The sequence below is a fragment of the Diplotaxodon limnothrissa genome, linkage group LG11 (assembly GCF_057381915.1).
Source record: "Diplotaxodon limnothrissa isolate DT_005_m linkage group LG11, D_limnothrissa_male_GT1.1, whole genome shotgun sequence".
Classification (NCBI taxonomy): Eukaryota; Metazoa; Chordata; class Actinopteri; order Cichliformes; family Cichlidae; genus Diplotaxodon; species Diplotaxodon limnothrissa.
The window spans coordinates 39,776,566-39,846,671 of record NC_140606.1 but is presented as its reverse complement, the minus strand read 5'-3'; the positions used below and the strand labels follow the sequence as shown (position 1 = coordinate 39,846,671).

The 70,106-nt window shown below is 47.6% G+C and overlaps 5 protein-coding genes across 6 annotated transcripts in view; 2 read left to right on the top strand and 3 right to left on the bottom strand.

The window, feature by feature from the left end:
- Positions 1-14,422: 14,422 nt before the first annotated feature.
- On the bottom strand, positions 14,423-15,602 carry gbp (glycogen synthase kinase binding protein). Its single transcript, XM_085366040.1, has one exon. It carries the CDS (start codon positions 15,438-15,440, stop codon positions 14,988-14,990), a length of 453 nt encoding a protein of 150 aa, XP_085222166.1. The 5' UTR covers positions 15,441-15,602; the 3' UTR covers positions 14,423-14,987.
- A 4,635-nt stretch (positions 15,603-20,237) lies between these two features.
- Positions 20,238-53,194, top strand: LOC146623625 (SMAD family member 4-like). Of its 2 annotated transcripts, XM_085366750.1 has the most exons (14): positions 20,238-21,820; positions 21,927-22,044; positions 34,188-34,383; positions 34,989-35,237; positions 39,034-39,208; positions 49,808-49,936; positions 50,013-50,228; positions 50,310-50,438; positions 50,536-50,589; positions 50,904-51,087; positions 51,169-51,337; positions 51,949-52,087; positions 52,370-52,536; positions 53,134-53,194. In XM_085366750.1, the coding sequence occupies exons 3-14, from the start codon at positions 34,288-34,290 to the stop codon at positions 53,173-53,175; spliced, it is 1,749 nt and encodes a 582-aa protein (XP_085222876.1). In that variant the 5' UTR covers positions 20,238-21,820; positions 21,927-22,044; positions 34,188-34,287; the 3' UTR covers positions 53,176-53,194. The 2 variants fall into 2 exon arrangements, with proteins under 2 accessions (XP_085222876.1, XP_085222877.1); XM_085366751.1 differs by lacking the exons at positions 20,238-21,820; positions 21,927-22,044 and having other exon boundaries at positions 34,065-34,383.
- On the bottom strand, positions 27,038-31,054 carry LOC146623626 (uncharacterized). Its single transcript, XM_085366753.1, has 5 exons — positions 30,990-31,054; positions 30,789-30,906; positions 30,085-30,259; positions 29,914-29,973; positions 27,038-27,294 (listed from the first exon to the last, which is right to left on the bottom strand). Exons 1-5 carry the CDS (start codon positions 31,052-31,054, stop codon positions 27,047-27,049), a joined length of 666 nt encoding a protein of 221 aa, XP_085222879.1. The 3' UTR covers positions 27,038-27,046.
- Positions 53,195-55,416: 2,222 nt separating the features above from the next.
- On the top strand, positions 55,417-62,095 carry LOC146623624 (acidic leucine-rich nuclear phosphoprotein 32 family member D-like). Its single transcript, XM_085366752.1, has 7 exons — positions 55,417-55,588; positions 58,747-58,896; positions 59,470-59,592; positions 59,749-59,908; positions 60,123-60,241; positions 60,361-60,427; positions 60,839-62,095. The coding sequence occupies exons 1-7, from the start codon at positions 55,535-55,537 to the stop codon at positions 60,916-60,918; spliced, it is 753 nt and encodes a 250-aa protein (XP_085222878.1). The 5' UTR covers positions 55,417-55,534; the 3' UTR covers positions 60,919-62,095.
- Positions 62,096-64,552: 2,457 nt separating this feature from the next.
- Positions 64,553-70,106, bottom strand: part of LOC146623623 (pleckstrin homology domain-containing family O member 1-like) — a 16,923-nt gene continuing 11,369 nt past the window's right edge. The window contains exons 4-6 of the mRNA XM_085366039.1: positions 68,400-68,504; positions 67,274-67,372; positions 64,553-66,757 (exon numbers count right to left, since the gene is read on the bottom strand). Of these exons, the coding sequence (XP_085222165.1) occupies positions 66,104-66,757; positions 67,274-67,372; positions 68,400-68,504 (858 nt within the window). The 3' untranslated portion in view covers positions 64,553-66,103. The remainder of the gene's footprint in view (positions 66,758-67,273; positions 67,373-68,399; positions 68,505-70,106) is intronic.

Genomic DNA, 70,106 nt, shown 5'->3' with positions numbered 1-70,106 from the left:
GAAGATCGCAGACATCCACAGAGAGCGGGAGAGACTGCAAAGGGAGAGCAGAGAGACACGGGGTCCAGGAGGGCAGAGGTCACAGCGTTGGGGTTCATCTGAAAGTCTGAGAATTCAGAATTCAGAGAAGAAAATATCCACCCTGCCCTGATCTCGCTGTGACTTAAAAGTTCATCAGTAGCTGAAGTCACGTGGGAAACGAACGAGTGGTAATGAGGCTAAAAGCAGACAAGACCTGACCTGCAGCTCACAAAGGAATCTCTGCTGATGTGATCTGACTCCATGAAGCACCTGAACACCTTCTCCGTGTCATCACAGCACCCCGGGTACTCTGCCTGGAAATGTCCAAGGCTAACCAGGCTCAGGGAGGGGCGGGCCATCTGCTGAGAAGGAAGACAGGACAAAGACATGCTGTGGAAGAGAGACAGAGATTAATAACAGATATGATTCAATGCAGAGAGGTCTGTGAACACATAGTGAGTGAAGAAGAAACACCCAGTGCATCATGGGAATCCCCCGGCAGCCTACACCTACTGCAGCATAATTAAGGGAGGATTCAGGGTCACCTGGTCCAGCCCTAACTATATGCTAAAGTTTGAAGCCTAATCTTAAAACAATCCACGCTGATGATGGTGGTGATGATGATGGTATTGTTATTGGTTACCGAAAGGCTCATTTTTGTTCCTTCATGCATTCAGCTCGCCTTCTCACACAAAACGTGTGAATAACGTGTCGGAGTCGGTTTAATCTGGTGTGATTAAAATCATGAGCATGGATAAAACCTCAGTGTTGTCTCTGAGTTCAGCTTCAGATCATGGCTGTTCTTCAGAAACTCTCCTGCTGACGGTTGGGGGAGGAGCCTGAAGCGAAGCACAGCAAAGCTGCTGAACCTCGGAGCCAGAGGAACGCTGACGCTGTGCAGCTGCACTCCAAACACTGAGGCCGCTGGATGAAAAACAGGAGCAGTTAAATCATTTCAGCCAACAGGATGAAGGTCCTCGCATCTGGAAACACTTTCAGGAAGTCGCAGGCTCTGTTGTCAGAGGCGCTCCGAGTGTTTCTTCGGCTCTCCTGATGATCGGAGTGTCACAGCGGTCGACCTTTGAGCTGTTTTATGTCCCACTGTAATGAAGCACAGACAGTCTTGCAGTGAGGACACGGAGGCCCATTTACAGGAACATGAAGTGTATTCGCCTAAAAACCACAACCAAACTCCAGAAGCTGAGAGCTGAGGGTGAATCTGATGCTGTGTTTGCTCTTCCTCTGCTCAGGTGCAGGCTAATTAAATGCACAGACTCCAGGACGTAGATGGTGACGGACAAGCTTCCCTTCAAAGAGCCGAACAGAATCAGAATCAGCATACTTATTAATCCCTAAGGAAAGGATGTGGGTTACAGTTGCTCCAGCACAGTAACAGAAGCAGACTAAACTATTTAACAGTACAGTATGTTACAGATTTACAGATTTAATAGCACAATATATACGAATCACTCAGTAATAAATATCAGAGACTGACGGCAACATTACTGAGTAGAACAGAGTGCGTGCAAACAGCGTTTACAGTGTGTTACATGGAGGAGTTATACAGGGAGCCACAGGCAGGAATCACTGCCTGTGTCGTTCAGTGGTGCATTATGGGTAATCTCAGTCTCTCACTGAGCGTGCTCCTGTGACTGCCCAGCATGCCATGAAGTGGGTGGGAGGTGTTATCCAGCATCGTCCTTATCTTGGACAACATCTGCCTCTCAGACACCACCCGAATAGGGTCCAGCTCCATCCCTACAGGCTTGTGATCAGTTTATTGAGTCTGTTGGCATCTGTGACCCTCAACCTGCTGTCCCAGCATGCAACAGCACAGAGGATCGCACTGACCACAACAGACTCACAGAAAATCCTGAGCGTTGTCCGACAGACGTTGAAGGACCTCAGAGACGACTCTGGCCCTTCCTGTAAAGCGCAGTGGTGTTTCTAACCCAGTCCAGTTTATAGTCTGTATGTACTCTGAGGTACTTATAGTCCTCCACAACGTCCATGTTGACCCCATGGATTGAAACAGGGGTCACAGGTTTTCCTGGTCTTCCAAAAATCCACAGTCAATTCCTTGGTCTTTGCCACGTTGAGCTGCAGATCATTCTGCTCGCACCGCGTGACAAAGGAGTCGACCACAGCCCGGTACTCTGACTCATCACCCTCACTAATGCAGGCCACCACAGAGTCATCAGAGAAAAACACCATGCAGGCAACATCCTGGAGTCTTCAGGAGTACGTCCTGACCCTCTGCAGGTGAGGAAACACCTGAGCTGACCCAGAGCAGGCTGGAGCGACGCAGCAGACGCTGATGTCATGTTTCTTGGACCTGTGTTTGTTCCGCCTCACCATCAGCACGTTCACATGTACACGCTGTGACTGCTGGAAGCTTCTTCTGTATCTGACCTGCTGTAGTTCTGTTCCTTCGCTCAGTAATGGGTTTGTGTTGGTCCCACCGAGGATGTGGGACCACTCTGCGGTGTTTCAGGTGGTGTGAGCTGGATTCAGGTGTGTCCTGAAGGGTGATCCGGGCTGTTGGTCGGACCCTCCTCATCTGTCTGCTCTCTCTCTGCCCCCCGAATTAGCCCCGGAGCAACGAGTGAACAGGCCTCACACGGACATCCTTCCCACTGTCGTCAAAGTGCTGCTCATAGGGGTCATATGATTGTTGGGTTTTCTCTGTATGTATTATTGTAGGGTCGACCTTACAATAAAGTTTTAAAGTGTGTGTGTGTATCAGGATGATGTCACATCCTGTCAGAGGTGTTTATCGAACAGCAAAGGAAGCATTCGCTCGTATCTGAACTTTACTGAGGCATATTTTTTATTCTCACCGACATAAAATGAAAACCATCACTGACTCGCTGTCCTCTGATAACACCCTTCCACCTTATGGTCACTTCCTGAACCAAATCCAACATGGCGGCAGCAAGGACTGAAATTGACCTTTGTCTGTATGTTTATCAGTTCAATATACCTGTGTGTGCGTATATATATATATATATATATATATATATATATGGTGCAACGATACTCGTATGGATATTGAACCGTTCGATACAGTGCTTTCGGTTCGGTACGCATATGTATCGAACAATACAACATTTTTAATTTATTTTATCAACTTTCCTTCTGACGATGCTGTCTGTGTTGAGCGCTCAGTGGATCTGCGCTCGACAGTGCAGCCTAGGCGGAGTAGTTGAACGCAGATTCACTGAGCGCAGGGCAAGCTAGCAGACAGAAGCTAAGCTCTCCTTGCAACATGGCAAATTGAACCTCCCCCACCCTCATTCAGATCTGGCGTTTGGAACTATTTTGGTTTTCATGTGACGTATGACCCTGAAGGTAAGCGCGTCATGGACTAAAGTAAAACAGTATGTTGGATGTGCCATGCAATGCTCAATTACATGGGTGGGAACTAGTGTGTTAGCGCAGTTAGCTCGTTAACGTGTTGGCCGTCCAGCCCCACGCACGGGGCGATCGGCGGTAACTCGTTAACGGAGATTTGCCGTGTTGTGGCGTTAACGTCATTTCAACGAGATTAACCTGACAGCACTAGTGGGAACACAACGAATATGACTGCACATTTACGCCGACATCATCCTAGTGCAAAGACAAAAACTGCGCATACCAGCTAGCTCCTGTGTTCACTGAGATATTCAACATCTCTTTATCTCAGTCGGTGATCCCCACATGCTTCAAAGAGTCCATCATTGTTCCTGTCCCGAAGAAACCCCACCCTGCTTCTCTCAATGACTATCGCCCTGTAGCCCTCACCTCAGTAGTGATGAAGTGCTTTGAACGCCTGGTCAGAGACTTCATCATTTCTTCACTACCAGACACACTGGACCCACTACAGTTCGCTTACCGTCCAAATCGTTCCACAGACGATGCCATCTCTCATCTCCTCCACACATCACTCACTCACTTGGACACTAGAAGGGGGAATTATGTTAAAATGCTCTTCATAGACTACAGCTCTGCATTTAACACCATAATTCCCTCCACACTCACCACCAAGCTGGAGCATCTGGGACTCAGCTCATCTATGTGTCAGTGGATCTCCAACTTCCTAACTGGCAGACCACAGGCAGTAAGGATGGGCGGACATGTCTCAGCCTCCACCACTCTCAGCACTGGAGCCCCCCAGGGGTGTGTTCTGAGCCCCCTGCTGTACTCTTTGTACACATATGACTGTGTGGCCACTACCAGCTCCACCACCATCATCAAGTTTGCTGACGACACCGTCGTGGTGGGCCTGATCTCTGATAACAACGAGACGGCCTACGTGAAGGAGATTAGGAATCTGGAGAACTGGTGCCAGAGGAACAACCTCCTTCTAAACGTCAGTAAGACAAAGGAGCTGATAGTGGACTTCAGCACTAAGCAGGAGAGGAACTACCAGACCCCCGTCATCAACGAGTGCCCAGTGGAGAGAGTGGACAGCTTCAAATACCTCGGACTTCACATCACGCAGGACCTGTCATGGTCCTGTCACATCAACACCGTGGTGAAAAAGGCCCGACAGCGTCTCTACCACCTCAGACGCTTGAGAGACTTCCAACTGCCCTCCAAGGTGCTCAGGAACTTTTACTCGTGCACCATAGAGAGCATCCTGGTGGGAAACATCTTAACCTGGTTCGGGAACAGCACCATGCAGGACAGACGAGCTCTACAGAGGGTTGTGCGGTCAGCTGAGCGCACCATCCGCTCCGAGCTCCCTGACCTGCACTCAATCTACAGCAGGCGGTGCTGGACCAAGGCCAGGAAGATCGTGAAGGACCTCAGCCATCCCAACAACAGACTGTTCTCTCTGTTGAGGTCAGGAAAGCGATTCCGCTCCCTGAAGACCAACACAGAGAGACTGAGGAGGAGCTTCTTCCCGCAGGCGATACGGTCTCTCAATCACACCACCACACAGTACTGACCCACACATACAGTTCTTACACACACACTGGACTTTCTGGACTTTGGTTTTGCACAACACTGGTCACTATATTCTTCATTTCCAGTTAATACTTGTACAGCTGCTGTTATTGTGTATATATTTATTTATATTTATATTTCTTCATACATTCTTATATAGTTCTATATTGTGTATTGTGTATTTTGTTGTACAGTTATTTTATTTTCAACTTTAATTTATATATTTTATCTTATTCTTCCCAGTTAAATTTACCCTTCATTCTAATTTGTGTTGTACAGTTATTTCATTTTTAACCTTAATTTATATTCTATTCCTTCCTAGTTAAATTTACCCTTTTTAATTTTTCATATTTATTTCCTATCTTATTCATAGCCTTTTCCTTTTTTGTTCTCTTTAGGTCACGAGCAGTTGTCCAAGCATTTCACTACATATTGTACTGTGTATGACTGTGTACGTGACAAATAAAATTTGAATTTGAAAACAACAAGCATGCTACTAACTTTAGCCGAGTCATTTAGACAGCCGTTAGCACAGGATTCTCCTTATGGGGACCTGATATGTTTAACATGCTGCTGAGAATATAGCCCAGAAGAAGCGTATAGTAGAGCTTTTATTTTGGAAAGAACCATTTCTCTGTAATAAACTCTCTTTTCCAAAGATGAGTGATTTCTCCATCAGATAGATTTATTTATTTTTATTATTTTGTTGTTTCAGCAACATTGAATTTAAAAACTGTACTTTTGAGTTAAAATATATATTTATAATTTTAATAAATGACAAATTAAAAAAGCATGCGACAGTACAGCCTAGGCTGCACTGTCGAGCGCAGATCCACTGAGCGCTCAACACAGACAGCATCGTCAGAAGAAAAGTTGATCAAATAAATTAAAAATGTTGTATTGTTCGATACATATGCGTACCGAACCGAAAGCACTGTATCGAACGAGTATTGTTGCAACCCTAATATATATATATATATATATATATATATATATATATATATATATATACAGGCTATACAGCAATGACATTGGAATGTCGTTCGGACTGGAGAAGTGTAGTCGGATGGTAACAAAGAGAGGGAAGGTAGTCAGAACTGAGGGGATTGAACTACCAGAAGGCAACATTGCAGACATAGAGGACAGTTACAAGTACCTGGGGATCCCGCAGGCAAATGGGAACCATGAAGAGGCCGCTAGAAAGGCTGCAACCACCAAGTACCTGCAGAGGGTCAGGCAAGTCCTGAGGAGTCAGCTGAATGGTAAGAACAAGATCCGGGCCATCAACACGTACGCCCTGCCCGTGATCAGGTACCCTGCTGGGGTAATAGGCTGGCCAAAGGAGGAGATAGAAGCCACTGACATAAAGACAAGAAAGCTCCTGACCATGCATGGAGGGTTTCACCCCAAGTCCAGCACCCTGAGGCTGTACGCTAAGCGGAAGGAAGGGGGCCGGGGACTGGTGAGTGTCAGCACCACAGTCCAGGATGAGACAAGGAACATCCAAGAATACATTGGGAAGATGGCCCCAACTGACCGAGTGCTCAGTGAATACCTCAGGCAGCAGAAACCCAAGAAAGAGGAGGGAGACGAGGAACCATCATGGAAGGACAGGCCCCTGCACGGTATGTACCACCGGCAGATAGAGGAGGTGGCTGATATCCAGAAATCCTACCAGTGGCTGGACAAAGCTGGACTGAAAGACAGCACAGAGGCACTAATCATGGCAGCACAAGAACAAGCTCTGAGTACAAGATCCATAGAGGCTGGGGTCTATCACACCAGGGAAGACCCCAGGTGCAGGCTGTGTAAAGATGCCCCAGAGACAATCCAGCACATAACAGCAGGGTGCAAGATGCTAGCAGGCAAGGCATACATGGAACGCCATAACCAAGTGGCCGGCATAGTGTACAGGAACATCTGTGCCGAGTATAACCTGGAAGTCCCGAGGTCAAAATGGGAGATGCCCCCAAGGGTGGTGGAGAATGACCGAGCTAAGATCCTGTGGGACTTCCAGATACAGACGGACAAAATGGTGGTGGCTAACCAACCGGACATAGTGGTGGTAGACAAACAGAAGAAGACGGCCGTAGTGATCGATGTAGCGGTTCCGAATGACAGCAATATCAGGAAGAAGGAACACGAGAAGCTGGAGAAATACCAAGGGCTCAGAGAAGAGCTCGAGAGGATGTGGAGGGTGAAGGTAACGGTGGTCCCCGTGGTAATCGGAGCACTAGGTGCGGTGACTCCCAAGCTAGGCGAGTGGCTCCAGCAGATCCCAGGAACAACATCGGAGATCTCTGTCCAGAAGAGCGCAGTCCTGGGAACAGCTAAGATACTGCGCAGGACCTTCAAGCTCCCAGGCCTCTGGTAGAGGACCCGAGCTTGAAGGATAAACCGCCCGCAGGGGCGTGCTGGGTGTTATATATATATATATATAAACACAGGTTTAAAGCTCAGTGTTTAAACCTCACGATGTAACTCCAGCCCAGCAGCAGTATATGAATGACTAACCTCGTATTGTGGATGAATAATCTCAGCTGTTGTCCTGACTGAAGTTTGGTCCGTTTACAGCATCCTGCTATGCGATTGCATTTGTCCCGAACCATCAGGAACCCTCACGTTAAGTTTTATCGAGTGGGAAAAAGTTAGCGTTCATCCTCCAGCTTCACTGTGTTTGTAATGCTAACATAGCTGTGTCGCTAGCATTCGTATATCATTATATAGCAGCTAGTCCAACTTCAGTAACCCTACAAATGTCACTGCTGTTTAGTTTTCTGTCTTCATTTATGTTGGAAGTGACAGCAGAGCTGTACGCTTGAATGCTTCAGAAATCTCTCAGTCAGAACATGCTACATCATGTTTATGTGGAAGCTAGCGAGCTAACTTCCTGCTAACTTCTAACTCTGTTAAATGTAATAAATCCTGTTTTCATGGATGTTAAACTTAATTGTTACACCTGGTAAAGCAGCAACGCTGATCATTTTATTGAAGATGAAAGACTTTAGACAGTTTTTAACTCTCAGTGATGCTGCAGTGTTTGTTTGACTTTGGGATAGGGCAGGGATAGCTCAGTAGGTAGAGTGGTGGCCCCATGATCGGAAGGTCGGGGGTCCGACTCCACTGAACGGCTACCCTGAGGTACCCCTGAGCAAGGTACCGTCCCTACACACTGCTCCCCGGGCGCTGCACTGGTGGCTGCCCACTGCTTCACTGGGTGAATGGGTTAAATGCAGAGGAACTATTTCCCTATGGGGACTAACACGCACACTTTACACACTTTTCTTTACTTTACCTGAAGCAGAGTTTGGGCCCAGGCCCAGCTAATGATGTCAGACTTAGAGACCCTTTCTCAATATGCGTACTTGTGCGTACTTGCGTTCTCGTGTACTCGTGATACGTCATCAGTCGGAGACCAAGTACTGTTCCAATTCGAAGTACGCATCAAGCTGAGAATGCGAAAAAGTCCCGGATGTGTTCTCGCTCCACCCGTTTTATCGATCATGCATCGGTGGTGACTTGTGTGGACTTGGTACAACTAAATATCCCAGAATGCATTTCGTCCAAAACTCAAACGCGGCAATGGCGGACGAGCAGGGCTTTTAAATATTACTCTTTCTGGGTCACAAAATAAACTTTGAAGTTATTTTCAAGCGAGAATGTAGCTGTGTAAACTTCAAATATCTGCTCGATTTATCAAGATATCATATATTTCCAAAAGCGCTCCGACTTTTCGGAGACGTCTGTAACCCACCAGCTCCATAGCAGACGGCGAGGTTGAGGATCATTAGAGCCGGCGAGAACGGCGGACTCCCGGCACATCGTTTTCAACCACCCCCCCCCCCCACCACGGTCTTTTTGCTACTCAGGTTAAACAAACCCCAGCAGCTGTCTATTGTATTGAGTGTCCACTAAAATAAAAACAAAAGCGTTCTAACATCTCACCTGCTTGTTTTTATTAAGGTATGTACACGTATGTACATGTAAACCATTTTTATTAATAGAGATTTCACTACTGAGGTTAAACATGATATATAAGTCACTTAGATCACTTCTAAATGTTAATGTTTGTTTATTTCAGAGTTTAATTTGTTCCTGAGTAAACCGGTTTGGCTGTGATTAAAGTGAAGCTTCATAACATATTACTCACAGTTAAATTAAGAGGGGACGGCAGTAAAAACTCCAGACCTGTGACATCATCAAGTACACTGGCGTTCCAATTGTACAAATCACGAGTCCGTGCTCGCGTTCTCGGCAAGTCCGGTCTCGCCGAGAACGTGAGAAGGGCCAAAGACTGGATAGACTGCTGGGGGATTCCCATGATGCTCTGGGTGTTTCTTCTTCACTCACTATGTGTTCACAGACCTCTCTGCATTGAATCATATCTGTTATTAACCTCTGTCTCTCTTCCACAGCATGTCTTTATCCTGTCTTCCTTCTCTCACCCCAACCAATCACAGCAGATGGCCCCGCCCCTCCCTGAGCCTGGTTCTGCTGGAGGTTTCTTCCTGTTAAAAGGGCGTTTTTCTTTCCCACTGTCACCAAAGTGCTGCTCATAGGGGGTCATGTGATTGTTGGGTTTTTCTCTGTATGTATTATTGTAGGGTCAACCTTACTATATCAAGCGCGCTGAGGCGACTGTTGTTGTGATTTGGCGCTGTATAGATAAATAAGGACATGCTGGTGGTGATTCAAGCTGTCAGCCTGATGACGGAGGTCGGGCCAGAGGTGTCCTGAAGCAGCAAACAGAAACAAAAACTTGGAGGCAGAACGAGGTCAGGAAGGTCACACACAGAGAGAGAGTCGTGATTGGCTTGTTCAGAGAGGCGAGCAGCAACCCTCTCTGAGGTAGGAGGCTTCACCGGTGAGACAAGCAGAGGATGGAGACGAGGACGAGGGCTCGTCACTTTGTGGGTCATCCTGCTGTTTGACGCTCTGATGAGCACTTTGGGAAGAAAAACAGTAATTCTTAAACTAAAGGATGGAACAGCGTTAATATTTCAGGGCTGAAAGCAGATCTGCTATCAGGGAATGTCACTCCCAGAATTCCCAGTGTTCCCAGAATTCCCAGAGTGGGATGCCTTATTAGCCCCGTTCTGTGAAAGGTGTAAAGCGTTCCGTGGAGCTGTGAGACAGCTGAAGCAGAAGTGTCTCAGACTGGACGGAAACATTCTGTTTCCTGTCCGCGTGGCGCTTTCAGGAGGTGGCCGTGACCACGCGCTCTGAGAACATCAGCTCTTTGTTTCTGCGTCCTGACGACACTCCGGAACTCTGATGACAGACGCCAGCATCTGAGCCGCTGCAGCAGGAAGTCCTGCGGTGTTTAATGTCAGCCTGTGGCAGGAATAAACATCCTGGAGTGCATCATCACAGAGTGAGCGCGGGGAGCAGCGAGCTCCGCCTCCGCCTTGCAGCTGGAGCTGATGGAGAGCCAACAGCAATGGAATCTGTTCACCGTCAGCCCGACAGACGCTGGTCTGCACGCGCTCACGGGTCGACGCGACACAGGATACCTGAACTGGTCCTGGACGCTGCACGGCAAGCAGGAGGCACCATGCTCCGCCCCCGGCTCCGCCCTCCTAGTGCAGGACACTGAAGGACTCAAAGATTTATACCTGGACACAAATCCACAGAGCGAAAAACACTAGAGGCAGTGAGGAGCTCCTGCAAGCCGTGAACTGAACATCCCTCTGATGCTGCTGCTTACATCACTTCCTGTCATCTCTAGTAAACGCCGCCTGTCAGCAGCTGCCGGCTTCACTGTGAGTGTCCAATCGGCACTGTGCCACACCTGAAGCAGCAGGTAAAGGCAGAGGGTCATGCTGGATGTCCTCAGCATCATCTGGAGCTCCGCCTCTTGGCCGACACGCAGACGCCATCGAAGTGGAACCAATCGCTTCTCTGCTGACAGCGATGCAATTAAAGTCCAGCACAGAGCTTCTGTTTGTGCAGCAGCGCCCACAAAGATGCCGACGTGTCAGAGCCGAGCCGTCGAGTGATGGCAAGGTGCCCCCCCCATCTTTGATATACAGGCTGTGGTTGAGACACAGCACGTTTTATATTTAAACGTGAGGGGTGGGCTAGGTCTGAGGTCAGAGCCGAAGCTGTTCTGTGCTCTGAATCATCCTCACTGCGATCGGGTCAGAGTGGCGGAGCATCGTCAGAGCTTCATCGGACGCTGACGGAGGCTTAGCGAGGCGCAGAAGAAGAAAGCTGTAAATATTTGATGGCGCTCGTCTCAGAGAGGAAACTGACTCCTCTCCTTCCTTCATCACAGCTTCTCCTCAGCAGAGCAGCTCAAAACCTTCGTCCTGGAAAGTTGTTAAATGTCCTTGATTTCCACTGAACATTAAAGGGCCCAGGCAGCAGGGTTGGCAGTTTGATTCTCAGCCTCTGCCTGAGATGAAGGGTGTTTGGGTAAGACGCTGGCAGGTTCAAGCTGCTGAAAGGTCTAATTTTCTGTACTTTGATATTTTTCAGAGGATCAGCATGTGTCAGAGACGCTGACGCCACATCAGAGGCACAAAGCACCGTTTCAAGCTCCCAGCATCCTTTGCATGATATTTGCATCGTCTGCTTCATGCTTACATTGTTAGAGTTCCCTGCTAGTGTACTTGTGCATACAAGTACATACATTAATATAGTGTACTGACGTCTTGCGGACTCTGTTTTCATTATTTCAAACATGCTGCTGATTCTTTTAACTCTTTAAAGCCAGCAGGCTTGAACAGGTGCAGCTTTTACTCTGAAGGTCTGTCTGCTTACATCCTGTCTGTTCAGGGGTCATGTCTCTCGTCACAGAGTAAACAGTGTTTCGTGTCCCAAACATTAAAGTAAACACGAGCCCAGCCGGCAGCCAAACTCTGAGTGACTCACGCCGCACATCAAAGTGAAATTAGTGCTGCTCGTCCCTGCGGAGCTCTCTCTGCTTCAGTCCTAAAATATCTGCTGCGATACGCGCCGGCGCTCACAGGCAGAACTTCGTTTCATCATTCGCTGCATCCTGACGAGCACCGGCTGCTTCGACACCACGAAACAGAAGAAGAAAATCAACAACCAATAAAAGTGAGGGTTCAGCCTCCAGTCGTAGCGACATGCTTTCAGTGCCTGGCATGAATGCTGCTTCCAGCCATGTTCACCTTTGCAAACCTAAATCAGCTGGTTGGACGACCCACTGCTAAGAATGAGTCAGTCAATAATTTTCAACATAACTGATCTGTTTTTAATGATGGACGCTCGATCAAACCTGAGGCAGAGGATCGGTCATGCCGACCACGAGTTTACAAAGTAAGCGAAGAACAAGCCCTCTTTTCTCTGTCCACTCTCCAACAGAGAGGAACCTGTTCCTTCAGTGTGCTGGCGGCAGCAGGGCACAGCGTTGGTTCAGCACTCCTTCACAGTCAGTGACTACAGCAGTGTGTGCTCCGGCCCGGCTCTACTTTCTCATCATTTAACTGTTTCCATTATAAAATACATCTTGATATTCTATCTCGTGTGTTCATGACTTGATTCTTGATGTCAGTCAGCTGATGACTCACCACCATCCGCCTCAGCTCTACTTCTGACCCTGCAGTGACCTTTAGCACAGTTTAATCATGTGACCTGTGCCTGCTCACCTGTAGCAGATCAGGTGTTCAGAGGCGTTAGGACAGAAGCTTCGTGGTGTCGTGCTGCCCTCTGGTGCGTGCATGCAGTCATTGCACTGCAGAGCCTCTACATTACATTTCATTGGTTGGATTCAGTCTGAACTCCATTAGAATAAAAACTCTGACCTCAGGTGATGAAGTCTTCGTCTGATGAACCATTATCATCATTTTTGTGCTTCATCAGCTGCTGGCAAACTTCACGTGGAGACAGCTGTGTACCACTGCAAAGCCTCCGGACCACCGGTCCCACAGCCCGTCAGCTCCTCATGCCCTCGGACTCATGTCCACACTCACCACATAAACATCCTGCATGTCTGCACGATCAGAGTCCACGGGTTTGGTACGGTGGGAGTCACAGCCAGAGGGTCAGAGCATCGAGCAGGACGCCTCCTGCACTCTCCACAGGCATGTGTTCTGGGAGGAGAGCTGTGCGGCCATCATCACCATGATGACCACAGAGTTACTGTAATGTGATCTGTGAATTGTGGAACGTCCTGAGATTTGATTTTCACCCAGGTGTCATCCACATGTCTGAACCAATGGCTTGGTGCTGTTCCAGGGTAGGACAGCAAAGCCCACTTTTCCACTTCTTCCGTGTACAAATTGGCCACGATGGGTGAAACTGGGGAGCCCACGGCACACCCATGTTTCTGCCTGTAGAACTGACCCTTATATGAAACAGGTGGAATGAGACACAGTTCAAACACACTAGGTCGATGCTGAGATCGGTCCTGTTGCTGCGGTTGGGGTCATCATGCAAGTGAAGAGAGATGTAACATTGTACGAGATCATGGTTTCACCTGCCTGTTCATCTGTCTCTCACCTTCTCAACACAATCCAACATGTTCTGGATGTGGTGTTCAGAGCTGCCCACCAGCGGGTTGAGGTTGAGCCAGAAACTTGGAGATGTCGTAGGTGACCGAGTTGATCATACAGACAATCGGTCTTAGAGGTGCACCCTGTTTATGTAAACCATACACAGCATTGTTAGTCAGTCCGCTGGTTTCAGTCATTGTGCAGATGTCCTGTTTATAAGGTTGGAAACCTGCAGTCAGCTGAGACTGAAGAACTCACCTGAAGATGATGAACACGCTATGTCACATGCCCAGAATCAACTTTTTCATTCCCAGTTTACTCAGAGGATCATTTAACTTCTCACTCTGCTTTTTTACTTAAAGATTCTTTATCAAATTTTTTATTTTATTGTAATGTTTTGGGTTTTTTTCTAATATTTATTCTTTTCAGCCTTTAACATTTTACTGTGTATTATTGATCTTTATTTTATCTTTTATTCTAGTTAATTGGCCATTTTTTCTTTGTTTGACATCCTACTTTTATTATTTAAAGTTGGATTGCTCCTCCTGGCCTCTGTAAAACAGAAAATTTGTGATAAATAAAGTAACTTTCTTGAATTTCTTCTCCATGAGTCTGTTGGACCTGCTCCTATGAGGACTCCATGAAGTAACAGAGCAGGTACAACAGGGGGCGCCACAGCCCGCAGGACCCACAGCCCACCACAGGTAAACATGTTTTTCTGCAGGAGTCACCCTGCTGTGACACAGGGGTGGGGGTGGGTATTTAAAGGCTGATAATGAGCGTGTGGCCTCTAAGACCACGTCGTCCACAGGAAGAGGAGGGGGGGGCGTGTGTGCGTGCACGCAGGCTCATTACTGAGCTTTAAACCATCAGACTTGTGCAGTTAGAATCAAACCTCTCTATTGACTCATCTGGACAATGTGGCAGGTTAAACCAGCAGGTGTTTCCAGGTTATTTCCTGATGTGAGATCAGCTGATTTCACATCAGTAACACCTGTCTGAAGCTACCTATGCTAATCAGCTGATCGATCTTATGGATCTGTCCAATCAGTGTATTCGTCCAGGTGTGATTCAGTAACAGCACTGCCGGTGCTCTGACAAAGACACTCTGCACAGGTGTGAAAAAAAAAACAGGTGAGTTTATTAAGACAACAAAAGCCTGAATACTCAGGAACGGCAGGTACTCCGGTACGGAGCAGAGGCATTCTTCACACAACAAAAAGTACAACAACACAAGTCCTGCTGGGAGTTCCCACAGGTGAGAGCACCTGAGCCCACACAGGCCCAAGGGGCAGCCCGGCCCCCTACCTGTGCAGGTAAAACCCCACCATGAGACTGTAAACAAACCCAGCTGCTCATTTCCTCGTGAAGCAGAGAGCAGCCACATGTGTGCCTGGCAGCAACCTCACCTTTACCTGGCCTCAAGGTGAGCACCCCCCCCAGTCAAACATAAACATCATTAGCATAGCTCAGCTAGCTGCCGGCCTCGCGACCAAACGGAGAAATTAGAAAAAGTCCGAGCGGAGTTTCCGGTGAGTGGCTCAGGTGTGAGTCCGTGCCCGGTGTCCGGGCTCAGTCTCCGCAGTCCGCGGACAGCTGCAACCGCCTCACGGCCTCCTTGATCAGGTTCCCGGAGAGCAGCAGCTCCTGTAGCAGCCGGTGCGGGTCGTCCTCCGTCCCGCCGAGCCGCTTTCGGTTCCAGGGGCGGATCCGGTCCCAGTCCGAGTCTCCGGAGCCGGGCACGCCGTACGGGCTCGGCCTGCCGCCGGCCCGCGGCCCGCGGCGGCTCCGGAGCCGCATGCAGCAGCCGGTCCGCGCCTGCGCTGGAGCCCCTGCACCGCCGGCCGCCGGTTTGGTCCCGGGGCCGCCGGCGAGGCCGTGCAGACGGCTCACCGACACCGGCGTTTGGGCGGAGCCGTGCAGCTGCAGCGCCTCTCCGATCCGCGTCACCAGTGCGTCCACCTCCGCTGAGTCCACGGTCACCGACTGCTCCAGCAGCAGGTAGTCATGCTTCCGGCACGGCATGGCGGCTGTCCTCCGTCTGGTCCTTCGTTGTGTTGGTGCGGATCGGTGCTGTGTGGGTGCTCGGTGTCCTCGCTGCTCTCTCAGTTCATTTGTAAACAATGGCTGACGCGCTGCGGACTGTACCAAGTGCCCGAAGAGGCGGGGGAGCGGGGCGAACCCAAACACAGAGCCGGTCCCGACAGCGCGGCGCCGAGGCTCCGGTTTACTCTTAATCCACTCAGGCGCGCTCTTGCTGCTCCGGTGCCAGAGCTCCGGACGAGAGCACCGGAGCCCCGCGAATCGGGGCCTTCCCGTCCCGCCCCCCCGGCCCCGCGCGCATTGGGCCGCTCCGCCGTCGCGGACGTTACATAACGGCGCGTGTGCAGGCAAAACAAACAAAGGCCCGAGTCCGTGTGACACTCACAGAGGAGCATGCGCACACGCTACCCCCCCTGCTGTCTGCTAGCCCATGCGCGTTCACGAGTCCACTGAACTGTGGGAGCCTTCAGGTGAAGGTGGCACGCGCTTCTGCACCCGTATAAAATCATCCCGGAGTGTTTCCGGTTTGTCTTCCTGTCCCCCATTCAATAAACTTTATTAACATGGCAGGAAACTCAAATCACTGTTGTTATGGTGGAGGTCCCGTGTGTGTGTGTGCGCGCGCGCGTGGGAACACGGTGTACGTTTGTTTCTGAGAAGTAGCAGCCGGTCTGAACCTGATGCTCCGTCGCCAACGAGCCTCACCACCGTAAAAGGAGCTACTATCACTGCAGACACGTGGTGCAGCAGCCAATCAGAGCGCTCGGCTGAGGTTTCCTCCGTGTGTGTGTAAAAACAGTCACCACTTCCTGAAACAGCAGCACATTCTTTGGCTCTGAGTGTGTCTTTGGACCATGTTTAAATAAAGCGCGAGCTGTAAAGGAACCGTTTCAGGCTGTGAGCCAATAAAGTTTATTTGAAACGTGTAATCAGCAGAGCAATGATGAAGTCACTCTCAGTTCAGGTGAGCAGGTGAAACACGGGTACTCTTCACCTGTCTGCCGTCCTCTGATGAACGCGCTCAACTTATCACAATCCCGCTGTCCTCACTCACACCTGAGCTTGGCAGCGGGCGTCCATCTTGTAATATACACGTTCTAACATACATGTTCTAGAACATTCTCAAGGTTTCGTTCGGGCCAAGCAGCGATGACCTCACAGTGAGGCGTTGTGAATGATGTTTGAAGATTTTAGTCGTGTCCAAATTCATGGGCTGCATCCTCCTGAGGACCCGGCCTTCGCGGTCTACGTGGCCGGGTCCTCAGAAGGTCGGGTAGGCTGGAAGTAAACGGCTGTGAAATTGGACGGTCTAGCCTTCAGATCTGTGTCACCGCTGTCTCGGTGGAGTTTAATAAACTCGGCCGTCTGCTCCTCGATATCTAAAATATAACAGGACACTGGGGTAAATTCTCGACCGTCTCACACTTCTGTTTAATCAGCTTTCTGTTTGACGTTTATTCAGCTGTGTGAAAATCACCCGATGGATTAATAACGTTTAATCTAATCTAATAACTTTAATCTCAGCCAAACTGATTTACTCACGAACAAATAAAACACTGAGAAAAGCCCAACAATAACATTTTTAGGTTGTCTAAGTGACTCATATATCACGTTTAACCTGAGTAGCGAAAGTCTGCGGTGATCTGAACATGATGTGCCGGGAGTTGTGCCGTTCTCTGCGGCTCCAGTGACCCTCGAGCTCCCGGCTAGCTATCGAGCTGGTGGGTAGAAGACGTCTCTGAAAACGTCGAAGCACTTTTGCAAATATGTGGTGTCTTGATAAACCGAGCAGATAGTTGATGTTTACACAGCTACTTTCTCATCTGAAAATGTGTTAAAAGTTTATTTTGTGACCCAGAAAGATTAATAATAGTAATTTTAAAACTTAGTAGTGGCCGCCATCGCCGGAAACTAGAGTTTGGCTGGGCCGCGCTATGAGTTCTGGGATATGGTAGGCCACGAAGGACACACCCGACCCATCCTTCAAATTCGGGGAAAAGGAGGACGCATTTGTCGGCTGCATTCGGAGGAGTCTACGAATTCGGACAGCCCTTGGCGCGTCGCTGTGACGTAATCGGCCTACAAACCCGTCCTCAGGAGGATGCAGCCCATGAATTTGGACACCCCCTTTGACACAGCACACTCTGCCACCTGTTCCACCTGTGTCCCGTCCGATGATCTGATTGGTCAGGGTTAGGTTTTGACGTTGGAGTGGTTGGGTCCTGCTAGCACCACTGCACTACATCAGTCCCGATGCCTTCATGTTTTCATGCTTACTGCTGACCAATCATAGTTCTCCCACAGATATCCAAGCACCTCCTTCCTGTGCGTCACAGTCACCTGGGGACTGCCCCCAAACTCTGACGTGCTCAAACAATGACGTCACCAACGACAGACTGGCAGGATGAAACATGGACGCTCTGGAAACTGAAGGCAGTGCAGAAACATCTGAAGTCTTCATTCTTATGAGAGACCTGTCAATCACAAGGCCTCACCAGTGAGGTTTCACAGCCAGCTCCGCCCCTTGCTTATTACGTCCGATTTGTAAACACAGACACATGATACGTTACAAGCGTTGTTTGTAACGTGTCAGGTCAGACTGGCTGAAGCCAGATTTGTGTGTAACGCTGGATTTTCAGAGTAAAGGTCGAACCTTCAGAGTGAATCAGTTAGCTCAGCCTGCTGTCAGGTATAACATGTCTATTACATGTTTATAAAAACCAGGTCAGACTGAAAATGAGAGCTCGCTGTGATGAAAGCACGTCCTCGCAGGTGAAAGTTTCACATGGAGCCATGTTCATGCCGACAGCAGAACCTCACACTGTTAATGTGAACCGTGCAATAAAGCGGCGCACCGAGTGCTTCCTGTCTGCACGTCAACACCTGAGCGAGGCTGTTTCAGAGGTCGCCTCCTCTGCTGCAGCCAGCGAGGGTTTGGCTGTGCGCTCCTGTGTTTGTGTAGGATCAGCAGGGCCATCTCAGAGCCAGCGGACATCATTTAAACACCCAGAGACCAAAGCAGCGGCTGCTTCACATCATGAACATGCCAACGGTGACACGGGAGTCTGTGGGGACTGGCTCACTGCTGCATCTGCTGGGCACCAGAGGAACTGCGGGACTGGTGGTTTATTCCAGGCTGGTTTCCTGGAAACTAAAATAATCTTTGTTTTAGCCGTTGAGCTTGAGAAACATGCCAGAGCGCCCCCTAGGTGAACTGCAAGGTTACTGACAGGAAGCCCTGCGGTGTTAAACGCAGTGGTTTCTGGGTGCTGATTGGAGGATTCATTTCAGTGAATTTGTTTTTGAATCCCAGGTTTGGACTCAGTCAGCTCCTGGTTCACAGTGTGTGTTGTGTTTGGTTCCCTCCTGCTGGCTGTGGTCATCGGCTCCCCCCCCCCCCCCTGTCCCCGGAGGATCAACTTTGATAGCAGTGGGAGCGCCGCCAGCAGCTCGGGTTCTCCGAGTTTGTTTCCTCATTCAGAGAGAGGGGGAAGCTCCCCCGCTCCACGAGGAATGTGAGGCGGCTGCACATGGCAGGAAGTGATATCACAGGATTTATGAGTCCCTGCAGTTGTAAACACAGAGAAGGCGAGGCGAGCAGAAAGCAAACAAGCCTCCTTCAGCTTTACTCGGCCGGCCAAAAGTCTATAGACACTCCTCTCTGTTTCAACGTGCACTGAGCCCCCAGATCAGCCGACTCCACCCCACTCGCACTCTGGGGCGGTGAGGTCAGAGCCCAGATGGAGACGGCAGATGATATCTGCTTCCTGTCAGTCAGACCGAAAACAAACATGTCACATGACTCCCATTAAATCCTCTCATTACAGCAGATTAGCAGCTCGCCCGCTCCTCGCTCTGAGCGACAAACATCGCATCATACACACAGAGACCTGCTAATCAGCACCATCCAATCAAAAGCCTCGAATTTCACTCATTAAAACCAGAGCTCAGCTTTCTCAGGCGCTCTGTTAATACAGTACCCTCACAGCAGCCGTGTCATTGGTCAGAGGAGGCTCCAGCAGCACAAACAGGGTCCAGACGGCTAACAGCTACAGCTGCCTGTCAGTCAAAGAGACCACGCCTCTAATAATGCACACAGGTGAGTTTTAGAAACCTCTTCCCCCGCACAGGTGTTATGAAGGTGGAAATCATCCAGAGAAAGGCGCAGCGTCTGCTTCAGACTGTAAACATGTTTATTGAACAATGTCTGTGGGGTCTGACTCACTGCTGCCTCTGCTGGACACCAGAGGAACTGCAGTGAGCTGCGGTCACGCTGAGGTGAAGCCTCTGAGTAAACTCTGTCATTGTGTACGGTGGACGTTTAATGACTGTCATTAAATCGCCGTCGGCCCCGCCCTCCTGCTGGTTCCGCCATGTTTGTACTGAAGTCAGCATTTCCATCAGGCTGAAGCTGAACCCTGTGCTCTGCCACAAGTAAAAACATGGATTACATAACAGTGCATGAAACCGCCACACACACCACGTGCTTTGTGTGTGAGCGTGGATGTACGTGAGCGGTGAGGGGTTCTCCTCAGCAGCCCCGGGGCATTGTGGGATTGATAAACAGAGCTGATATGACTGATGGGGCGACACCTCTACAGTTATATAACACACCCCGGGTATGTATGCACACGTGTGTGAACACACCCTGCACGTTGAGCTTTCCCAGTGACACACACGGTGTCAGATGGAGGGTCTGAGAGGGTGTTCCTCACCTGCTCTCAACGGTTTTTAAGGTGGACTTTAAGGTGGACTGCTCATTTTGTTGTCAAACCCTATCAGAGCAGCTTTGTATGAGTCACAGTTCACAATAATGCTTCTTTATTTGACACTGCTGCTCTATCCAGCCCCTCAGTTCCTGCTCTGTCTGAAACCAGAAACGTACCCGCAGGTTGAGCTGACGACGACTGTGATTGGACGCTTGCTCAGTGCATTTCCACCTGAGGAACGCAGCAGCTCTGAGGAAAGACGCTGGCTGCACGCCGCCACGCAACGCAGTGCCAACAGGTGACCTCACACCTGCACAGGTGGGAACAAGAACAGAGGAAGGAAGTAAAAACACATAATCTGGTCTTCAAAATAAAACAGGAAGTGAACTGAAGACAGAGGAAAAGAAAGACTCAAAGAAACACAAAGCCCTCAAAACAAATACACTGATGAGCACGCAGCGAGCAGCTGTGTTAAAGCGTCACGCTGCACACAAACTGAAGGCCGAGGCCAGCTGTTATCCGCCGGCCTGTTCCTCTGGACACCGACTCGCTTCAGTCTCAGTTTCTGAGAACACGCCACTGCCCCACCTCCCTCTCTTGCAGCCAAAACGGTTGAAGTTGTTTTTGTTATTGTTGAGACTGAGGCGGAGCACATGGGCCAGAGAGAGCGCTGCAGGACCAATCGTCTGCTCGCTGCCAAATAAGGAATCACAACTTTATACAGACAGGTGAAGCCCTGCTTTCAAAGGTCAGAGGGCAAGAAACCAGAGAGACGACAGACAAAAAGTCATCTCATCATAAAAACAAGAAGAACTCAAACTGTGTAATCAGGTTTTTACAGTCATGTTGATCAAACAGCTGCAGGAGCATCTCCCAGCCCGAATTGAACTAATTCATTTTAAGTTATCCAGAAACCAGCAGAAACCAGCAGAAACCAGCAGCACCTGCAGCTCCAGTTCCCACCAACCAACAGGCTAAAGACAGAAGCGCCACCTGCTGGCCACAGGGACACAGTGCAGGTCCAGCATCTGAGACTGCGAGAACAACAGTAACAGAATCATCATCATCATCATCATCATCAGTGTCGTGGTCACGATGATGATGAAGGCTTGGAGCAGCACACGGAGAGCAGCTGCACGAGTGGGCGTCGATTCCCCGAGTCCAGCCCACAGCACCAGCCACTGAAACATCTGCAGCAGCTGGAGTTCAAACAATCTTTAATTCACACCGTTTGATTCTGACCAACATTTCGTGTTGTTTAAACGTTTTCTCTCAGCTTCACCAACATGTCCCGAGAAGAACGTTTTGGCAGCGGTCTCGTTAGAGACCGCCTGTTTCTGGCTAGGGAACAGGAAGTTGAACTTCTGTAACCCCGCCTCCTCAGCTCTGATTGGTCACCCATGCAGGTGCAGAGCAGCAGAGGAATCTGCAGCGTCATGCCGTGGATGTGCTCAGCGTCTAAATCCAGACACTCCAGCTGCCAGCTTCCTAGAAGGACTGCAGACAGCGTGCGGGACAGAAATAACCTGCTGCTGAGGCTCCTGATATCATGTGACCCACGCCGAGTGTTTCTAAACACGTGTTGTTGTGTGTGAGCGATCAGATGTGTGAGTATCCTGACGTCAGGGATCAAGGAGGCAGAGCCGCTCTCAGGTCAGCTCTTGGTCCGAACACGTCTTCTGAGCGTGAACTCAAACGTGAGCTGCCATCGTCACACCCATTTCATCACCTTCATCCATCACTTCATCTTTGCTTCCAGATCTTTCCTTCAGGTCAGAACAGACTCTACGTGTCTCCTGACAGGGAGCCCGCTGTCCTGCCTGGGAGCGTCTCGTGACCTCGCCACTGCGCCCATCGTGTGCAGCGCTCGGTTCAAGGTTCAAGGTTCTTTATTTGTCACATGCATAGTTATACAAGTATAACACACAGTGAAATGTAGCCTGACACGCTCCTCGACATGTGCAAAAATTGGGGGGGGTGTAGAGGAAGAACATTATATATATATATATACACACACACACACACACACACACACATGTAGTATATACATTGGGTGAATGTGCAGTAGTAGCAGCAAGCAGGTGAATTCTGTACATTAATATGAATAGACATCTGACTATTTTACAGGATAGACAATATAAACATATTTAAATTTAAAGGAATTGAAATGTACATTGTGCCTTGGTTTAGTGTCTGGAAGAGTCCTGTCTCAGTCAATTATAGATGATGTGAGAGGGCGGGTGTGTGTGTTTAGGGCACGGATGGCTTGGGGATAGAAGCTCCTCTTGAGTCTCTCTGTCCTTGCCCGGAAGATGCGGAACCTTCTACCAGATTGCAGAAGTTGGAACAGTTTGTTGCCAGGATGGGACGGGTCCTTCAGTATCTGCGCTGCTCTAGTCCGGCATCTCCTGGTGTAGGTGTCCTGAAGCGGGGGGAGAGCAATCCTGCAGCAGCGTTCAGGCGCTCTTGGAGATACGAAAGAGTCCTGGATGGTTTCAGAGCAGACAGGCACGCTTGGTGAAGGTGACGGGAGCGGGGATGGAGGCGTTTTTTGAATCCACGAAAAATAAAAGTAGCTGTGAGCGGATGACACGCAGAGGACGTCGTCGCTGCTCGAGTTTCGGTGCTGTCACATCCCGTGTGAGGCGGCAGTGGCGGGGGGGGGGGGGGGGGGTCTGAGGCCAGCTGGCACCCGGAGACTGGGTCAGGTGTCAGAGTTGAGCGGGTTCGCCGCTCTGGTCGGGGTCAACCCAGGACACGTGATCCACTCCTCACACGGGGCCCACGGTTCTATTTTAATCCATTTAAATGTCACATTTGTTTTTAGCTCAAGGCCTTAAACAAACAAACGAGAAACCAGTCATGGTGACGATGATGATGATGATGGTGTTTAAAGTCCAGCCTGATTATTTTCTGCTGATAATTCTAATAAATAATAACTTTTTATTGATATCATTGGTTAAATATAAACATTTCTATTTCACGTCCACTGTGGAGCGACTGCAGCTGAACAGACGCCATCGTGCACATGGCTCTCTGAGCTTTACCGTTGATAAACGGCGCCCCCTTCAGTGAGGAGGTGACCTTTACCCTGATTACGGTTGCTTCGTTTTGAAGGTACGAGCTGTGACGATGCCTCTGTGCAAAGAAACAGCAACAAAACAAAACTGTCGCCATCCAACGACAGGCGAGTTCTGGAAACAGGTGATATTCTCCTGCCCGTCAGCTCAGACATGCTACACAAATACTGTAATACCTGAAGAGGTACCGCCTCTTCAGGCGAGTCATCAGTGATGTTTCTGTAATTCTTCTACATGAGGAAAAGATTAAGTGTTTCAGGAGGCAGATTAACCGTTTAGTGACAGAGTCACACCTGAAACACCCAACAGGTGGCCTCACCTGAAAAATTAAGTGAGAATCACGTGAAGGCTCAGCGTGTCAGGGTCTAGCAGGTAAGATCAGAGCCCGCCTACAGACACACACCAAACCGCCAACAGCTTCACTTCCTCCGATGTCCACAAACAAGCCATCTTTTATATACAGTCTGTGGTCTCCAGTTGCGCTGAGGTGAAGACGCAGCAAAGAATGTCCATAGACCCTCCCCCTGGTGTGGCGTTTAAGATGATGTCACAGGTAAAGTCCTGGCTGTGTGGGCGTGGCGTGAGGAATGAACGCGAGGGTCGGAGGAAATCTGTCCAATCCGATTAAAGCCGCCGTGTTTCCTCCTCGACGCTCGGTTACTTAAGTAGGTGAACTGAGCGTCACACCTGAGCTGCACTCAGCTCCGGTACCTGTTTCTCCCTCAGCGTCCGTCTCAAGCTCCTTCTCTGCTGTCCTGCAGGACGAGGTGAGGGCGGGAGGAAGACAGAGAGCTGGTCAGTGCTCTTGTTTACAGATGTAGAACATCTGTCGCTGCAGGGTCAGGGGTCAGAGGTCAGAGCAGCACTCACAGTTTCAGTTCGGCGGTCCTTCGTGGTCAGAGCAAGGCTGGTACCCGAGCATCAAGTGACAGCGGCAGCATGTAATGGTCACCGTGACGCAGACCGTACATTTGATCTGAGCTAAAAGTTTAAATCACCGTCAGTTTCAGTCTTTTATGTGGGAAGTAGATTCAGAGTTTGCTGACATTCCTTCATGCAGAGCTCTGCTGGCTGAGTGGGGATAAAAGTTCTCAATAGAGTTTTTGAGCTCAGCAAGGAAACCTGTCAGTTCATGGACATGTATGATGCAGTGAAGCTGTCACTAATGCACCAGTGCAGCCTGCCTCACTTTCCCTGTTGCCAAGTCATGTTAAACCAAGTCAGCGCACTTTGCTGAGCTGCACCTGTGCAGATTCAGATGCAGCTGCAGTGTAATGATGCACTCAGGGAAAGACACTGAATGGCCGCACAGTTTATTAGCTCCACTCCTGCAGCAGCGCCCAGCTCGTCTACATGCGGCTCCAACCTTGTGTTTGCTCTCATTTACTTTTCCTTAGGTTTTGGCAGCATGTCCTTATTTCTAACTTGCATAATTTTGACAGGATATATTTTTATGAAGAGCAAAATATTTAAAGATAAAGTTTATTTTTTTAAGTTTATTTAATCTGGAATAATATTCCTGTCTGTTTTATTCATATTTATGTTTAAAAAACAGTTTGTGTTCAGTGAATGTTTATCTTGTTTGGCCCGCGACCTGACGTGTGCCTTGAGTTTGACGCCCCTGCTCTAAACTGTGCGTGCACGTCAGCTGACTTGCCGCACACGTTGCTCCTTACAGGACATCAGTGTGTTTGAGTCTACTGGTCTCAACTGGAAATAACCAACACGTCTCTTGATACTGGCTCAGCTCCCAGCTTCTGTAGTTGAACCAACGTTTTGGAGAAAAACGATGTTCTGGACATTTTCCAGTCTGGTTCCCACAAACTGCACTGAAACAGCTTTACTTAAAGTGTGTGGTGACATGTTGATGGCAGCAGACTCTGGAGAGTACACCGTACTGGTTATACTGGATCAAAGGCCTGTTCGGGATTACCGGTGTTGTTTTAAATATCGTATCTATCAGAGACATCTTTTACCGTCTGTGTGAATCAAGTGTTGTCATCAGCTCTGCCACCTCAAGGATGTGGCGAGGTCCAGTTCTGCCTCCAGGACAAATGATGAGACCACAGCATCTCCTGTCATCTCTGTGCTGATGGCATCAGATGTTCTGCTCTTTCAAAGCTTCTGAGTTCTATAAATTGTCTTGTTTGAATAATTGTCAGAAATCAAACAGTGGTTGAACCACAGCTTCCTCCAGCTAAATACAGATAAGACAGGAACTTTTGCTCCTGATCACATGATCTCAGCTTTTAAGGCTCTTCTGTTCAATCGCGTGTCAGAAATGTGTGCGTCCTATCTGACGCTTCAGTCTGAGAATCTGCGCACGGCTCGTTCGAGCTGCTTCTTTCAGCTGCACACTTTCTATCTGCTCATGTAAAGCTAAACAGTTTCATTATGGGTCAATGTGGCTACACTGTTTATCTGTACATGACAAGAAAACCTCATCTGTGTCAAACGAGACAGTTTAGCTCCTCCCACTAACCAGCAGGAAGGTGAAGACCTTTGAAAACGTCCTGCCTGACATCATGCACATGCAGGAGAAGCCTGAGCTCATCATCAGAAACCCTGTTTAACACGAACGTCCAGCACCAGAGGAGTCACATGACAGGAGTCACATGACAGGAAGGGTAAAACGGTCTCGAGGGTTCAGTCTCCTGAGGCTACGTCCACACTGGCCCGGATAGATTTGAAAATGGCGTTTCCGCCTGAAAACGCCGTTTTCAAATCTATCAATGTGGAGGAAAAGCAGCGAGTTTGTTAAATGGACTCAGTGAGGTGGAGTCGTTGCTGCGAGTAACACAAAAGTACAAAGTTGCAAAAGCGAGTGAGAGTTAAAGAATTTGAGGAAAAGCTTTTTGGAGCGCGTGCAGACTGATGTTCATCTTTAACAGGGCTGTCAAACAGAACAGCTGCTGTGTAACGCCCTCCGCTACCTTTGTTTAATTGGCCACATGACTGCATCACATGACTAACATGCGTCATCGTTTTAGAAAGTTTGCGTTTTTGCTGTCCACACTGCGACGCGAAGCACTGTTTTCAAATCTTTTTGTTTTCGACAGCGTTTTGAAAACGCCGCGCTTTCGTTCACGGAAAACGCCGCCTCAGTGTGGACGGGACGCCAAAACGGAGAGAAAATGTTTTCAAACGAAAACGCATTACTGTGGACGTAGCCTGGAAGTCGGTGATGCATCTGTAGCGACCTCGCCTCCTTCAGCCCATTTAAATGCGAAGCACTTCAAACCTACCAGCAGGGGCGACTCCTCATCAGCTGACCTGAGCTCAGTGAGGAGTGGCGCCCAGCTCGCGGCCTCGTCGACGCCGCTTCTGCATTTTGGTTTTTGGAGCTCAAAGTGGATTTGTAACCTGAAGTGCACACGTGCAGCTCGTGACCGAACGGTCGCCGATGCCTCGTCTCTGGAGAGATGATGATTGGCCGAGAGGACAGACACATCGATGAACTGCTCCTGAGGACTCGGCGAAGGCGTACAGACAAGAGCGAACAAACGTCTTTTATTCTTTTAAATGTTGGGAACAAAAACTTCAGAATTACAAACGACCCATTAAAAATTCCAACACACAGAGGGTCAGTGAAGGACACACAACCACTTCAGGAACACATACAAACCAACAGAAAACTGAACGCTCTGGTTTGAAAACAAAGAAATGCTTAATGCACCTGAGAGCAGGAGCCAATCAGCAGCCTGAGAGCTGCGGCCTTCAGTCACCAAATAAAACTCGTGTACACTTGGAGAGGCGGTTCCAAAGTAAGAACAAACCTTTGGTCCCGCCCGTCACAGTTTCAGTCCCACAGCGGCTGCGGCTGTCCCGCCATCGACATGTACTCGTCCAGCTCGGCGTCCAATCGGCTCCGGGACGTGGACATGTAGTCGTCCAGCTGTTTGTCCAGTCGGCTCCGGGACATGGACATGTAGTCGTCCAGCTCAGCGTCCAGCTGCTTCTTCGTTGGCACCACCTTTCTGCTGCCACCACGCCCCTTTGAAATGGTGGCCCCGCCTATCCGCAGCTTTACCCCGCGCCGTCTTCGTCCTGCCAGAAACAAAATTGATAGATTTACACAAACAGGAGTCAGCAGGTCAAAGGTCAGCAATGTAATGCCACTCCCTCTTTGGTTTGTTTCCATGGAGACATGATTCACTTTTAGTTTTCCTGCTGTTGGTTCTTGTGCGTTTGTGTCCTGAGAGACACCGTGAAGTTTCTTCATCTCTTTATTATCTGACCCTTTAGGCCCCTCCCTCATTCGGCCCCTCCCTCCTGGGCGGATAAAGGCCCGCATGGTCATTTCCTGTTGGGTGTCAAAGCCAAGCCAGAACAAAGTCATGAGCCTGTAAATATAACCATGCAATGTTCTGTGGAAGCCCCTCCCCCTCTGTACTAGGTACAGGTAACCCCGAGCTCCAGCCATAGAGGCGGTGTCCCGATTCAGGGTCTGCAGCCTTAAAGGCCGCATTTTAAGGCCGATTACGTCACAGCGGCACAACGAAGGCTGTCCCAATTCAAAGGCTGCTCCAAATGCGTCCTTCATTTCCCTGAATTTTAAGGCTGTGGCGGTGTAGACTTCGTGGCCCAACATATCCCAGAATGCATAGCGCGGCGGTGGGTGTGGATAATTTTGCCGGAAAACACGGCGGAAGCGGAGCAGCTGAAGAGTAAACTTTAAGTAAGTACTGAATATGATGTCACTTATTTATGTGCGAATGTTTAATAATGAAGAACATTAAAACATGACTGTTGGCCACATGTCGGCAGAGTCATGTGACATTAGCGACGTTTGTACTAACTTGGTTTTAAAGCCTTTAAATATGCGCCGTTCGATAGCTGAGCTTAATCTGACAGAGATGTGATGATTTTGTGGATAATTAAAGTCGGTCATATATCCACAAACACAACAAGCTGAAAGTCAGTGATGCTGCTCGGTTTGCAGTCCTGTATTATCAGTCTGTATTATAAGTCACTATATTATCCAATATAATAAATCTACCCTACCGCCTACTGGTGTTGGCCAGAGGGGCCGATGGCGCGATATGGCAGCCTGGCTTCTGTCAGTCTGCCCCAGGGCAGCTGTGGCTACAACCGTAGCTGCCTCCACCAGTGTATGAATGTGAGAGTGAATGAATAGTGGCATTGTAAAGCGCTTTGGGTGCCTTGAAAAGCGCTATATAAATCCACTCCATTATTATTGTTATTATTAAATCACTTACGAGTTTAATTTGTCAGCAACTTTCTGCCAGCCCTCTCTCCTTGCTTTTGCAGCCTTTGCAGTGTTCCCTTGCATTTTAATTAAACTCTGAAACTCCTGAAATCCCTCAATCAAGAGTTCTTGCTCTGCTGCTGAAAAATACCGAGCGCGCTCCTTCGACATTTTCGCCGACCAATCAGAGGGTTGCCGATCAATGTTTCTACTATCGATGCGTAGCCCCTTTTACGACACCCAGTGATCTCACATTACTTCATCCAGCTGTACTAATCGTCAACAGCAGGTGTGTTCGGAGAACCGGATTAGCGAGCTCACGGTTAGCGCGATGATTTGGTCTTGGATGTAGTAAGCGAGGTACGAAGAACGGACCCCTGAACATCACGGCACAAGCAGGATTCACTGCACTGTTAATGTTAGCTATGTTATATTGCTGCCTCTGTTCGGTGGTGTCGAGCCAAACGGACTTTAACGTGTGTCTGTGAAGGTTCTCAGTCATCCAGGTCATCGTAGTCTAAGGAGCTTGCAAAGAAAAGCGTCTGGACTTCTTTGAGTTGCTTGAAGACGTTTCACCTCTCATCCGAGAAGCTTCTTCAGTTCTAAGGTCAAATGGCGGAGAGTCCCAGATATAAACCTAGTGGGAGTTTCCCCCCACAGAGGGACAAAAGGACCCCTGACTGTCATGCTTGACTGTCTTTGAGTGAAGATTTAAGGTGATTGGAAATGTAAATAACTGCAACTTGAATCTTTACTCAAAGTAGAGTTCAAGCTCACTGCTGTAATGAATCATAATATAATAATAACTATAATATTGGCCATATTATATTTAATTACCACAGTGAGATGACTTTAGTCTCATGAACAACATCAGCTCATTGTTATTTTCTAGCTAATCTTAAATGACTGTTCAGCACAGGAATGAAGCCCAACAATCATGTTTCAGTCCCGTGGTCTCAGATACTCAGCTAATCAAACACAGCTCATGTAAAAACAAACACATGAACAAAAGATTTTCTCCTTTCTTTCTTTCAAATAAAGCTGTCTGAAATGCTTCCAGCAGTTGGTGTCATGGTTGCATTTCACAGGCCTCGCACTTCTTAGTGGTGCTTGAGCACCGTCAAGGCTGCAGACCCTGAATTGGGACACAGCCAGTGCACCAGAGCAACCGTTAGCCTCTGGCAAAGGGCCTTTGACCTCTAAACATTTAACCTTTGAGGAGGGGAGATTTCAAAGCTCTGACTCAGTAGGGGTCAGCTTAGTCGAGCTACTGGGACACGCCCCCCTGGCGGTCAGCCCTCCAGCTGTATTTAAACGTCTTTGAATTTAACTGGCAGACAGTAGCTGTGCCATCAGATGCACGAATCAGAGCGCAGCTCTCCTAACCCCGCCTAACAGGCCAAATCGCACCAACCTTTTCTCCACAGCTCAGCATGAAGCTGTGCTGAGAAACTCACCTGAGGTCAGCGGTCTCAGCTGGCTCCGCCTCCCGAGTCGACCGCTCAGACCTACTGCTCCTGCAGAGGAAACGCACGCACAGGTGGAGCACAGGTGAGAATTCTACTGCAGCTTCAGTCTAGCGAAGAAGGCCACACACTGCTGCCCCGCCCACTGTTTCAGATACTCACGCCTGCAGGTGGAGGTGACCCGCGCTCTCCACCTGTATTTGTTCATGAAGCTCCAGAAGCCTTGATGCGCAGAGGCTGATGGGCGGCGAGTTACCCGCTGCCAGCCGAGTCGAGTCCAGACGCTCCTCTTCCTCCTCAGGTGACGATGCTCCGCCCTCTCAGAGCTCCCGGCAGCCTGCAACACAGAGACACAGCAGCTCGCTTTTACGGTGCAGTAGCTCGCCATCCACTTGTAAAATCGGACGAGTGTGCACATGCTGAGAACCCTTATGATGACGCAGCGGTGACCCGTGTGGGCGATATAACGAATGCACTCGATGCACCGCGGGTTTTTCACGTATGATGGCAAAAATGACTTTATCGTAACTATCCAGTACAGGTTGCCATGGAATTCTGCACCAAATGCATCATTAACCCCGCCCCCCAACCAGACACTGTTCTACCTGCGCTGAGCGTGCATGTTTATACCAAAGAGGGAAGAAGATTGCGACAGAGTTTCAGACTCGCTGTCGTTTGATTTCACGAGGATGTCGAACAAAACCTCACACTGGTTTGGTCCCACAAACACCTCACGACCCCATCGCGCCACTGTTTTCAACTCCACGTGGCGGCTGCAGCGTGTCAGACGAGCAGGCCGGTGGTCCTCCGATGAACACCTGGGCTGCCCTTCTTCACAGGTGACCTGTGACCCCTCTGGGACTCACCTGTGGAAGAAGCAGCGATAAGGGAGCTGACTTCATCAGCAGGACCACGGGCAGGGCAGCGGATGCCCTCTGATGCAACCTGGAGCAGGTCTGCTGTTCCACCAGGACTCTGGAGAAGCTGCCGGCAGAGAGAGGAGGGAACGTCAGCACAGTGTGCCTGACCTTTAACTTTGCAGGACGCAGGAGGTCATGGTAACTCACCGCTCGTGCAGGGACACCGTCGATGTTCCTCTGGGGCGAAACGAGCCTGGCTCTGATGACTCCATCTGCCTCTGGATGCCGGACCCTGTTCACCTGCCGCCTGATTCAAAAGGATAAAAGCTTCATTCAGCACGGAAAGCGGAAAAAGCAGCAGCTCCGGTAAAACTGCCACTTCTTGATGTCTGCCTTCATATCGGCATTCTTCAAAGAGCCCACACGCGACCCTGTTCATTTACACAGCTGTTTAACTCACACAGATATCTCCCGTCTTTGAGCCGGAAACGCAGATAAAAATTTAATTAATCTCGCTTCGTGGTTCAAAGGTCAGCCGAATTTAAGAGGAGGCCTCAGTGGCCTCGTGGTGTTCAACACAGTCTGTGAGCGCTCTCAGTTTCCGCAGGTAACACGGAAATTTCCAATTTCGCTCTGTGCTAAAGCGGCGCTGGCCCGCCATTTTGTGTCCGCGCAAAAAAAGCAGCGCTCACAGCTAACGTTAGCTTCCACAGTTCACCTGTTCAGTTATAATACGTCACCCACGCTTACCTGTATCTGAACGTCCTACCGGGAGAAGCTCACGGCTTAAAACAGACACACCTGTTACTAACTGTAAGGTCACCTCCGCTTGCTAACACTCGTGCTAATTAAGCGCAATGCTAACCCACAAGCTGTTGTTAGCATTAGTTTTACAAAGTTTAGTTTTTACAGATCAGCTAATTCCTCTCCACAGGTTTTAGGTGAGCTCCGGTGAGGCGAGCAACAGCACCTGGTGTTTCTCTCACAGCTCAGCCGCTAAATGTAGAGGCCAAACCGCCGTTAAAGTCACGCTCTGTCCGGGTTAACCGCAGCTAACGGCCCGCTCTGGGGTCAAGTTCACATCTATAAGTCAGCAGCACACACACCTGTGTCAGACTCACAAACACAGAAGCCCACACAGGTGAATGTGTGTAGAAACATGTTTGATCCGCAGGCAGAACTTTAAGGCTCCAGCAGTTCCGAAGGTTATTTCTGCCAATAATTATTATTATTTTGTTTAACCAGGAAGATCCCATTGAGATTAAAAACCTATTTTTCAAGGGAGACCTGGCGACGACAGGCAACAGCAAGTGTCTCACATTTACAAAAATTACTCAGTTAAACTCAGGCAGCAAAAACACGCATGCAAAAATAAATAAAATTTACAAAAAAATAATATAATTCAATAAAATTCAGTTAAAATGACAAACTAATTGAAACAGTTGCATGTTGTGGACTTGGCCTCAAGGATTCTTAGTTTAGATTTCAAACCACTTGATGAGAGTCGTTTCCTGCAGTCCGTTCCAAGCCGAGGGGGCTATGGTCAAAATCTCTTTTGCCAAGTTCAGTTCAGGCGGACGAAGAGGATACGACCAGCATGTTTCACTGCAAGCAGGGAACATATGAAGGCAGCAATCCGATTATTGCCTTATATGTAAAACTGTATAAATGAGAGTTCCTCCTAATGGCCAAAGCAGGCCGTAGAACTCTCAGTGGTGAGTCTGAGATTTACTGTTAGTGATGAACCTCAGAGAAGCACGACACACAGTATCAACACGAAGCATTCATATATAGAATAGACATTTCTATCTGTCTCCAGCACAGATAAAAACGTTGCAGCAACAAACTGCTTCTTTGTATTCAAGAAAAACGCGACTTATTTTGAAAATAAAATCGCAGTATTAACTTCAGTGTTTTTACGAGATTCTCTTCATGTGGTTTGAAGGTGAGCGAGTCATCCAGATATTTCTACGTGTGAACCAAAACATCGAGTCGTGGTTTAAAGGAGAAAACACAGTTAAAGAAAAATCTACAAATCAAAGGTTAAAAACAAACATCCTAATTAAATTAAAGACTGGAAAGGTGGTCATGAGTAAAACATCAGGCTTGGTGGGTGGGGTGGGTTTTTCAAAATTGCCTTCATATTCTTTTTTCTTTTTACTATATAAATAAAACATTAGAAAATATGAGACATTTGAGGCTGGGACTTTGGTTTTCTATTAAAGCGGCATCACTGACCGCTCATGGCTTCAGTTGTGGATGCTGGTCCCCAAAGACGTCCACAGACTGGAGGCCTCGGCCTGCTCGGTGAGGGCGTTCTCCCTGTGGGAGCTTGACAGAGCTGCCGTCCTCGGTGCAGGACCAGTCAGTCTGGGACTGAAACCGCAGAGGTTTCCATGGCAGACGGTCGGAAAGCCAAGAGTTGGCCTGAAAGAGGAAGAGGACGTTTTATTGTGAAAGAGTGTGTGCAGCAGCTGCAGAGTTTTAGAGGAACACACTCTTGTTTTTGTGTCTTTATTTATTGTAGGGCCTGAGTGCAGACAAATGTCACTCTGTCCCTTTTTGTTTCATCATAAAGGTCAGCTGTTTTTATTCTGCAGCTTCAATGTTTCTGTCAAACACGAGAAATGTGTTTCCTCGACTTTCGCCACCAGATGGCGCCAAACACACACACACAGACACACACACACACACACACACACAGGAGGGCTGTGATTGGCTCTCTCACGGCTGAAGTCACGCGCACAAACTTTCTGACAAGGCAAAGCGTGTTTCCGGCAGTATCACAAAATAAAAGCAGCAGTAACTGATGCGGGAAAATGAGTGAAAGGAGAGTTTTTGAAGCTGCATTTTGGAAATATTTTAGTTGAGTTGAGTTTTAAAACGTTTCTTTAACCCAGGAAACATCTCTAATAAGTGTTAATATATTTCTGTTAATCATTTTAATCGTTTTTAACCCTTAATGAGTAAGCTTGCCCTAACGAGATTTGATGCTTTTCTTTGTGACGTGAGAATGAATTTAGGTTCACAATGAAGTAAAACTAGGTCAACTAAAAGAAAGGAAAACTTTAGAACGGGACAAATAACTAAAACTAGACAGCGAAAGCACGATTACAGGTGAATAACAGAATAGCCACTTTTCAATAACATGAAAAATAAAATAACATAAATTTTAAAAAGAACAAAAATCAAACCACGCAGAAAAATAAGGCAAACTGTAATTATCATTGTATAAAACTTAAATTGACTGTGCAGTGAACTCAGACAACGCACACAGGCAACATTACAGTGACATCGATGACAGGTGGCAGGTGTGCAGGCAGGAAGCACAAACAGGTAAACCGCAGGTAAACGCTCCACATCTTAACAACGCTCAGTTTTGTCTCTGTGCTCTTATTTTGGAAGGCCCCAGAGGTCGCCAGACTTCCTGTTATGTCTGGCCGTCGGGGGAGCATGACATAGCCCCCACCTCCTCCTCCCCCCGGTGAGCGTGCAGACAGTCTGGATGCAGACGGAGTCGCACGCGGACGCGCCGACGGACGAACCTCCGGCCTCACGGACCCGGCAGCGGATCATAGCCGAGCGGAGAGCGCCGAGCCCGGTGAGTGCGCCGCAGGAGCCCGCTGAGAGCTTTTGTAATTCTTCTGTGAACAACTGTTGATGCAGCAGTCGGGTCAGCCAGTGAGCGTCAGGCATCGTCAGCATCTGATGACGTCATAGAGCCACGGTCACGACGTCATGTTGCTTACAGTTTGATGAAAAAATGAAAGCAATCAGTAGTGAGACGAGGATGTGCATGTGTGGTGATCCTGTCTCCTCCTCACCTCTCTGTCTGTCTCAGAGGGAAGTGACGTGTGTGGGGGGACAGGAGTACTTCTGATCACTGACAATACGATCAATATCAGCCCCTGCTCTGTATCTGTGCTCAGGGACCGTATGAGGTCACCTGTGGATCAGCTATAGGATCTGTTCCTGGCCCACGGGCACACCTGAGCGTCCCACCTGTCTGTGTGTTCCTGTCATGTATTTCCTGTTCCTCTGGCTGGTGGGTTCACGTGAAACCTGACAACGACCTCAGCGTTTATCACGGGTCTGTGTGATGTCACCGAGGGCACACAAGCCCCACCCACATAGATCTGTCCGGGGAAGTCTTTTTATGGATCTGATTGTTGAGCCGTCTGAGCAGATTCTGTTTTACTTTATCAGGTGACCATGTCGGTGCTCGGCCCCGCCCCCAGCAGCGCAGACGCCTGCCTCAGCATCGTCCACAGTCTGATGTGCCACCGGCAGGGCGGCGAGAACGAGGGCTTTGCCAAGCGCGCCATCGAGAGTCTGGTGAAAAAGCTGAAGGAGAAGAAGGACGAACTGGACTCGCTCATCACCGCCGTCACCACCAACGGCGTGCACCCCAGCAAGTGTGTCACCATCCAGAGGACGCTGGACGGCCGGCTGCAGGTACGGCGGTGAAAACCCGACAGAGGGCCCACAGGAAGGCTTGAGGCTCAGAGAGGAAGTAGTCACCTTATTTTATTCTGACAGAGTTAGAAAGATAACAGGACTTCAAAGAAAAAGTCTTTAAAGTCTTCAGGCTCCGCCCCTCACCTGGTCTGCACCTGATCCTGTCCTTCCTGTGTCCTCTGTCGGCGCTCCAGGAGCTCCTCACCGCTGATATAATAATAATGATGATGATGATGATGGAGCTGTGAGCAGCAGCCTGGGTGTGTCCCCCAGTCTCTCAGTAATTATGAGACCAGAGGACAGAGCACACCTCAGTCTGCTGAGCAGGTTCACACCAGGAACAGCTGATCCGGCCCACAGCGCACCCCTCCCCCCACAGTCCCACTAAAACATGCGACACCTTCTCAGGAACTTCTGAAACATTCACAGACCCTTTAAACCAAAACGTCCCCACCCCACGAACCGTAAAAGGAGACGTGGTTCACCTGAGGACATTGTCTCCATCCCCACTCCGTCATCCTGTGTATGCTGCTGTTAAAATGTTTCTGTGATAAGTTCAGGTTGGTGGGAATATGCTTTAAGGATGCAGGGCTGGGCGGGGCACACAGGTGAGCCGCACACCTGTAGCAGGCTCCTGTCACGGAGCGCTGCTTCATTAAACCTCAGCCTCCATTCGCCGCAGCGTCGCCTGATGAGCGAGCTCTGGAGCGCGTGCCTGTGCGAGGGCGGTGGGCCTGAGCTGACGCCGTTTCAGTCTGAGGGTCGGCATGTGAGCGAGGAAGACCCGAGAGATCAAACCTCGAAGGCATAACCAATAAAACGGAAGCGGTTAGAACCACGTTACAGCGTCGGTGTGACTGCAGGATCCTGCAGAACGTCGCAGGTCTCACATCCAAACAGCAGCAGGAGGAGGAGGAGGAAGGGCAGGCTGGCTTGTTTTGTCTGAAACACAGGAAAGGGGCCGGGTTAACTTAAGCCAGACAGTCTGGTGTGTGTGTGTGTGTGTGTGTGTGTGTGTGTGTGTGTGTGTGTGTGTGTGTGTACAGCTGTCTTTGTGAGCACCTTGTTAGACTCAGGACCCGTTTGTGGCCCTCGCTTCAGAGCCGGTTTCAGGGCTCAGGTTTGGGTTCAGGGTCGTGTGTGTGTGTGTGTGTGTGTGTGTGTGTGTGTGTGTGTGTGTGTAAGCATGCAGAGGACGGGAATGTGGACTCGTCTGGGACTCTGGTGGATTTCATACCGCAGAGTTTCCACACTGTAAGAAATGACGTGCTGCTGCAGACATTGACCCAGAGAGGACGAGATGATTTTGTCTCCCATTAAAAAATCGAGAAGCTCAGCCTGTGGCCAAAAGCAGAGCTTTGTCTTGACTTTTACATCAAATATTTCTGTTTCTGTTTGGTTTCTGTCGGCTCTTTGAGTTCTTTTCTCCTCGTTTCCTAGTTTTGCTCTAACAGGTTTACCTTTTAGAGGTTAAAATCCCAGCTTCATGTGTCAGAGTGTAAATGTTTCAGTCAGTGTTTCGCTCTCACTCTTGTCTTAAACATGAAACTTTTACTTCTTGTCTCATAGTTTTAGTTCAGCGAGTCGACGTTTTCGTCATCCTATAGTTTTGTTATTTGATTGGTTTAGTTTTGGATTTTGAAATCAAACCTTTTGCGTCTGAATTTTTTAATCTATTTTTGTCTTAGTTTTGAATTATAAGCAGTGTTAGTGTAATATCTCACATATTTATGTCACAATCTTTTCCTCAGATATTTGACTTTATCTGATTTTTTTCTTGAATTTCTCCCTTTCAGTCGTAGATTTGCATGAATAACAATAAGACGTCCTTTTATAATTTTCTTGTGCTTTTTGTTTGGTGATTTTTCTACCCGGGCCTCCGTGTAAACCCCTGATTCTCCGTCACCTCGTCAGTTATGTTTCTAAATGATGTCCAACTCGGTCTTTAACGTGTTCGTATTTGAAGGAAAAGTGCGATGTGTGTTTCTTCTCTGATGAGCAGTTTGTGTTTTCACTTTTCGTAGTCAGGAACAAACCGGAGACGTTCCTTCTGAATGTGTCATCATGTGAAAGCTCTCCAGATCAAACAAACAAACCCTGGTATATTTGGTATCTTTGGAAAGTTTTGCTAAAATCTTTCTGTGTTGCTGTTTGCTTGTTTTGGGGTTTGGACGTTGTTTTTGCAGCATGCCTGCTTCTCATAGCTCAGAGAGGTGAACACGGCGACACCTTTGGAAAAAACCCAGAAAACAGGAACAAACATTAGTTTGAACTTAACACTTAAAGTTTAAGAAACAGAGTAAAGACACGAGGAGAGTCTGAACGAGCAGGCGGTCGTTCAAAATGTGGATAAAAGGTGATTTAAAAGAAAGTGCTGTTTCAGTTTACGTTCAGTGTGGGGACCTGGCCCTTTGAGCAGGTTTATGAGGACATTTTTTGCAGCGTGTGTGTGTGAGATTGTTTTGTCTGCAATCTTATCCCTGCCCTTCACCTGTGCACACAGAACAGACCTCGTCCATCAGATTTAAAGCAGCACATTCACAAACCTGTGGCTTTGAGACGTTTACAGCCTGCGGGGATTTTCTGAGTTTAAAGTTTGTTTAGTGAACGCATCGGTGAGAATAAACATCCTCATTAGGGTTTTCCTACAATTAAGGGACCCGGTTAACACACAGCAACATTCATCATCAAACGTTTTATCGAACAACTTCTAAATACTCGGGACCCGCCTCTCTGTGGACTTCCTGCTCCATAGGGGGCGCTGTCGAGCTCAGCAGAAATGGTTCCACCTTTAGACGTTTCACAGGTTTTCTCCTGCAGTAAACGCTTTTTGTTAGAGACGTCACAGCACTGCGAGGTGCTTTACAGCGTCCTCCATTTTGGTTTGGGGCGTGAAGCGAGCAGCCTCCTGACAGCGTCGCCTTCACCCCGCTGCTCCTGTCCTGCACACCTGGAGCTCCTGCTGGGCTTTAACTGTGGAAACAGGCACCTGTCCTAAAACCTTAGCAGCACAATCAGCAAGCGTTAGCAGCATGCTAGTGTTTTATGGTCAGAATTAGCTTCACTGAGAGGAACTGAAGGAGGAAGAGTGCTTTTATCCAGGCTGGATTCATGGACACTAAAATCCAAAGTCTCTGTTTTGCTCCGCTCACTTTGATCTCACAGCGCCCCCTAGGTGAACTGCAGCTAATGTTTGTCTGAAATAGGACATTCAGGTGTGCCCACACTCAGCTGGGGACAGAATACAGAGAAACGCCCCCTGCAGGCTGGAGCTATGTTGGCTCTGTGTTGGGATCTCACTGGGGCGACCGTGGCTCAGGGGGTTGGGAAGCGTATCTGTAACCGGAAGGTCGCCGGTTCGATCCCCGGGCTCTCTGTCCTGGTCGTTGTGTCCTTGGGCAAGACACTTTACCCTACCGCCTACTGGTGATGGCCAGAGGGGCCGATGGCGCGATATGGCAGCCTCGCTTCTATCAGTCTGCCCCAGGGCAGCTGTGGCTACACCTGTAGCCTCCACCAGTGTGTGAATGTGAGAGTGAATGAATAGTGGCATTGTAAAGCGCTTTGGGTGCCTTGAAAAGCGCTATATAAATCCAATCCATTATTATTATGTCTGACCTGAACTTTTTGCAGCGTTCTGAGGCTGAGGTCAGACGTGATGTCATGCTTGTGGTTTGGCATAATCACCTGACACACACGCACAGTGTTTGTGCTCAGCATGACTCAGTCTGCTGTCACAGAGTTTATTTAAGCTTACATGTTTCCTCGCTGACTGTCTGTCTCACCTGTGCAGGTAGCGGGTAGAAAAGGCTTCCCTCATGTGATCTACGCCCGCCTGTGGCGGTGGCCAGACCTCCACAAGAACGAGCTGAAGCACGTCAAGTTCTGTCAGTTTGCCTTCGACCTGAAGTACGACAGCGTGTGTGTGAACCCCTACCACTACGAGAGGGTAGCGTCCCCCGCCACAGGTAACCCTGCACACCTGCTGCCCTCTGTGATTGGTCTGATTGGGCCGTGAGTCATCGGGCTGCAGCAGCGTTTGGTTTTAGGTGTCTTTGCTGCTTTGATGGAAACACGGTCACAGCTTTAAACACTGTGTGTGTCTGTGTGTGTGTCTGTTTCTGTCTCTGTGTGTGTGTCTGTTTCTGTGTCTGTGTGTGTCTGTGTGTGTGTGTGTGTGTGTCTGTATGTGTGTTTCTGTGTCTGTGTGTCTGTTTCTGTGTCTGTGTGTCTGTTTCTGTGTCTGTGTGTCTGTTTCTGTGTCTGTGTTTCTGTGTCTGTTTCTGTCTCTGTGTGTGTTTCTGTGTCTGTGTGTGTGTGTGTGTGTGTGTGTGTGTGTGTGTGTGTGTGTGTGTTTCTGTGTCTGTGTGTGTGTTTCTGTGTGTGTGTGTGTGTGTGTGTGTGTGTGTGTGTGTGTGTGTGTTTCTGTGTCTGTGTGTGTGTTTCTGTGTGTGTGTGTGTGTGTGTGTGTGTGTGTGTGTGTGTGTGTGTGTGTGTTTCTGTGTCTGTGTGTGTGTTTCTGTGTGTGTGTCTGTGTGTGTGTGTCTGTGTGTGTGTGTCTGTGTGTGTGTTTCTGTGTGTGTGTGTGTGTGTCTGTGTGTGTGTTTCTGTGTGTGTGTGTGTGTGTGTGTGTGTGTGTGTGTGTGTGTGTGTGTCTGTATGTGTGTTTCTGTGTCTGTATGTGTGTTTCTGTGTCTGTGTGTGTGTTTCTGTGTGTGTGTGTGTGTGTGTGTGTGTGTGTGGTCGCTCCTGTTGGGCTCTGAAGGTTTTGGAGCGTCTCTGTTATCTGCCCTCGTGTCTGAGCAGAAGTCAGACTAAACACCGTGGTGACCGTTTCTATTTCCGAAGACACTCTGGAGCCCACACAGACACACACACAGAGACAGAAACAGACACACACACACAGAAATGCCAGTTAATTAACTAACATCCAATCAAAACCATCCAATTTCTCTCATCGAACTCGCTCCACCTTCTTCTCGGTCTGTTACTATGGTAACTTCACAGCAGCCATGTTATTGGTCAGATGATGTCATTAAATTCTCCAAAAGGCTCCAACAGCACAAACACAGTTGAAATGTCCAGAACAATGACTGTAGAAAACATGGATGACGCGACAGCTCCCCAAAAATGAAGCCAAAACGTCTCTTTCGCCCCCTGGTGTCTGGCTGCAGTATAGGTCATAAACCCCGCCTCCTCCATGTTAGCGGATGGGACTAAATAAATTTATTCTCCTCAGATAATTTTTTCCCAAAGATTCTTTCCTTTGTTATCAATAGTTCTCATCATGCTGATTGATGTCCAAGGGGTCTCCTCTCCCATAAGTCTGATTCTAATTCCTACCGCGGTGATGTTAAATTGGGGTGAAACATCATCATAACAGCTTTGACTGGCAGCTGCAGTCACGGAGAAACTTGCGTATCTCTGTTCGGGAATAGAAGATAGAGCGTAGGCTCTGAGAGGAGGGCCAGCGTTTACGCTTCGAAAACACGACCGAGTGTTTTAACCTGACAGCCTGAGGTGTTCTTCAGTAAACTGGACTACCCGACAGAAGGACCCGAGGCCCCGCTGCACTTTTTCGGTAAGTTAAACGTGTTTGTCAGCTAATCCGTAACTACCGTCCTTAGCTAGCTCCTGAGACCTAGCTAGCTAAGATGAGGACTCGGCTGTCAGGGTTCGTTTAGCTAATCTGTGCAGGTGAATGAATTTACACCGACTGAAGAAATCAAGAGAAACGCCCCGGGCTGCTCAGTCACTAATTACTGTTACTGTACTTTTATTACAAGTATTTTACTGTAAAAGCAACAGGCTGCATCCTGCTTCAGCTCCTGTGCAGAGCTGATTATTAAATATGTGCAAGCAACAGCATGTTTTCAGTCTCCACATGTGTAAAGACAATAACACCATTTTATTTTTATTTTTTTTAAGCTTGTGCTTCAGTAACTCCTCATTAATAAGTAACTATGGATTAAACTGTAGAAGTGAAAAAAATGTAAGAGAAGAGCTTCAGATCCTGAGTGTGAGGACAGAAGGATCAGCTTTATTTCAGATTTAAGTGATAAACTTTATAATTCAGTTTGTGATGATTCTGATCTCTTTGTGATTACAGGAGCTGCCCTCAGATTCAGACCTCAGCACCACCCAGTGACAGCACAGATCATCCAACATGTTCACATGTTAACTGCAAAATGAACTGATGAAAACAGTGCAAAGGTTAAAGTGCCACACGTGCTGTAGTCAAAGCTGCAGCTTTATTGATAAAGTTAAAGACAAAAAACAAAAGGATTAATCACTCATGTAACTGTGTCACTGTATATCAGCATTAACAGGACCTCAGTTTGATGTTTCATAAAGCTGCTGATCTCAGACCTGCACAGCTTCCAGTTTAAACACTTGATGTACTCAGCTGCATGAAGAGCACGTTTGAGTTTCTCTGACACAATTAAATAAAACCTGATGAAGGTCAAAGGTCGTCACTTGTATGTTAAACTACAAACTGGTGATCTGGAATTCTTTCACAGTTTTTTGCAGATAGTGTGAATCACTTTATGGTAAATAACATAGTTATTCATACCCAAGTAACCAGAGAGGATCATATATTTTTAAATATTAAACCCGGAGCCTCTTGGGAGTATCTGACTATTTATAACATTACACAAACCAAAGGTCTCATCACAGTGTTGATGAAATGCTGGGTGTATCCATCTCCTGGGGCGGGCCTACGTACGTACAAACTCCAAAACACTTGCAAACTAAAAAACACATGCAAACTCCAAAACACGTACAAACTCCAAAACACTTGCAAACTCCAAAACACGTACAAACTCCAAAACACTTGCAAACTCCAAAACACGTACAAACTCCAAAACACATGCAAACTCCAAAACACGTACAAACTCCAAAACACTTGCAAACTCCAAAACACGTACAAACTCCAAAACACATGCAAACTCCAAAACACGTACAAACTCCAAAACACATGCAAACTCCAAAACACGTACAAACTCCAAAACACTTGCAAACTCCAAAACACGTACAAACTCCAAAACACGTACAAACTAAAAAACACATGCAAACTCCAAAACACTTGCAAAATCCAAAACACTTGCAAACTCAAAAACACGTACAAACTCCAAAACACATGCAAACTCCAAAACACATGCAAACTCCAAAACACGTACAAACTCCAAAACACTTGCAAACTAAAAAACACGTACAAACTCCAAAACACATGCAAACTAAAAAACACTTGCAAACTAAAAAACACATGCAAACTCCAAAACACTTGCAAACTCCAAAACACGTACAAACTCCAAAACACATGCAAACTCCAAAACACGTACAAACTCCAAAACACTTGCAAACTCCAAAACACGTACAAACTCCAAAACACATGCAAACTCCAAAACACGTACAAACTCCAAAACACTTGCAAACTCCAAAACACGTACAAACTCCAAAACACATGCAAACTCCAAAACACGTACAAACTCCAAAACACGTACAAACTAAAAAACACATGCAAACTCCAAAACACTTGCAAAATCCAAAACACTTGCAAACTCAAAAACACGTACAAACTCCAAAACACGTACAAACTCCAAAACACATGCAAACTCCAAAACACATGCAAACTCCAAAACACGTACAAACTCCAAAACACATGCAAACTAAAAAACACGTACAAACTCCAAAACACATGCAAACTAAAAAACACTTGCAAACTCCAAAACACGTACAAACTCCAAAACACATGCAAACTCCAAAACACGTACAAACTCCAAAACACATGCAAACTCCAAAACACGTACAAACTCCAAAACACTTGCAAACTCCAAAACACGTACAAACTCCAAAACACGTACAAACTAAAAAACACATGCAAACTCCAAAACACTTGCAAAATCCAAAACACTTGCAAACTCAAAAACACGTACAAACTCCAAAACACATGCAAACTCCAAAACACATGCAAACTCCAAAACACGTACAAACTCCAAAACACTTGCAAACTAAAAAACACGTACAAACTCCAAAACACATGCAAACTAAAAAACACTTGCAAACTAAAAAACACATGCAAACTCCAAAACACTTGCAAACTCCAAAACACGTACAAACTCCAAAACACATGCAAACTCCAAAACACGTACAAACTCCAAAACACTTGCAAACTCCAAAACACGTACAAACTCCAAAACACATGCAAACTCCAAAACACGTACAAACTCCAAAACACTTGCAAACTCCAAAACACGTACAAACTCCAAAACACATGCAAACTCCAAAACACGTACAAACTCCAAAACACGTACAAACTAAAAAACACATGCAAACTCCAAAACACTTGCAAAATCCAAAACACTTGCAAAATCCAAAACACTTGCAAACTCAAAAACACGTACAAACTCCAAAACACATGCAAACTCCAAAACACATGCAAACTCCAAAACACGTACAAACTCCAAAACACATGCAAACTAAAAAACACGTACAAACTCCAAAACACATGCAAACTAAAAAACACTTGCAAACTCCAAAACACGTACAAACTCCAAAACACATGCAAACTCCAAAACACATGCAAACTCCAAAACACGTACAAACTCCAAAACACATGCAAACTCCAAAACACGTACAAACTCCAAAACACGTACAAACTAAAAAACACATGCAAACTCCAAAACACTTGCAAAATCCAAAACACTTGCAAACTCAAAAACACGTACAAACTCCAAAACACATGCAAACTCCAAAACACGTACAAACTCCAAAACACTTGCAAACTAAAAAACACGTACAAACTCCAAAACACATGCAAACTAAAAAACACTTGCAAACTCCAAAACACGTACAAACTCCAAAACACTTGCAAACTCCAAAACACGTACAAACTCCAAAACACTTGCAAACTCCAAAACACTTGCAAACTCCAAAACACTTGCAAACTCCAAAACACTTGCAAACTCCAAAACACATGCAAACTCCAAAACACGTACAAACTCCAAAACACTTGCAAACTCCAAAACACGTACAAACTCCAAAACACATGCAAACTAAAAAACACTTGCAAAATCCAAAACACTTGCAAACTCAAAAACACAACGGAAGTGCTCCAGGACGCTAGGGGCAGTGTTGAGCTTTTGTTACCTAGTAACTACACAAGCCAGGAAGTACCAATGACCGGATTTGGAGTTTGCAGCCTTAAAGGCCGCATTTTAAGGCCGATTACCTCACAGCGACAAGAGAAGGCTTTCCGAATTCAAAGGCTGCCCGAAATGCGGCCCTGAAATGCGTCCTTAATTTCCCTGAATTTTAAGGATGGGTCGGTGTAGCCTTCATGGCCCAACATATCCCAGACTTCATAGTGCGGTGGTGGTGTGGATAATTTTGCCGAAAAAAAAACGGTGGAAGCGGAGCGGAGGAAGAGTAAACTTTCAGAAGTAAGTACTGAATATTATGTCACTTATTAATGCGCAAATGTTTTTTTAATGAAGAACATGAAACCATTATTGTTGGCCACATGTCGGGAAAGTTGACATTAGCGATGTTTGTACTTTCAGAATTAACTTGGTTTTAAAGCCTTTACTTTAATAAATATATATATAGTCGACCTTAATCTTACAGAGATTGTGATGATTTTGTAGATAATTAAAGTCAGTCATATATCCACAAACACAACAAGCTGAAAGTCAGTGATGCTGCTCGGTTTGCAGTCCTGAACATCACGGCACAAGCAGGATTCACTGCACTGTTAATGTTAGCTGTGTTATATTGCTGCCTCTGTTCGGTGGTGTCGAGCCAAACGGACTTTAACGTGTGTTTGAACGAGCTGACGGTTCACTCGTTAAGCTGAAAGAAAGATGCTTTAATCACAGCAGTCACACATGTGTCCACTGCACCATCTGGGACTCTTCTTGTTTACACTCGTAATAACACAAACACTAAATCCTGCTTCTCTGGTGCTGTTGTGTAGCAGTGTGTACACCTGAGACTGCCACCTGTCTGTCTGTCCTGCACTCTCTCTCTGTTTCTTTCTCTCTGATTGTGGAATAAAAGTATGAACATGTGTTTATAAGTTACACTTGTGTTTGAATCCTGCAGCTTATCACACATTTGATTTCCATGTGTGACGACTGCAAGTGTCCAGAGTGAGGACAGACTGAGGGACCCACTGCTGCACATCATCTGTGAGGCTTTGCAGCCCTGATGATCCACCAGGACAAACTCAGCAGTGTGTGAGGAAGAGGAGGAGGAAGAGCCAGCAGCAGCTGACAGATGGAGAGAATAGACAGACTGTTCCCTGTTTGTGAAGGACTGCTAGGAAAGTTTAACATAACTGTCTGTGCTGAATCAGTCTTATTAGGTAATGTTCAAATAATGTGATCATCCCAGTGTTTCCAGTGTGGGAGAAAGTACTCAGGGCCTTCAAGCTACACACTATGAAAGGCAGCAACAAGTTTAATGTTCAGAAACCTAAAGTCTGTATCAGCAGCAGAATGGAGCTAAAAGTAAATGTTTGTTCCAGTTCTATGAAGCTTTGAGTATTTTGGATTAGTAGCACTGCTGTGTTTGTTGCATCATATTGCTGTAACTGTTTATATGCTTTATATATTCTGAGCTAAGTTGATCTATAGTGTTACATCATATTCTATAAGGATGTTATGTTGTCAATGGAAAATTGTATTTAGTAGTCAGTATAATCTTTTAGTGATATAAGTTTGCATATGGTAGAATACTGCATGTAGTTATTTGTATTAGGAAATATTCAACCATGTATACTTAGAGGCATATAATTAATTGTGTGTGATCTCTAACAGGCTGCAGGCTTGGGGTGCATCCCAGGAATGCACCCCCACGTCTGGGAGCATGAGAGCTCATACCTTGTTTTATTGTTTTACGGCAGGATTAACGTAGCTATGTCTGTTTTAGTTTAAGTGCTTCTTTACATATAGATGAACTGCTGGACTTCCTCACCATGTTATCTAGGGTGGGGGAGACTACCCCCTTTCCTGACCAAGGATGTACCTTTTGTGCTCTCATGACCCTTTGATCAGCAGGACACACACACACACACACACACACACACACACACACACACACACACACACACACACACACACACCTACTGAAGTATAAATAAAGATTGGGGCAGTTTCTTAGTGCGAGTCTCAGTCTGGAGGCTGCCCTTGCTAGCAAGAAGTTCTGTGTGTTTCTCTTCTCTGAGTCTTTACTGAAGAAGTGTTTTAGAATATTTTCCCTAACATATGTGTTTGTAGACTTTCTGCCCAGTTTGACCCATTTAGCAGAAGTCAGCTTGTTTAAGGCTCTGATATCTATTCTGTATGACTTAAAGCAGTTATGACATGGTCTGATTTTCTCACCCAATAAAGGAATATTTCATATATCAGTCTACCCTTCATTCTATCAGAAACAGTTATCACAGCTTGTACATTTTCTTTTTATAAATATATGTAAGCAATGAGCCAAATTTAGTAATGGCAACATACTGAAGTAACAACATTTGTCTCTGATATATGATACACCTATATATACACTGTCAAAGATACTTGTCTTTGAGTGAAGATTTAAGGTGATAAGACATAACTGCAACTTGAATCTGTACTGAAGCTCAGTATTTGACACAGAGTTCATGTTCACTGCTGTAATAGCTAATAATGATTAATATAATAACTATAATATTGGCCATATTATATTTACATTACCAAAGTGATATGACTTTAGTCTCATGAACAACATTAGCTAATTCTTATTTACTAACTAATCTTAAATAACTGTTCAGTACAGAAATGAAGCCCAAAAATCATGTTTTACTGTCCTGTGGTCTCAGCCTCAGATACTTATCAAATCACACAAAGCTCTTGTAGAAACAAACAAATGAACAAAATATATTCTCCCTCATTTCTGTCAAACCAAGTTGTATGACACGTTTCCAGCGGTTAGTATCATGGTTGCTAGGCAACCTGGGAAGCGCGACAGAGACTAGACCGTCCCATACAGACAAACTTGCCGTTTATTTTGCAAATAGAGCTCAACACTGCCCCTAGCGTCCTGGAGCACTTCCGTTGTGTTTTTGAGTTTGCAAGTGTTTTGGATTTTGCAAGTGTTTTGGAGTTTGTACGTGTTTTGGAGTTTGCATGTGCTTTTTAGTTTGCAAGTGTTTTTTAGTTTGCAAGTGTTTTGGATTTTGCAAGCGTTTTGGATTTTGCAAGCGTTTTGGAGTTTGTACGTGTTTTGGAGTTTGCATGTGTTTTTTAGTTTGCAAGTGTTTTGGATTTTGCAAGCGTTTTGGAGTTTGTACGTGTTTTGGAGTTTGCATGTGTTTTTTAGTTTGCAAGTGTTTTTTAGTTTGCATGTGTTTTGGAATTTGCATGTGTTTTGGAGTTTGCAAGTGTTTTGGAGTTTGTACGTGCTTTGTCTCTAGGGGCCACCGTAGTAGATGGCTCTGAAGATTTAAACAGTTTTAGATCCATTACACTCACAGTTTTATGTTAAAATCTCAAAGGACAGCATTATATTTTTGATATTAACAGTAACTCTGGGCTTCTGTAGAGTGTGCAGATGATCTCATCACTGTCTAAAAATGGATAACAAAACCTAAGCAGTGCTGAATCATTCAATAATACAGACTATTAGAGTAACGGATGTGTAGCATCGCTAACTAGCTAACAACAAGCCTCAAACACATTGCGTATTCTAGCGGCTAATCTAGCGCCTTGCTAATCTATGTGTCTTTTTCATAACAGTGACATGGTTGTATTTACCTTAATTAAACAAGTCGTCAGTCGCGGTAAACCCATCAGCAAATAAACTGGAGCAGCCGGGCTACGTAAAAAGTGTAGGGGGCGTGTTTGCGGTCACGTCCAGCAGGTGTGTCGGCGGGAGTGTAACACAGTCGCTCCACCTTAAGTCCCTACTGCGCAGACTCTGGCAAGATGGCAGCTTCCAGAGGCGGGATATTTTGGCTTCATTTTTGTAGAATGGGAGGAGGTGCTGTCACGTTGTCCATGTTTTCTACAGTCATTGGGTCCAGATCAGGTGAAGCTAACAGACAGTTAGAAGCTACAGTTGCCTGTGTCACCATCCACCTGTCAGTCAAAGAGGCCACGCCCCTAATATTGCAAACAGGTGAAAAGGATACTGTACTCAGAAATACATGTACATTAGTGGGTAATTATGTCTTCCAACCACCTGAAGCATTCTTATAAACGTATAATTAAAGTATTAAAACAACAGAGGAGTGTGCGTCCGACTAATGGTGTGTTAAACATGTGGCTACAGACAGCTGCATATGTAGGCAGACGAGGGAAGAAGTCATAGGACTTCTTATGTGTTCAGACTCAAAATATGAAGGCTGATACTAGTGTTTTCTCTTCAGTGAACAGGGCCTCTTCACCAAAGATAAAGAAAGAGACAACACCACCGCCATCTTAACAAACACTCATCTTCTTCCTCCTGACCTCCAGCTTCATCTCCTGAACTGAAGTCAGGGCTCTAACTCTTGAAAATGTGCATAAACCTGCTTATTTATTCCCGATATTGTCACAGATAATTATTTTCAGCAGTTTAGACCTGCCGTCTCCAGATAGCTAAACAACAGCTTGTTGTAAGCTAACATCATGGCAAACTAATGTCAGGCTCCAGTGTCCTAAAATCATACTTTCCCTCTGATAAACAGTTTAACTACATTCTCAGACTGTATGAGAGTTTATTCACCAAGCGTCCGTGTCCTGCGACGAACAGCCACTTCAAATAAAGTATTACTAACAGTCATTAACAAGAGTTAACAGTCATTAACAGGAGCTAACGGTCAGCAACAGGAGCTAACAGTCATTAACAGGGGCTAACAGTCATCAACAGGAGCTGACGGTCATCAATAGGAGCTGACAGTCATTAACAGGGGCTAACAGTCATCAACAGGAGCTAACAGTCATTAACAGGGGCTAACAGTCATCAACAGGAGCTGACGGTCATCAATAGGAGCTGACAGTCAACAACAGGGGCTAACAGTCATCAACAGGAGCTAACAGTCATTAACAGGGGCTAACAGTCATCAACAGGAGCTGACAGTCATTAACAGGAGCTAACAGTCATCAACAGGAGCTGACGGTCATCAACAGGAGCTAACGGTCATCAACAGGAGCTAACAGTCATTAACACGGGCTAACAGTCATCAACAGGAGCTGACGGTCATCAATAGGCGCTGACAGTCAACAACAGGGGCTGACAGTCAACAACAGGGGCTAACAGTCATGAACAGGAGCTAACAGTCATTAACAGGGGCTAACAGTCATCAACAGGGGCTATCAGTCATTAACAGGAGCTGACAGTCATTAACAGGAGCTGACAGTCATCAACAGGAGCTGACGGTCATCAATAGGAGCTGACAGTCATCAACAGGGGCTAACAGTCTTTAACAGGGGCAAACAGTCATTAACAGGGGCAAACAGTCATCACCAGGACTCGGATTGCTACAGTTGAGTGACTGGGGTACAAACGTCAAACCTGGGGTACAGTCTAAATGTTTGTAATGTCTGCTTTGACAGGTCCTCAGTCTCTCATAAAAGAGGAGTTCATGCAGGAGTGTCTGCAGATCGACCTGCCCCCCCACACCAACCCCTATGGCCACCCACGGCCTGTCGGCATGTATCCCAGCATGCCTTTGTCTCCCCCAGGTCAGTGTGCTGCTCCTTGCTGTCAGCGCGTGCGAGACGCCGTGACGCTGTTGTAACACAGTCGTGTTTCCTGCAGGCAGCAGCTCCATGGTGCCCGCAGCTCTGACTGCCAGGGGGGTCGGCGGCGGTTTGGACGGACCTGGCCTCCTTCAGATCGCTCCGCCTCCTAACCACGGCGGCCAGGCTTCACCGCCTCACTCAAATCCACCTCACACTCCCCAGCCCCCCCATCCCCCGACCCCAGCCTCCCCACATCAGCAGAGCCCAGAGTACAGTGGCCCCCACAAACCTGGTACTGTACCCTAAGTACTATGTACTACCTGTGCTTAGTACTACTTCTGTAGTATAATGAGTGTCCTGTGTGTCTCCACAGCCAACTGGGCAGGTAACAGCCCTGCCCCCTACACCTCTGCGCATAGTGGGCGGGGCAACCAGCCACATCCACCATTGCATCATCATCCTCATCATCATCAACAACACCACGCCCCCAACACTCACTTCTGTAAGACAGCATGTTAAATGTTACTGCTCTATTCAGTACCGTAGTACTGCGAGTACTGCATTATTGCTGAGTACTGGGTCTGTGTTTGTTTCTGCAGGGTCACAGCATCACAGCACCGCTCCGTATCCACAGCCAGTATCCAACCACCCAGGTACCACACCTGTCCACAAACCCCGCCCCCTCACTCTGACCTCACTTTATTAATAAAGATTCAAAACATAGTGGCCGACGTCCCCAAAATACAAAATGTCCCTTCTTAGTGAAGCAGGTCCAAAAAATGTTAATGTAAAAATAAAGTGCCCTGATACTCACACCTATCTGTCTGAATTCCCTGAAACAAAGATGTCCTCACTTACAGAAGTAAAAGCTCAGGTAATAAAAGGTTGAGAAGCACTTTTGTCACCAGTTTGTCAGGATGTTTGGGGAGCAGGTCCGCCATGTCCTGATCTGTGTCTCGATCCTCAGGTCCAGAGTTCTGGTGCTCCATCTCCTACTTTGAGCTGGACGTTCAGGTTGGTGAGATGTTTAAGGTCCAGTCCAGCTGTCCCCTGGTGACCGTGGACGGGTACGTGGATCCTTCGGGAGGAGATCGATTCTGTTTGGGACAGCTGAGCAATGTCCACCGTACAGCCGCCAGCCACCGCGCCAGGTGAGCGGTCGTTTAGTGGGTGGCACCATGAGAATTATTGCAGTGTTAGTATTTAATGTTGCTGATGTTGTTGCCCTGCAGGCTCCACATCGGCCGGGGGGTTCAGCTGGAGTGTCGGGGGGAGGGTGACATCTGGATGCGTTGCCTTAGCGACCACTCTGTGTTTGTCCAGAGTTTCTATCTGGACCGGGAGGCGGGCAGAGCACCAGGCGATGGCGTTCATAAGATCTACCCTGGAGCATACATCAAGGTGAGCGGTAGACGCCGCGAATGACCATCTGAGCCCAGACGGGCTCGGATTCACTAAGGTCCAAACAGACGTAAAACAGACAGACAAAGACGTGTTTGGGGATCGCAGGAAGTAAAGCAGCGAGTCCATCTTCCTTTTACAGATTTGATATTCTTGATTTGTGAAGAGATCCGAGTTTCTCTGAGAGGTTTGTTTGGGCCGTGTTTCTCGATACTTGGACAGCTTTGTTGTAACTTCTTCAGCAGCTTGTTGACAGTTTTATAGGACATAGATTTGTGCATGATTGGACATAAAAGTGTGAATTGGCTACGGTTTCTATCAGGTGGTTTTGGCTCTGCTGGCAGTTTTGCTCTTTGTTAACCCTAGCTCATTATGGCGTGTTCAGTATGTGGCCGTTTTTGCCCACCATGTTCATGCACATTTACACCTGGATGGATCCATCACAGAGAAACGTGCGGTAGGTTCTTCCCCAAGGATATTTGGCATGCAGACTGGCATCGAATGACCACCTCTACCACCTGAGCTACAGCCACCCCGGTGTCTCACCCGTGTACCTGTCTCACCCGTCTGCGTGCCTCACCCGTCTGCCTGTCTCACCCGTCTGTGTTCAGGTGTTCGACCTGCGGCAGTGTCACCGGCAGATGCAGCAGCAGGCGGCAGCGGCTCAGGCAGCTGTGGAGACTCAGGCAGCCGCAGTGGTCGGTGCAATTCCCGGTCCGAACAGTGTGGGAGGAATCGCGCCTGCTGTCAGTGAGTATCACCTGCCCAACACAGCCAGTGACAGACAGGCACAGGTGTCAATAAATTATAACATGAACCAGACGCAGGGCTTAAAAGACTTACCTGCAGAGTGAATCGAGTCAGATTCGCGTTGGACATTTTTGGGCCTCAGTGCGACTTCCTGCTTTTTCATGCATTTAATGTTATTTCACTTCCTTTTTACGGTGGGCGGCCTCGGCCCTCGGTGTAAGCCTCGTGGTTTTAATTTCACATGTTTTAGTTTCTGTGTCTCACCTGTGCTTCCTCCCGCAGGTGTGCGCTCAGCGGCCGGTCTGGGCGTGGACGACCTCCGCAGGCTGTGCATCGTGCGGCTGAGCTTCGTCAAAGGGTGGGGGTGTGACTACCCACGGCAGAGCATCAAGGACACCCCCTGCTGGCTGGAGGTGCACCTGCACCGAGCGCTGCAGCTGCTCGACCAGGTGCTGCACATGCTGCCGCCGCGAGAGCACGCACTCTAGGACCTCCGCGCTCTGCCCACAAACGCACCACAGCAGGGGTCGGTTCACACGGGTTTCAGACAATCAGCCAATCGCAGCGTCTTGTCTCTGCTGTCATTTAAGTTCGTTTCTGTGGAAACCAGCGTGACTCGTTAAAGGGTCAGTTCACGCGAGCTTGGCGTCTGCTCGAGCATCCACGCTGGCCTGCAGTTTATTAGTTCCGCCCCTCAACAGGTGAACTGACCCTTTAAGCCTGATGTCAGAAATCAGCTGATTACCAAAAAAACCTCGTCATCGTCATCTTCCTCCTTCTGTCGGTTTTTAGTTCCTTTAGCTAATTGTCGACCAAAGAGCCATTCCTGTTCCTTTGATGACATCATATCCTGTTTACGTTGCGTTTCTGCTCCGCCTGACGGTCACATTATTTATTCTGTCGTCTGCTTTTTTTCTCACGTTTAACTCATTTAAAGGCTTTTATACTGAAAGGGTGTAAAGCTCTGAATCATCAGCTGTCTCTTCAAATTAAAAGTCTGGTGGATAAAGATCTTCGTCTTTGTTCGTCTTTCACTCTGCATTCAGACACTTCAGAGGAACACTCTCCTCTCCATCCACACGCAGTGATCAGGTAGGGCGCTCCCAGGAAGTCCATCCAGTCGTCAGGACGTTTCATCACTGATCCAGGTGACTTCTGCAGTCTCAGCTGACCGGATGATTAAAGATCTGCGCTGGAAACGATCAAACGAGGAACTTCATGCACGAGAGCTGCTCCACGTAGTGCAGCAGGGAGCTGTAACAGAAAACAGGCCACGCTTGGTCCATAAAAAAGGCCACAATCAGTGAAACGAGTCAATCAGCCTGTACCTGTCCTCTTACTGTTCCAGGCCGTCGATGACCTCACAGCTGTAAAAATCCGCTCTTCCATGATTTCCCGTCTGAGCAGCTTCTGCAGCGTCCTCACGCTGATCACCACCCTGCATCTGTGAGCTGAAGCACAAATCACATCCTTAACGATTGTGAGGTATGACCTCACAGTTTGTCCTGATACAACATCTGTTATCTGCACAGATCAGTGATAATTGTTTTCTTAATGTGGCCCTGATACTCAGTCATAGCCCCCCCCCCCCCCCCCCAAAATGTGCTTTCTAAAAGAAGTCCAAACTGAGTACCTCAAAGATGCAGAGTTCCCTGAGGTTCTTTCAGACACTGCACTGACATTTTGTCTGGTTTTGAGTGTTTTAGGTGCTTCGTGCTGCCAGCAGGACTTCAGCTCACAGCACACCCTCAGTCCCACTCAGCCACTCTCACACGCGTGTTCTCAGCCTATCAGGTCTCCATGCTCCTGTTTTATGCATATCTGTGTTTGCTCATGCACACCGGGTCAACACAGTGCAGTGAAGTTAACCATATTTGCATCATAATCTCATCTCAGAGCATTCAGCAGAGAGATCTGCTCTCTGTTCTCAGAATGCTGCTCACAGTGACCTAAAACTTCAAAATGAATAGAATAGAATAGCTTCTATTGTCACGACACACATGCACAATGAGATCCAGAACATCCGTGTTGAAGAAAACCAACCAAAATGAAAACATGGCCGCCTGTACATGCCCGTACTTACATGCATGCAGCACCCAGTGAGGAAATGGAAGTCAGATGCTAAAGAACAGCAGCACACAGAGGTCGAACACTGCCCCCTGCAGGCATGCATGAGTCCCAGTCTAAATGTGACTGGAGGAGCTGAAAGAGTCAAATCTGACCAGCGCACAGGGTTGGTGGAACCAAATGGCAACAGTGCCGAAAATGCTGATGGACAAAAAGTTTCCAACTGTTACAGAGAGTGATGCGTGAATGACCGCAGCTTGTTGGCCGCCCCTCCCTGAGCCTGGTTCTGCTGGAGGAGTCTTCCTGTTAAAAGGGAGTTTTTCCTTCCCCTTGTCACCATGTGCTTGCTCATGGGGGGGTTTCTCTGTATCATTGAAGGGTCTTTACCTTACAACATAAAGCACCTTAAGGCAACTGTTGTTCTCTGCAGACACACCTGTTACTCTGTAGACTCTCAAATTTTGACTCTTCCAAATAACTCCCACACAGGTGCTCCCGAGGGTTTCTGGCTGCCTTTAGATTTGTGTCTGGAAAGACTTTGGTGGTATCTAATGTTTACCTCAGCAATCAGACAGGTGGAAGGTTAAAGGTCAGGAAAATCATGGATCATCTGATTATCTGATGAAAGCAAAGTCTAAACTTGAAAACGTGAAAATCTGTGTTTCGGTCACTTTGCTCCTTACAGAAAAAATGTTCAAGTAAATTATCTGATGTATTTGTTTCATATTTTTCTACCACGTCACCTCCCATGGCTCTTAATAACAAGAAAAAGAAGAAGGAGAATAGAACCTTTAATAAATATGAAAAGATTGAGAAAATACTTTGATTAACTATGATATGGATCATGTTTATTGTTGCAATAAATACTTGAAACAACAAACAGCTTCTGTGGTCAGATCAAAGGCACAAAGCTGGATGCTATAATGTGTGTATAAGTGATTTACTGATGTAAACACTGTGGTTATTTTGCGGTAATCAATGAAAAATGATCACGATGATCATTACAATATGGCGCCAACAAGGACAAAGAGAGGGCGCCTGTAAAGTTTAAACGTTTCGTGCTCATCCTCTCATTGGTAACACTAAAGTGACGTATTTGCATTTACAGCCACTCGCAGACGAGGTCTCTGCATACTAAGATTCTAGGGCGGGGCTTAGTGAGTTGATCGTGTTTGGACCAGTAGCAGGTTAAGCTTCTTAAAAATATGGATATTCATTAGATTGGGGCGTGGTCTAACAGTGGCGGACCGGCAACAGCGAACATGGAGGTTTAGTTGTCGCCTTGTGTCCGTTAGAGAAGGAGGGTCTCACTGACGCGCATTTTATTTTCACTTTTCCTTTGTTATACTTTGTTTTTTCGCCTTCTGTTCGGGCTTCGACATGGAGATGAAGAAGAGGATTAGTCTGGAGCTGAGGAACAGAAATCCAGCCGAGGCAAGTAACTACAACACTTTAATTTATTTATTTCCTGAAGAAACTGGTGAAGGATGCAGTGTGAAGCTATGACGACGCTGATAACATTCGGCGTGGGCGGCCGTCGACTTTTCCCAACCCGCGGACTGATCTTCTGTCGGTGTTTTTGAACGATTAGACGCGACATGTTTGTGGCTCCAACATGGAGGAAACTCCGCTTGGTCCTGGAGGAGGAATCCGCTGCGTGCAGGCTCGCTCCCTCTCCCGCGCTCACTTCTCGCGGGGCAGCCTCGCGCGAGCCTCCCACAGCTAGCACACGGGCTAACAGGCTAACCTGCCGAGTGCCCAGCCCGCATAACAGAACCGCGGCCGAGTGAGTGCGCCGAGAGCCGCCGCAGGTGCTCGGCGGTACCGAGAAAATGCAGTCGCGGACTGTGGATGGGCTCCGCTGCATTTGTTTGAACGCCCCGGGGCGACCGCTCGGCCGAGCCGGCTCCCATTTTAACCTTCACCGTTAGAGAGTTACTGATCTGCGATGGTCGTGCTGTGATGGCGTTTGCAGCCGGACTCCATTCTCATTTCAGCGTTTAAGTGCACATAGTTCTAGGTCAAGTCATTTTTTCTGCCATAACATCATTAAAGGGTCTCCACAGTTTCTTTGTCGGCACGGGTCAGCTCAACACAGGCGCAGTCTAAAATCGATACTTTGTTCACGTTAAATTGGAGTTTTAACAGTTGTTGTTCAGTCTGCTGTTCCCGCCCTCCTCGCTGTGTTTTCAGGCGCACGAGTGCCGCGCGCTTAAATCTCACAAAAATTGCACGAGGTTCGGTGGGAGGCGGATTTAAACGACGGAGAGGGTTTTTAAAAAGTTTCTCGCACGCACAGCTTTGGTGGGTGAGGTGTGCTCTCCCACCGGTGATCGTAACGGTGAAGCTGAGCGCCGGTTTTCTGGTCACGTACTAACCGCTATATGGATGAGATCCAACGGGAGAGGGGGAGTGCTGGCCCGGGCGAAGAGCTCTGACCGAAACGGAAGGAAAGTGACCCTCGTTTAGTTTTGTGAAACGTCTGAAACCTGGGTTTACTAGATGCCTCCTCTTCACCAATTGCTGGGCATATACAGCGTTACACCACGTGGTTATTCATGTACCTGAGAACTGCCATACCTGCTTACTTGTTCTACACATGCAGCCCCCCCCCCCCCCGCATGCTGGAACTGTGTTGTTGTCTTCGTTGTCATCGAAACATATAAATCATGATGAACCGCGCATGCTCAAACCCAGGGCTGGTGAAGCTTTACGTGTGTTCTTTGATATTTTTATTTCACCTTTGTACAGGTAAATCTCATTGAGATCACTATATCATAGCTAAAGCACTTCTGGATGGATGCAAACTGCATTTTGTTGCCTTGTAGCTGTGACATGAGCAATGACGATAAAGTTGAATTCTATTCTACAGGGTGGGCCATTTATATGGATACACCGCAATAACATGGGAATGGTTGGTGATATTAAAGTCCTGTTTGTGGCACATTAGTATATGTGAGGGGGCAAACTCCTCAGGATGGGCGGTGACCATGGTGGCCATTTAGAAGTCGGCCATCTTGGATACAACTTTTGTTTTTTCAACAGGAAGAGGGCCATGTGACACATCACACTTATTGGTAATGTCACAAGAACAACAATGGTGTGCTTGGTTTCAACGTAACTTTATTCTTTCATGAGTTATTTACAAGTTTCTGACCACTTATAAAATGTGTTCGGTGTGCTGCCCATTGTGTTGGATTGTCAATGCAACCCTCTTCTCCCACTCTTCACACACTGATAGCAACACCGCAGGAGAAATGCCAGCACAGGCATCCAGTATCCGTAGTTTCAGGTGCTGCACATCTCGTATCTTCACACCATAGACAATTGCCTTCAGATGACCCCAAAGATAAAAGTCTAAGGCGGTCAGATCGGGAGACCTTGGGGGCAAAATAACTGGCCCACGATGACCAATCCACTTTCCAGGAAACTGTTCATCTAGGAATGCTCGGACCTGGCACCCATAATGTGGTGGTGCACCATCCTGCTGGAAAAACTCAGGGAACGTGCCAGCTTCAGTGCATAAAGAGGGAAACACATCATCATGTAGCAATTTCAAATATCCAATGGCCTCGAGGTTTCCATTGATGAAGAATGGACCCACTGTCGTTGTACCGATAGTGGGTCCATTAGTTGTACCGACTAATGCCACTCTCCAGTGACATGCGGCGAGTGCTACGCTGTGGGCTCTTGCTGAATGAAGCTAGGACAGCCACTGATGTTTCTTCATTACTGACAGTTTTCTTGCGTCCACATTTTGGCAAATCCAACACTGAACCAGTTTCACGAAACTTAGCAAGCAGTTTGCTGACTGTAGCATGGGAGATGGGTGGTCTCGTAGGGTGTCTTGCATTGAAATCTGCTGCAATGACCCGGTTACTGCGTTCACCAGATATCAACACGATTTCGCTCCTCACGTGTTAACCTTCGACATGTCAATGGCTGTGAACAAAGAGAAACTTGTAAATAACTCATGAAAGAATAAAGTTACGTTGAAACCAAGCACACCATTGTTTTTCTTGTGACATTACCAATAAGTGTGATGTGTCACATGGCCCTCTTCCTATTGAAAAAACAAAAGTTGTATCCAAGATGGCCGACTTCTAAATGGCCACCATGGTCACCACCCATCTTGAGGAGTTTGCCCCTCACATATACTAATGTGCCACAAACAGGACTTTAATATCACCAACCATTCCCATGTTATTACGCTGTATCCATATAAATGGCCCACCCTGTATTCTATATGAGGTCTCGTTTTCAAGAAGCGAGGCCCAGAGGTGTGTATGAAGTTGGGTACACACCTGTAACTGTGGGCAGGGAGATGTGTGAGTGTGTAATAGCCGGGCAAACTGTCGTCTCCCCCCCCCCCCCCCCCCCCCCCCGGGGCTACAGTAATTTTTAAATGCGCACACGTCGGAAGATCGTTTATTTAACACATTATATTTTACGGTCACAGACTGCAGTCTGTGTGTACGCCACCAGGTGGCAACAGGTGAGTGTGAGGCATGCAAACTGAAAGTTTGAATAAACCTGTGATGTATAATGTGGTGTAAATTTTACTCTTTGTCATGTGATGCGGTGGCGCTCAGGTGGCCGAGCTGGTGGTGGATAACTGTCGCTCCAGCGACGGTGAGGTGGAAGGACTCACAGACGATTACACGGGGCTGGAGATCCTCAGCATGGTGAATGTCGGCCTCAGCTCGCTCTCCAAACTGCCCTCACTGCCCAAACTACGCAAGGTCAGTTCACCCGCAGCTACGACACCTGAACACAGCACAGTCAGGATCGGCGTGTGTGCTGTGATGAACATCACATGTGACCTCTGATTGGATGTACCTTCTGAATGTGTCTTATGACCTTTGACCCCAGCACTGACCCTCACACTGAGAAGATGAACGATATTCCACTTTTATGCATCAGCTTGTTTCTGCCACAGGAAAGCAGTATTGTGCACTTTGAGATACCGAACTCAAATTTAGGGATATGGCCCACACACATCATCCATCTGCATCCGGATAATAAGGAAATGTCATCCACCGAGCTAGATCCTGGTTAGCAGTACTAACTTGAAATTTCAACTCAGAATTTGGAGTTATGTTTGACTTTATTTGTTTTTCAGTGGTGGAAACAAAGTTTCATACTTTTGGAGATGAATGAAAATATTTGAAGTACTGCTGCAGTACTGTACTACTGTAGTACTTCTACAGAGTCGATAGATGAGGAAAGATCTGGCGGGAATGAGCTGAGTAGTTGTTGTCTGTGTGCTGCTTCCTCCTCTCAGCACGCATGATGATGCATTTCCTGTGTTTCAGTTGGAGGTGAGCGATAACACCATCTCGGGGGGTCTGGACGCGCTGGCGGAGAAATGTCCCAGCCTGACCTACCTGAACCTGAGCGGGAACAAGATCAAGGATCTGAGCACCATCGAGCCTCTGGTACGTCCATTCATTAAGCTCGTTAGGCCGATCGCTAACGAAACACCCGAACCTGTCGATGGGAGACCCTGAAACGTAGCAGCAGATTAAAGTCGGGGATTCTGGCGTTGCTGTCCATGTTTTTGAGGGTTCCTCTGCTTTGTTCTTGTACTGCAGCAAAACCTGAAGAACCTGAAGAGCCTGGACCTGTACAGCTGTGAGGTCTCAGCGCTGGACGACTACAGAGAGGGCGTCTTCGAGCTGCTGCCTCAGCTCACTTACCTGGACGGGTTTGACGAGGAAGACAATGAGGTGCCCGACTCCGAGGCCGAGAACGGTGAGCCGCTAACGCGGAGTCTCTCTGGCTTGACCGAGGGACGGGGTCTATTTGTTTTTCATGTGCACACTTCGTTAAGCCATAAACGTTTCCGTCCAGTGAGCGCGTGCAGATCTGCTGGTCGCCTTCAGCCGCCTAATTCGGATTAAGGACAGGAAGTGGTCCACGGGGAGGACGAACGTCCTGTTTCTGATGTTAGGATGTTTTGTTCCAGATGAGGATGATGAAGCCGGCCCGCCGGGAGATGACGACGATGAAGACGACGATGAGGATGAGGAAGGCTCTGAGGGAGACGAGGTCGGTCTGTCGTACCTGATGAAGGAGGGAATCCAGGTGAGAGGTCATGACTTACAACTTCATTTATAATGAAGGTAAACAGAGAGCAGAGGAGGAGGAGCCTGCCTCACGGCGTGCTCACAGTTGAGTTTAACGTGTTTTTAACATATTTTAAGGATGAAGAGGACGATGGAGACTACGTCGAGGAGGACGAAGAGGACGAGGAGGAAGAAGAGGATGGAGGTTTGTGTCGCTGAAACGTGATTGGATTCTTTTGGGGGGAGGGGAGTTGTTGTTTTTTTTACAGCCCCTGTGGCGGTCGTCACGGTGACTTCGCCGTCGATGTCTGTGTTACAGTAACGATCACATCATGGCGTTTAAACTGCACGCTTAGGCCACGTTTCCCTGGTGACAGCTTTTACATGTGCGTAGTTACCCGATGATGAGTCATTGCGAGTTTCGCTGTCATGTGATTGATGTGTTCAATGAAACCCGTTCAGTGCAGCGCCACCTAGTGGTAAAAACGCTTTCTGCTCTTCTCTCGGCTGAGTGAAGGAATCGTAGTTCTGTCAGGGTTGCTTCCTCCTCAGTGTCACCATGTTATTGATTACTGATTATTGATCAGGTGATTGATGGCTGCTCTGATTTCCTCAGATGAGGACGGCGCTGCTGTTCAGGGCGAGAAGAGGAAGAGAGACGCCGATGATGAAGGTGAAGATGACGACGACGAGTAGTCCAATCACCTTCGTACGCTATATCGTCTGACACCCCCGCCCCTCCCCACCTCCCCCTGACCCTGGCAGGATGTGGTTTTGGAGCTCCAGACAAACAGGAAACTGCGATCAGGCTCATCGCTGTCCTTCACCGCGGTGATGTCACTCCGCCAGCCAGCTGGTCAGCAGGAGGTCGATAACAGAGCTCAGAAATGCGCCGCGTTCCCTCAGACATGTCACGCACAGATGTGGAATTCAAGAAAGTCACGAAGGACAAAAAAATAGGAACACCTCAGCAGCTCCTCAGTCTGCTCCAGATTCATCACCTCTTCATCCTCATCACAGACAGCAGGGGGCGGCAACACGCCATTCCCCACTCCTGTGAACAGAATATTTAACAATCCCAGGAACGCCCTTCGTGATTGGTGTTTCTCAATTATGTCTGTGAAGGTTCTCAGTCATCCAGGTCATCGTAGTCTAAGGAGCTTGGAAAGCGTCTGGACTGCAGAGGGCAGAGCTGAAGAAGCGTCTCAGATGAGAGGTGAAACATCTTCAAGCCACTTAAAGACGTCCAGACGCTTTTCTTTCCAAGCTCTTAGACATCACAGCGCTGCCAGACTGTCTACCTAGAGAACGCGGCGTGTTCCTGTCTCTCCTTTATTGATTATTGATCAGCTGGAAGGCGGAGCTCTTCCCAGTCAACCCAGTTCTTCTGACCCTGTGACTCCACTCTACACTACCCATGATTCTCAGCAGCTGATTGCGCCAAACATGGATCCAGAGTTGCCCTCCTCTCTGCTCTCTGATTGGATGACTCCAAAGCTCTCTGTAGTTGGCTCCTCCCCTAAGCTTTTTTTCTTCATTCTTTTAAATTGACTGTTACTGTTTTAACCCCGCCCCCGTCACCTGTGGGTCTGCGGCCTCCCTTCCCACCCCCACGGGTCCCTGTGTAAATAGAAGTGAACTGGTCTCTGTAGGTTTGTGCTGTCGTCCGTTTGGCCTGATCTGTCGTGTTAAGTTTGGAAGCGTGAAGCTGGAGCGATGCTCCTCCTCCGTAATTTTATTTTTTTATTCCTGTGTTCTGATCGTGTTGCTGTAACCAGAGTGTTTTTGAATAAAATGACTGAAATCTTCACGCCTTCTCCTTTCTCGTCACATCTCTTCACGCCCTAAATTATGAAAACAATTTTATTTTTCACTTTAGAATAAAGAACAATCAGAAATGGAAAGGCTCCTCGTGTTCTTCCTGATGTTGCCGTCTCTCGGTGTAGCTACATCTATCACTGCGGCGTGCGTGTCCAGTTTGTCCAACAGGAATGTCTCGGGTTTGGCTGCTGTGGCAGCGCCCAGCTCCTGGAGTGTGTTCCTGTGCCGCCATGATCAGTATCCAGTGATGATGAATCCTTTTTGTGGAAATCTGCTGCAGGTTTCCAACCTGTTGGTTTCCAGCTGTAGTTGCAGCTCTCTGCCTGCAGAGGGCAGAGTTGTCCCTTTGTGAGGGTCATAATGTGTCACCTGAGAACAGGCCAGATATTTGTCTAAGTTAAAATAAGTTCCCTGGTGAGCCACGCCCATTTTTCAGATGTTTTATTTTGAATATTTTGTAATAAGCACATGAATCACTTGCTGACCGATGATTGGTTCTTTCTGCTGACAGCTCATCAAATGATTTCACATCATTGCAGTCACGCTTCCTGCTGTGCGTGTGTGTGTGTCTTGACTCGATATACTCCTGTCATGAGCACTCGGTCCTCTGAAGATTTATTTTTTCCTTATATGGATGTACATCACAACGAGGGGCGGAGCCAAGCACACGCAGCTCTGATTTCTGTGATAAAAATGTTTTACTTCACTTTTTATAGAAAGGAGGAAATTAAACAGAATCTGAAGCAGTCTGTTTTTCACAGACGAGCGTTCGGGCATCTTACAGCGTCATGGTGACGATCAGGCGGTCAAAGTTCATCGTGAGACTCATAAAGTCATAAAACTAATTTGATAAGCTTCAGGTACCAAATCATTGACCATGTTCCTCATTTTAAACCTGCTCTTCGATCTTTTACCATTATAATCCGTCTCAGAGGTCAGAGGTCACCGTACAGAAGCACGGCCTCAGTGGGCCGCGGGCTCTGTGATCGCAGGTGTTCCCCAGCTCTCTGTCTGTGATCATGAAACTGACCTCGCAGCCCATCGTTGGTCAGTCATGAAGCAGAAGTGTTTATGATGAAACCTGCAGTCAGCTGACACTGATGAGGTAACGCCGTTTAACTGAACACACACACACACACACACACACACACACACTCTGATCAGTAAATCTGAGCCGATCCATCAATCTGATGTTCACCTGACATTTACTGACTTTGTTTATGGCACTTGGTGATGTTCCCACAGGGAGGCGACTAACCTGTGTGTGCCTCACCTGTGTGCTGCAGGTGTGTGTGTATGTAAATGTCTTTGATTTGTTTCAATCATCAGGCTCCACCTGATAAGCAAATGATCTGCAGTTTGCATCCAGTTTGAATGAGACGTCTGAGAGCGACCTGCACACCTGCTGATGCTGGAAAACACCTGCTTTACACTGCAGCAGGGGCGTAGCCAGAGGGTAGGCGTGTCCACCGCAGGGCGGTGACCAGCGAGGGACTTTGAAGCTCTCAGACGTCACTGATGAGTGGGCCTGCTCTTCCTCAGCTTTGTTCTCCTTTTCACGACTCTAAAGTTTTCACAGGCTGGTCACAACGCCGTCAGTGTCCCGCTCTCGTCCTTAGAGGTTTAGAATAATAAATGTGGTGCACGCTGTCTGCTGAATCTCACTGTAACCGAACCCCCTGCAGGTATCACACCTGCATCTCAGCTCAGCCTCTGCACACACCAGCCGGCTCCTCCGCAGGAGCAACCTTTAACCAGCAGAAGTCACGATGATGCTTCCTGCCTTTAGTCTGAGCTGATCCGAGCACCTGGGAGGCGTTTTTTAGCTGAGGTGCAGGAGTGCGCCCTGAAAACCGGCACGCTGAGCATTTATTAGTACAGACAGGTGAGTCTGCAGGTGTGACCTGAAGGTGTTTCTCATCTCAGCTGAGAGTCAGTTGGCAACAGCAGGTCTCTTAGCAACAAGAGCTCACACGCTTCAAGTTCAGTTTTCATCACTTCTGAGGACTTTACATTAACTCACATTTGTTTCCTGCAGATCCTCTGACGTCCAGCAGAGGCAGCAGTGAGTTTGTCTCAGAGACTCCATGTTAAAACGTTACAGCAGAAATAAACGTGTTTAACGTAATAGGGGCGTGTCGTCTTTGACCCACAGGTATCTGTAGCTGCTAACCATCTGCTAGCATCACCTGAACTGGACCTCTGGACCGTGTTTGTGCTGTCAGAGCCTTTTGTGAGTGAAATTTGAGAATTTTGATTGGATGTTCCTGATTAAATATGTCTGTGGAAGTAAACTGACAATGTAATTCATCTAAACCTTAAATCTAATCTGAATCCAACGTTCCACAGAATAAACTTAACTCGAGCCCCCCGGTGTGGTCAAACTTCAAGTTTAGTTATTACGAACCAATTTGTGTGGCCCCACATTGACTCAAAACAGGAACACACACACACTCACTCCTCATTAGCAGATCAAACAGACGGCACAGATCCAGGTTGAGTTTGCAGGTTTTATTTTAGCACATGAACTGATCAGGACTCACAGCATCACCACCTGCTTCACATCCCTTCAGGACTACATCTCCCATCATCCCCTCTGGGTTTAAGGCTACAGCAGCTGGCGAGGAGAAGTGCGAGTATAAAATGATCAAAAAAACACAGGAAGATCAGAGGAAACAGGAACAAATACAGATCAATAAAATCAATCACAATCAGCCGGTTCTCACACCCACCTCTGACGGATGTGCTGAATGTGAGACACAAAAATGAAGCTACCTGTTTGTTATTTATTGCTCCCACTGAACCTTGATCATCTTCCAGCTCGATACAATCTGATAAAAAAATAAACTTATGCTCCGAGGAAATTCGCTAATTGTTATTGCGGAATCGAAAAACTCCAAATAAAAACAGTTTCTGGTAAACCGTCTGAGCACGCTCATAGGTGTGCACCGCGAAGAAGCTCTCTGTGAGTGTGACGGGTTGTTTCCATGGACACGCATGATTGGAGGTCATGCTATGGCTGTTAAAGATACCCTGGAGTGTTGAACCTGCTTCATAGTGCAGACCTCAGGAGCTCTGATTGGACAGTTGGTCCAGTTCCTGATGAACTTTTACACCTGAGTTTCCAGCTAAGATTGAAGGCGGCCACATTCAGAGAAGAAGAGTCCGAGGAGGACGACTCGGGAAGCAAAAGCCGGTCGCAGCGTAGATCGGTTCATCCTCGCCGGCTTCTGTGACGGCGGCTGAGACCATGACTGGTTCTGGTTGTTCTTGTGTGAACTTTTCTAACAACGTGTGAAAGTAAGCTGTTTGTTCTGATGAACCAAACATCTGATGTACCGACTTTAAATTCCTTAATAACAACTGCACAAACTGCTTTTTCCTCTGCAGAACGACTTCCTCTGCAGTCAGCAAAGAACAAAACCAGTCGCATTAACTGGTTCTGATGGAAGTCCAGAGCTCCAGAAAAAGCTGGTACGTGAAGCTGAGCGGCGTCTGTGGGGGAAACCAACCATCAGCAGGAAGACCAGTTCGTACCGTCACTTTCAGAGTCGTCCTCCAACTCTGACCTCCACAGTAAACACCCTGTATTCGTACCGTCGACTGATTCCTCTTCAGTTTTTAAGCCTCAAACTGAAGGTTTGTCCCAGGAAGCAGAGCATAAAGGATCCACAGGTAAGGCCGTGGACCAGAATGAGATCGGGGTCCACAGTTTCCACGTCTCCAAACTCTTGTCTTGGCACATTTCCGGTCTCTCTGACACTGACGTCAGGTAAGTTTCCTTTAAAGGAACCTAAACTGAAAAACTACTCGGGTTAATCAAAGGCAGCGACGAGCCGACCAACCAGAATCAGGAACCTTCTGAGGAACAATTCCTGTTAGGTTTGGAGGTTTGAGGGGACCTGTAGGTTAGTCTCTGAGGGATCTATGCCTCAGGTATCAAGTCCTGGAAGCAGCTAAAACCTGAATTTAAAGAGTTTTAAAGTGATTCGTCCATCTTCATCGGAAGTCCATCGGACACAGCCGTTCACCCGGGCCGGGCTGAGTCGTACCGGCCGGCTCACATCAGGCTCTTGCGGTTTAGTCTGGAACTTTTAGAAGAGGTGATAGGGGAGGTGGAGTCCAGTTGTTGGTACAACTCCCTGAGCTCCTTCACCTCCTCCAGCACCTCCTGCGCCTGACTCCAGGCCGCCTTCGCCTCCTTCAGGAGTCTTTCTGCCTCGGTCGACTCCTTCCCCCACCTCACCATTCCCCGCTCACCCTCGGTGTCGCCCCGCACTTCCTTCAGCAGCCTTTCCGTCTTCTCCAACTTCTGGCTGATGAGCTCCTGCAGCTGACTGACGGGCGCCATCGCAGCGGTCGGTGCGGAGGCAGACGAACGACTCGCTGCCGCCGTTTTACTCTTATCGGCTCTAGTCTCAGAGTGGCTCAGGATCTCATCCATGGAGGCGCAGCGGTTTTTCTCTGCCGTCGTGAGGCGTTTTTCTGGCTGGGGGGTCTGCTCTGAGACCACCGTCACCTCACGGGGAAGGCTGTGAGATTTCCCAGCAGCCTCGGCAGTCCGAGCTGAGAGCGCGCCATCTGTTTTGGACCTGGCACAGTCCGGACTGAGGTGGGATGCAGAATTTTCCAAGCCGGTTCCTTGAGTGTTTGCAGCATCCTCTTCCTGGATCAAGTCCAGAGTCAGCATCCCATCCGAGGAGGAGGTGGAGGCCTGACAGACAGAGAGAGGAGGAAAATCAACAAAGACACAAAGAGTCTGACGGAAAAAAGCTTTTTCAGGCCGCTCTGACCACCAGAACGAAGAGTCCCACAGTCAGTCTGCACATACCTGACAGGTCAGAACAAATGTTTCGGTGCAAAGCAGAGGAAAAACGATTCGTGCCAAAGAAAACCCCAAAATAACAACTGTTCAATGCTTCTATTAAAACAAAGAACAACTGTGAACGGCATCGATAAACTGTTCGAAATATCCAGAAAACAATCTGCTGAAAAAACACAAAAAACTGTGGAAAAACTTACAAACCATTCAAAACGGCTCAAAGCTGCCCCAAAATCTGAATAACACTGAAAATCCCACCAACACCTCCAAAATAAGGCAAACAGCACACTGTAAAAAGTGTCCCAACAGGATGCGCCCGCTGCTAACCTGTAACCTGCCTCATCATTCACATCAGAAGTTCGAGGTTTGATGAAGAATAAAGTCCCAGAGGAAGAGGAGGATACTGACCACAGCCAGCAGGTGGCCTCTGGTTGGCAGTCGGCGGTTGTGAGGGATCTTCACTCGATCTCGAGTCAGATGAGACAGCTGCGAGTCTTCGACCATCACCTAAAAACAAACGAAGAAGGCACGTGGCCACCAATCACTGTGGGAGCTCCTCCAGGACAAACCTGACACAATCACATAAAGACACCTTAAGCAGTTACACGACCTGCAGTCATCATCATCATCATGGTGCTCTCACAGACGGAGCCGCGAACGCTTCCATGTAGGTAACTTAGCATTAGCCAGCACGAGCTCAGGATTGGACGTCCTGCTGACGCTGGCCGTACTTCCTGTTGACTGTTTATGAGGCGTGTTTCTACCTGGTGATTGGATGGATTCCTCACTTTTTTTTTACCACTTTGACACCCAGTCTAAGGCGTGGCCACCGCACATCATGATCTCAAGAGTTTGGATGTAACACAGCACATCATCAATAGGACATGCATGTGCCACTAGCCTGGAACACGCTGTGAAAGACTATTGATCGGGGTATCGACGTGAGTATCGAGCGGTGGAAAAGGCAGACAGCTGCTCTGGCACATGCGCTGCTACAGAATAAACACATCAAAACAGAAAAGTCGCAGGAAACGCCAACATCGAGAGTCAGACCTGCATTAAAATCAGACGCCGCTCAGCCGTGTAACAGGAAGTGAGTGGGGGAAGCAGCCCAGTCACATGAAACACGCATGTTCAGGTTCAGTAACTTCTGCTTTCATCATGTCTACTTCCTTTATAAAAGAATCAAACCACAGAAACACATTCAGAAGCTGCCTGAGAGTCTGATTTTAGCGTCACTGACGTGTTCGACGTACGATGGCCACGGACAGTTCTGCACGTCAGACACACTCGGAAACGAAAACCTCGATTCAGTTTCATTTACAGCTCAAGGGTGAAAGGTCGTCGACTGTCCCAGACGTCCTCACCTGATCCGAACAGCTTCCATCTTTAAACCTGGAAAAACTACACAATCTGTCCAGGTGACAAACTACTAACAAGTCTGCGGCTTTCAGGCTGCTGACGAACAAAGGCGGGCCCAATCTTACTGACTAAACACAGCGGGGCTCCCTGTTTACATAATCAAAGATCACACCTCGTCCAGAACGCTGTTCTTGGCTCTGGTGATGGCGGCATTCAGGACGCTGATCCAGGATTCTTTCTCCTCTGGGCTGACAGCGAGGAAGACGAGGTTGGGAACCTGCAACAGAGCAGAGACACAACAGAGTTAGTCCACGCTCACGCCATCAGACACGCCGGTTTGTATTTTTAATGTTTCAATATTTGGTTCAGTTTTTCAGGCATTTAGAGCTTTTAATGGAGACGCCACAGACGCAGAAATGATTTTACCTCGAGCTGAAAGTATCTGTGTTTATTATTCAGAGCAGGTCTCACACAGACGTCTGTACGTTATAACAGAAGCTGCTTTACTGTGAACACTGATTGGATAGAACTGCTGACATCACACATAAGGACCCCGCCCCTGTCCCCCTTCAGCTGGATTACGAAGCCTCGGTGGGTGACACTTGCTGAGTGTGTGTGTGTGTGTATACATGTTTGTCTGTCAATGTGGGGACCACTATTAGTGCAAAGACCTGTAGGGTCCTCACTGTCACACTTCAAACCAACATGGAGGACATCATGTGAAGCGGTGCTGCGATGTCACCAGTAACCACAGAAAGGGATTCTACTGCACTAGAAAGCAGTAAAATAATTAAAATGGAGCTATCGTTTCGACCGTTCTGTCAAAAAAACCTTTTTGTTTATCTTGTCATTACCCAAACTGCACACCGAAGCTCTTTGTTTCTGCACACGGACATAAGGTGCAATATTCCTGCTTCTTCCTTTCACAATAAAAGTCTTGACATGCACTGTGTGACTTCTGTGGCGCCAGTGTCCGGCAGCCTCGCCTCTGTCAGTGCGCCCCAGGGTGGCTGTGGCTACAATGTAGCTGCCATCTCCAATGTGTGAATGTGTGTGTGAATGGGTGGATGACTGGATATGTAAAGCGCTTTGGGGTCCTTGGGGACTAGTAAAGCGCTATATAAATACAGGCCATTTACCATTTATTTATTTACTTCTGAACATAAACTTGCTTCGAGCAGGGTTTTTCTAGGTTGCATAAAGTAAAGGAAAAAAGGGAAACAGTCACAAAACATATTTATTCTTCAGAAAAGAACCCTTCTCAGAGTGGACATAAAGGTCAAGATCAGGACTTTTTCACCGTGAGCAGGTAACCGATTCACGACTAATGAATCATCTCAGATGTTCTGTGGACTGATGTCTACTCTGTCTTTGGCTTCTTCTTTCTGGAATACGACAGCACTGGTTTCATACTGAGAACAGTTTGATCCTCATCCTCCATCTTCCTGTGCTAATGTGTTTGTTTTAGCCTAATTATAGCTCTGTAACTAGCCACCAGCTAGCACATCATCATATGTCATCTAGGCCAACTTCACGACCCTCCAAACATCTCTGAAATTAATTTTGATAACACCCACAGTCATGGCAGAGCGGTATATTTAGAGATCCTTCACTCAGAACATGAAACACCCTCTTTAGTTGGAAACCAGTTAGCTAATTTCCTGCTAACGCTTAACTCTGCTAAAGCTCATAAAACATTTTTTTTTCAAGCACGCCTGGAGTTTAAACTTTATTGTAAGACCTCAGAGAAGAGCGCAGGGCCCTCAAGCTCCCAGGTAGAGGACCCGAGCTTGAAGATAAAGATCGCCCGCATATCTTAACAAAAAATACATAAAATACATACATATAGATGGAAAAATCCATATAAATGAAAAAGAAA

Bases quoted from the DNA above. Each gene is read 5' to 3' on its own strand.
- LOC146623624 (XM_085366752.1), top strand. From the start codon at position 55,535: ATGGAGATGAAGAAGAGGATTAGTCTGGAGCTGAGGAACAGAAATCCA. The intron at 55,589-58,746 runs GCAAGTAACTAC...GGTGGCGCTCAG, and splicing joins GGAACAGAAATCCAGCCGAG to GTGGCCGAGCTGGTGGTGGA. The intron at 60,428-60,838 runs GTTTGTGTCGCT...TGATTTCCTCAG, and splicing joins GGAGGAAGAAGAGGATGGAG to ATGAGGACGGCGCTGCTGTT.
- gbp (XM_085366040.1), bottom strand. From the start codon at position 15,440: ATGCCGTGCCGGAAGCATGACTACCTGCTGCTGGAGCAGTCGGTGACC.
- LOC146623625 (XM_085366750.1), top strand. From the start codon at position 34,288: ATGCAGACGGAGTCGCACGCGGACGCGCCGACGGACGAACCTCCGGCC. The intron at 50,590-50,903 runs GTACCACACCTG...CTCGATCCTCAG, and splicing joins GCCAGTATCCAACCACCCAG to GTCCAGAGTTCTGGTGCTCC. The intron at 51,088-51,168 runs GTGAGCGGTCGT...GTTGCCCTGCAG, and splicing joins GCCGCCAGCCACCGCGCCAG to GCTCCACATCGGCCGGGGGG.
- LOC146623626 (XM_085366753.1), bottom strand. From the start codon at position 31,054: ATGGAGTCATCAGAGCCAGGCTCGTTTCGCCCCAGAGGAACATCGACG. The intron at 30,907-30,989 runs GTGAGTTACCAT...CTCTGCCGGCAG, and splicing joins ACGGTGTCCCTGCACGAGCG to CTTCTCCAGAGTCCTGGTGG. The intron at 29,974-30,084 runs GTGAGTATCTGA...TTTCCTCTGCAG, and splicing joins GGTCACCTCCACCTGCAGGC to GAGCAGTAGGTCTGAGCGGT.